At 36.6% G+C, this 60,118-nt stretch overlaps 2 protein-coding genes across 3 annotated transcripts; both read left to right on the forward strand.

Moving 5' to 3' along the window:
- The first annotated feature begins 5,241 nt into the window (after positions 1–5,241).
- Positions 5,242–36,220, forward strand: LOC117236814. 2 transcript variants are annotated; one of them, XM_033500110.1, is made up of 4 exons: positions 5,242–5,714; positions 33,167–33,453; positions 34,319–34,582; positions 35,325–36,220. In XM_033500110.1, exons 1-4 carry the CDS (start codon positions 5,705–5,707, stop codon positions 35,754–35,756), a joined length of 993 nt encoding a protein of 330 aa, XP_033356001.1. In that variant the 5' UTR covers positions 5,242–5,704; the 3' UTR covers positions 35,757–36,220. The 2 variants fall into 2 exon arrangements, with proteins under 2 accessions (XP_033356001.1, XP_033356010.1); XM_033500119.1 differs by lacking the exon at positions 5,242–5,714 and adding an exon at positions 10,625–11,256 and having other exon boundaries at positions 35,325–36,218.
- A 6,681-nt stretch (positions 36,221–42,901) lies between these two features.
- Positions 42,902–45,543, forward strand: LOC117236825. The gene is made up of 2 exons (XM_033500131.1): positions 42,902–43,249; positions 45,162–45,543. Exons 1-2 carry the CDS (start codon positions 42,902–42,904, stop codon positions 45,483–45,485), a joined length of 672 nt encoding a protein of 223 aa, XP_033356022.1. The 3' UTR covers positions 45,486–45,543.
- The last annotated feature ends 14,575 nt before the right edge of the window (positions 45,544–60,118 follow it).

A 60,118-nucleotide genomic window follows, 5' to 3' on the forward strand; every position in this document is an offset into this window, starting at 1 on the left:
TCTACCGGCCGGCTTGCCTGCTGCGAAACATCCAGACGCCAAAGAGCTAGCTTCCACCCTGAAATTATTACAAGTAACTCTCCCTCAGAAAGCTTTTTCTTCTTTTCCTTTATAAAAGAAAAACGAAGAACGTAAAAAATCATTCATCAAAATAAGAATAACTATTTTGTCAAATAAAATTATATTTTCCTATATTTCTGCATCGCTCTTGTCTATCATAATGGAAACGACAGAAGTTTCTTGGTAACTTATTGTAATAATAGTGTCTACATAGAATGAAATGTAATGATTAAATAAATTTTAAAAATTAAACAAAATGGTGCCGTCCGAGTTGTCAATCTACATTACTTGAATTCTATAGAAATTCACTTTGATAACATCAATAACCGCAAGATCGAGTGAATATTAATAACAGCTGTGTATATGAGCGGTGAAGTGTTGGCTCGTTTAAAGGTAGAAAATTCTTGTTGGCGAGCAGCCGATCGCGGACAATTAATAACAAGCAAAGACGCGACATTTCAATATGGGCATCAATAGCTGCAGTTAACATACAAGTGACTCGATGATTGAATCTTCTTATCCAAGGTTTAAATCTATGAGTAAGAACGACGACCGACGTGCATATCAGGGATACAGTTACGCTTCATACTGACTGCGCTCGACAGTCAAAACAGCTCGATCCTATCTAATTATGTAAGTTACTAGCTCCTACATATACGTGTATACGTGTATACATAAATATATATATATATATATATTATATATTATACGATATGTATATGTATAGGTGCGTGCATGTATTGTATAATATATGGCCAGAGTTTACAAATTAGCTGTGGTTACGAGATGCCTGTACACGAGCGTCGGCGAAACACTAATCACGGTGATTGCAGGGGAGTGCAAATCGTCGGTGGGATAATATTCCGCGTAATTGGTTCAGCCCCTGTCAACCTGTCTAGCTACCGGACGATGTCTTAACCTGACAGTCTATACGGCACGTAAACGTGCGGGATGTACGCATTTTCGCAAGGTATCACCTAGCATGTCTGTTCGTGGAATCTATTACGTACTCCGATCCAGTCTTGTGCTGTAAAACATACGATTCTATAAGCGGATATATTTCTGGATTTCCTATCGTTTGACGTGAAGGGAAAAATGAAAGATTATAATTACAAGCGAACCGGTACTTCTCTCTCGTGCGGGGAAGTTTGTTTTAAATAGAATCGTGTTTGCCCTACGATTTTATCGGAATAATGATTCGAAGGATGAGAAAATGAAGTTGCCGCCTTATTTTCGTGGAACATCAAAGAGTAACGGTTAAAAATAGCTGGACGGGTAAACTAATAGGGAAAACCACTTTACCCGACCACCGCTTGTTACTAATTGATTATTGCTTTAAGTAGATCCTACTAGTCATTGTTTAAATTAAAAAGAGAAACCCTTGATCTCCAAGTTATGAATTAATAGTTTGTTACTGTTCAACTCAAGCTTCTCGCGAATGTCTTTCACATGGTTATACTATTGTTCATAATATCCTATGTATCATCTACTAAATTAGGCATTCCTAAGTTTAGGTGCAAAGAAAACATTTCATTGTATTATGTCCTGTACACTTGCACCAAGTACCTTGTAATTTCTACATACGTACTCTCTTTTTTACGCGCTAAATTACAATATAATTTACGCGCTAGTTTTTATGCACGATCTGAATTTACGCGGCCAGACAGGTCAGTGCTGTACGAGATAAGGATAAAAGTACATCACGTTATGCTAGTCATCATATTGTACATGTTTTTTCTTTTGTACTAACGGACTTTATTTACGCGATTTTCATTCCTGTAAAACGAACCCACGTGAAACGGGTATTTCGCGTAAATTGAGGGACGGGTGTATATTTTCCGATTCATTTCAAACTTTATGAACATAATCATGATAGTCGGTTCTCCTAATAGTGCTAACGAAATTCCAAAATGTTTCCTATAACGCACATAATATATTCGTAAAAGATATCTACAAGCGTCCAAACATGGTCGCGAGTCAGCGAACAGTCTGTTACGATATAATAACTAAATATTTTAAATCGATTCGTCGAAAGAGAAAAATATGGCAAAGAAAATGTTGAAACTTCGGTTTCCTTCATTATCGAAATGATAGCCAGAAGTTTGCAACTAATGAAGAGCAGCGTGTACATCATCGGTCGTTAGGCATTCTTTATAAAGACGTTGAGGTTTCTCGCGGAATTCTTTCTTGACAGAGCGGTGCAGGATGTTTCCTGGAAGGTGGACCTGCACCTGTCGAGAATACTGCGTCCACAATGCCACCGGCACGTTCGCATCTCGTAGTTGCGTTCCATCGACTTCTCTCGACTGCTGATCGCCTTCCGTGGCCATTTCTGTTCCCACGGGAGTCCGCAGAAACGAGAGACTCTAACGCCCCTCGCAGTCGGATTTGCCTATGACGCCGAAGGGTAGAACTTTCTCCCACATATTAATAAGTTATAGCTGGTTGATCAGTGTTCCTTTTTAGAAGGTAGACCCGAACGGGGCAACAATGGCCGAATTCGCCACGGGAGATCTGGTCCCGGAGATACGTTCGGGATAGACTTTGACAACGCGATCGCTAGTATTCCGTAGTATATGTCTATACCTTTGGATCGCAGATCAGATAAGGGATGCGTTTGAGAAACCGACCGACGTCCTACCGACCGATTTTGCCGTGGTTCTAGGTTCGCACGTATTTTCTTGTTCTCTTTATCGGCGTCCAAGTTGCCGCTATGGACCACTGCGACACTATACTCGTCAAAACATCCCTCGTAAAATGACCAAGAAAGGAAGAGAAAAGTTAGACAAATGGAGAGAAAGAATGGGAAAAGGATTTCAGACAGAAATCCCAAGCGAAAAGAAAAGGATCGGGAGTAAAGTGATTGTTACGGAATCCACGTGAGCGTATCGGACTCGAAATCGTACCATTGTTTTGTCACATTCGCTTTCTCATGGTTACGCTTCCGAGAAATTTGCTGCTCGCACTGTTTAACACCTTTCTCTGAAAGATGCACTCGAGAATTTACGTGCACCGCGTTGCCGTGGTAAATTAGCGAAACTGAGAAAGTTATCGGAATGAGATGAACTCAAGCAAGATCGAAGGCCCTCGTGTATCTGAACGTTTGAATGATTGTTTAAGGAGATGCGTTTGAATCGTTGATATTTTAATAACATATAAACCGCAGCGGATATGTACCAGTTTTTGCGTTCATCGAATCCTCGCACGCGTGAAACTCGTTTAGATAATTTGACGTATTTAATTGACCACGAGAAACGCATGTACGAAAGAACCGATCGCGGGCCTCTTGGTAAATGATTTAATTAACTTTCCAACCGGTCTCGATTCGGCTGGATTACCAGCGGGAGACTTTGTGCCCGAAAGTCCTTGGCCAACGGGTGTCCAGAGAAGGTTGGCCCGCGACGACAGAAACCTCGATGTTACCAATAATTTGTGAGATGTCGGTTGTGCTGCATGCGACTCGCGAGCACGACGTTACAACGAGAGTAACGACGATTTCACATTCTCAAGATTTATTCTTCTCGCGGGAAACACGCAAAGTTCAGTGACGCTTGCGTCATCGGCTCCGCTTCGAAGTGCCGCTGTTAATGTCTCCTTGCTCCGATTTTTGAGCGTAAATAACTACTTGCTCAGCTAGAACCATTTCAAATGGCAGTAGTAAAATATTCCGGCGTAGGAATGTCTGTGATTTATCGCGGTAGGAGTAATAATTATTGTGTGCGTACGTGGATGTAATAACGATCGGCGATAGCGACGTTATTCATCGGGCATTAATTTACTGTTAACCCGCTATGGTCGCATATCTAATGCATAATGGACCGGTAGTTTCATCATTTTTATGTAATACTTGTCACAATAGAGTTGCAATTCGAGCCATTTGCTTCGAAAGTGTTTTAACATGTTATCGTAAAAAAAAAAAAGTTGCAACGTACGGTGTAACGCAAGTGTCGCGAATGAAATTGGTGATTCGCTTAAATAATGATGTAATTGATAAAAGTTATCGTGCCACGGGATTCACCAAAACCTCCAATTGTATGATTCATTGGGGATTAGACGAAAGTTTCTATCATCTCTGAATACACCTTCGTTGACGTTACTCGATTTCGACCAACCGATAGCGTAGAATCGATGTAGATTTGATGACAAAATACATTAGGAATTTATAGATCTTAATTCTACATCTAAACACATATAGACATATATTCCTACATAGTACATATTTACATTTCTTTTTTTTTTTTGTTCCTAAACTGGCAATAAATAAGGACTTGTCGAAATGAAATACTACTTTCAAACGAGTATGCAAAGTAGAAAAAATCAATTGCCATTTATAACAACTCGTTACTTTTATTATACCATTTATCACATCACATATTCGGAAATTATACAATTTTCCGCCTAATGTATTTTCAACAATTATCGTTTGATACACTATTGCAAAGTTGTCATTAATTTCTCCCATAAAATTAACATTCTTAGATTAAGTGTTTCACACGAGCTTAAAATAATTCGAACAGAAATATTAATGGAAATATTTCGGAGAAGTAGTTTCTTTTTAACCATTATTCGATAGCTTCTTCGAATAATTTATTCGATAAAATAATGATACTTTTTAAAATTTACTTTACAACATTATTACCTTAAACTGTTTTGACCTTTCCAGACCCAAGCAGCATTCGCCATTTAATCCCAATCAAATCATAATCATTAAGCTATTTTTAAAAGCTATGTAGAATTCGGCGATTCTTTTTACATTTTTATAAGATGTTTTTAGATAATATTTAATAATTGAATGTATCTTTATATTTTCGTATCTACCTATTACCTATTACCTATACATTATATACCTACCCATTACTTATCGACGTTGATATATCTCCATTAAATTGCCACATGATACAATAAAATATGTTTGATATCTTAAAACTGAAGAGGCAAGAGTAAAATAGAATTTTAACTCCAATTTAACATAAGCTCGTACACGGTTAATGGTAGCAGTAAAGGAAGAACATTAACGGAATTTTATTTGGTTTGTATGTTCTGAGTAATCATTTCCTATATACTTATGTTGCTTTCTACCCGATGACCCGATCACGTCATTATATATACTAGTTATAACTAGTTGGAAAATATTTTTAATTGGATGAATCACATCGGAAGTTAGTGCATCAAATAGAAGTTTTCAGCGCGTGAACTACCTACCGATAAACGCTAAAATGTCAGCGATATCTATTCGATGGCTCCAATCTACGTATTCCGTTTGCGATCAGCATCGTGCGGTAAATTTCCAAGAAAAAGCCGGCGTAATCGTATTAGACCGCGTGCAAGTCGCCGCAAGAGGATCTTATTGGCCGAGAGCAGAAGACGCCCACAACGTGCACGCTTATATAGTACTCTAGTGCTATGCGGTGTTCATTCATAGTTCCACTCCTGTCTAGTCATTCATTAATCCGATACGGCGAGAGTGTCCTTACAGAGCGTGCGCTGATCACGACTCTCAATCGTTCGAGTGACCCCCTTCGTGTTTGCGCTCGCGCTCATTCGCGCGCCCGTGTGTGTGTGTGGGTGTACAACGTCCTACGATACTCGTGAAATCGAGAAGTACCAGCTCGTCGACAAGGTGGATTAACATCGAACACGGAGAATGCGAATAGGTGAGAATGACTCACGATCAGACTCGGTTTCATACGAACCTTCTAGGAAGCGAACAGTTTACCGGCGAGCACGACGCGTGGCTCCGTTTAAAATAGCCGATGCCGCGAAAAAATCGATCCGCAAGTGCATCCCTTGACGATACACGCACCGAGAAACATCATCTTTCCTTTCCAAGTGCTTTCAACTGAATACCGCGTTTACAGTAATTTCTAATGTGTTAATTATCGGTGTTTAACAGAGTCTTATTAATACAGCGCGATTACGAAGCGGTTGGTTAAAGAAGATATTCCAGTTCAAGGTATGCAAGTTTCATCGATTTTAACATAACGGCATAGTCGGCTATTTTTACTTTCTCGTAGACATCAATTTTCCGATCTCGTCATACACGCGTAACACGTATGTGTTAATAATTATCGAGATGAGTACGCGAATGTGTCTTGTGAAGCGAGATCGACGAAGCTGCACGATCTTTTTTTCCTCGTCGATCGATCATTGCTGTGGGTGGGTTGATTCTCTCGATCGTCTCTCTGAACGTTAACGGAACTAATGGATTTCAAGCTTCTGCTCGGCATCGAGAAGGCGCAAAGTCGCCTGCAGCAAATCGCTCGTGCCACGGCTGTTCGAAGGGAGTTCAAAACGCCATTCACATTGCCCGGCAAAAGCCGCTACCTTTTATTGTTCTTTTATCTACCACTCGATTCTTGAAAGCGAATGAAAGAAGTGGCGCTTCCTCTACGGTTTTTCTACAACAAACGAGGAATGCGACGGTCAGGTAATCGCTCTGCCTTCAACTATTCGAGTGATTTTATAAGAGGAGACTCGCAGCTGGGTTTAATTCCCCTTGTGCGACCCAACTATCAGTTTTTGTACCTCTTCTCTCTCTCATCTGCACTACTTCCTCTTAGCTGTTTTTATCAGAATCTTAAGTTTTCCCTAATTACAATATACTACCTAACCCTTTCTCGTGTTACATATAAATCGTTAAACGATAAAAAGTATCTAAGTATTAAATTCATGTTGCTAAGGATAAATGCTTTAGCGAACAAGCAAACTTACGTGCTAGATAGTTATCAAACGTGAATCATCCTCAGCGGCGCGGTGGCGTCTATACATCACTGATTGCTACCTGTCGTGTGGTAACTTTATCTTTAAGCAAGTTAATGCGAACAATGACATGATACCAAAACTATTTGTGATTACAGAGAGATACATTTGGTTGAAAATTTTTGAAAGATAACAATACGAGATTAATTTGTTTTTTTTCATAAACACGTGTTTTCTAACAAATTAATACGTACGGATAATTTCAATATATAACATTTATTAGAAAGTTTGGAAACATTAGTGTGATAATTCTGTTTAAAATTTAATTTTATTGTATCTTACACAGATTACGTTCTAGTCTTAATATTCAATTCTTAGTTTATTCAATGGTCGAATCTTTTAATCTTTCGTGCCGAAAATTGATCAAAAAAACGAGAACGTTTTCTTTTAAATATTTTGCACGTAACAATGTTTTAACGAAACAAAAATGAGACAGTTCTACCAACCATAATAACACTTCCTCTGGTTGTTTTGCTTCCTCGCTGTGCTCGAAGTTGACGAAAGAATGGCCGAAGAAACGTGTCTGAGGCAAAACGAGAAATAAGTCGTGCAACGGTGCCACGTATTTCCGTTCTAATGACTAGCAAAAACTTGACACCTGCATCGACACTAGTGTCGGAAACAACGACCGTGCGCCGAGAAATCGACCGATTTCAGGAGTTAGCCTTGCGTAACGAGAATTTTCCATTTTTCCTGCCGAAGTACGCTAGCCAATTGTTCGAAAAGAGTATGCGTCTTTGCCGCGTTATATAACGAAGATGTGAAAAACAGAAATGATAAAACTTGGGGAAACCCCTAGTATATACTCTCCTTGACGATGTCGATTCTTATCGGTAAACCAATCTTGGACAATGTCAATGCAATTCGATGGAACGGAATATATATTCAAATAAAGCAATGTTTCATGAATATTCTTACGTATCACGGTTAATATGCAGAGACGCATATATTACACAAATTGGCACAATATTATTAATGGCGTGAGTAAGCATGACTTGCTGGAATAATGCAGAAAAATTGTACGAAGTACAGGATATTAAAAAATTTCTTAACTTCTGACAGTTATTATCAATTAACACATCACAATTATCACTTTTTTCTTTGCAAAAGGAAACTCTGCGTTCATTATGCGACAATTGCTATGTACGTTATCGTTCATAAGTATATGCATCATAAGTATACTTTTGCTATTATAGATTTACGATACCAGCAATTCAGAATCCAGCAACTATAAATCAAGTAATTAAAAATTTTATTGAAATTTTAATTTATTGACGAATTAATTGCTGCGAGATATACTTGTTATCTTCTTGACGAAGCTAGCAGATTATAAACGCAGATTTTGTTAAAAAAGCAACGATAATACATTTTTTTACAATTAAATTATAATTCAGAGTCTCATTTGCCGATCGTGTGCATCACTGTTTGAGGTAATGTCGATACTCCTGACATCGATTGAAGAAGTATCTCGTTTATTCGTTTTTTAGTTCAGAAAATTAATCCGTAATTGACATGGTTTCTTTGCATACATAGACAGAAATGTTCAGAGATTTATAAAATGTAGTATTATTGGTTAATAACCAATGATTATATACACATTGGTAGTCATTAAGTTAACCATTGGTTATCGGTACATCTTACGACGCGATGCGTACTTTCCAAATTATCAGAAAAATAACAATTCCTAGTGTATCCTCTAGGAATAAGTGAGTTAGAGACCCTACCAATTATAGGGTAAATACCATGGTGAAAAAAGAAACTCCTTTAAACAACAAACTAATTCTACGAGTTTCGACAATTGGGAATGTCAATTTTGTTGTTGTGTATTAAATTTTAAAAATCAATTTCATCACGCCATAATATTCTACTACACATATAACTGTAACAGGGACTATAATTAGTTTGATGTTGCGAAATGTGAAAATATGTTCTAAGTATTTAAATTACTGGTTATAATATTCAGTAGGTAAAACAATTATTTGCCTAGATCTCATTTCTTAAGTAATACTTTTCAAATAATGAATTTCCATAAATATCTATGATATAGCATTAAAGAACAAAATAATTGTACACTGCTTTTTTCGCAAATTTCTGATAACATATTCCGTTTAAGAAAAGATATACTTTTGAAGTGTAGCGTAACTCTAGAAGATAGGAACGATTTTGTCCTGTATTAACAAGACGATTCACATCGGCAAATGACTCGCTTTACGGAAGGATCTTCCTCGACACGCCGTTAGGCTCGACTACCGGTTAATTAACGATGTGACACCATAATTGGCGCGGTAATTCGATCCCCTTGTGGATGAATCCTCGCGAGTGGTTCGCATGTCCCGGGGCCTAAGGTTAAGACAGCGCGCGCACATCGTTAAATTAAAATCCCGAGGCGACCGGCACCATCGTCTGGAGTTGCAACGGGCCACCTCAGCGGTGCCTTCTAATTTGCAGCGCATAATATTCGAATAATTTGCACGCGCTAATAGGACTGAACGTCCTGTGGAACCTCGAAGAACGCGGTCCGATGCATATAGAAAACACCTTACGCGCCGTCTCCGAGCGATGCAAATGCCTCACCCTAAATTGTGGCAGATAATATTGCCCCCTTATCGAGCATATGCGATAAGTCATTTTCAACTACTTGATCAAAGCATGCGACGCGACACATCTAATCGCAGGCATAATGTTTTATCAGTGACGTATCCGACGGCGCGGCATTTCGTCCCGGTGGATATACTAAAAGTGTCGAATGCGTTCATCGTGTGGCGCTCGTTATCTCGCCAGTCATTATTGTTTGCAAACTTTTGCAGTACTACTTCGATAAATTTATTTTTCGACATTAATTTGATGGAAGGTGTCAGAATTACTTGTCGCACGTTTATCGATATTTTTGTTTTTAATGTTTAGACGCGAATGTTACGATATCTATTCTGTAAAGGGCGTTTAAATGATTTGGAAATTTATTACTGGATTATTCGGGAAGTTTGTAGTGAAATTTAGGAAAGTTTTGAAGGTATTCTATCTTTATATAATTAGTTATTAATTGTTATTAGATAATAATGTTGAAATAGAATTGTAAATAGAATAGATTGTTATATTGAAATAGAACGAATTTAATCAGTGTTTAATATTAAAGCAAAACGCGCAGAAAATTTTCGATACTTGAACTAGAATTTTATCGGAACGTTGCGTCGCGTCACAATCTTCGAGGGAGTCGACGTCATTCTACATCAAATCATATCACGATGTCTCTTACATATCGGAGCATGATGCCATCGAACATACAGATCATCAAAAGACATCTAATTCCTTTCACGTGACACAAATTCGCAATATTTTACACTGATTCATTCACTAATCTCAAGAGTGACCTTGTAAGAATTTCGAATTTCTCAAAACTTATTGGTTATTTAGTCTAGCCAATAAACATCTTCAATATAATCAAACTCGATATATGTTAGAATTACTTTTATACGTTCTGGATTTCAAGTAGTATACTCAGTACCTTTATCGAGATCGATGAATCGAGTGACAAGTGCGCCGAAGGGGTTAAGAGTACGCGTAATGAAACGATCGAGGTTCGGGCAAACCTGGTATCTATCCCCCACGCAAAGAGAGGGTGGCGTGCAGCCGCAGGTGGGAGGGCAGGGAGGACTGAAAGGTAGCCGGAGGAGCAGAAGGAGTACGGGAGGGAGGAGGTGGGGTGTCGTAGGAGGTGGTGGCAGGAGGGAAGGAGGTGGGACCGAGTGGCGGTGAGCGAACGTGCAAGAGCGAGAGGACGAGGTGAGTAGCGAGCCCGTGAGCCCGAGTGAGTAACTGGGAGTCGCAACCGAGGACCCACTCAGTCACCACGAGATCGGCAAGCCGAATGGTCTACCGCGCCGGTTCTCCCGCTCGGAACTCTGTACAGAGCAAAAGGGATCGGAACAAGGACACGTTGTTCTTTCGAATGTCAACTAGCGTGCTCCTTTGTGGACGCATCACTCGAATCGTGCCACTGTCGGTGGAGCACGCGGGGCTCGATTTTTCGAGATCGAACGAGGAACAACACGAGAACACGTTCGCACAATGTGGAGATTTCTGGTGCGCTGTTATGTCACACTGACATCGATCTGACGCGATCGTTTTTATCTTTTTCTTCCTTTCGCCGACAATCTCATCTCGTTACGTTTCACGAAAATAACATACATATATTAGGCCTTTGCCATCATCGGCCATCGCGTCTCGCGTCTCGCGTTTTCGCTTCTATCGATCTCGATTTCGAAGGATACTGACTTTCCCGGGGGAAACATCGAGTCGCGGTGGGACCGGAAGTGCGTGAGTGGATGCAAGCAAGAGGTATCGACGGGAGAAGCCGAAGACTCTCCTACAGAAGGACGAGGAAGAGATGATCTACGAGCTGCTGGTGGCTGGAGCGTTCGCCCTCGCCACACTAAGGCGGTGTGTGTACATTGCTAAATTCTATCCACTTTCTCTCTAGCTTTTATCTTTTCTCCATTTCTTTGAGAAAAAAATGCTCTCTGTTTTTTCTGTACGTTGCAAAACGCGGAACGAGCGATGACACGAGCAAAAATCGATCATGCTGAAAAATTCTCGATTAAATACGATCGACGAACGATTGGTTTTATCGCTTCTTTAAATTTTCAAGCACGACCGACTGCCCGTGTCCGCTTGTTTAGCCGTACTTACTGGAAAACTGCAATTTATTTCTACCATGAGCATTTCGTGGAATCACTTGCAGGAAAGAACTAACGACAAGGTGCATCTAGCTTCAAGTTTTGCCGTAATGTACATAATGATGCAGTGACACGTGAGGATTCCTCGCGATGCTTCAGCCACTTTTTTCTTTATTTGCGCGTAGCACGATTAAAAAATCTTTTAAGAGAAAACATTTAAACGACTGTACAGCGTTGGAAGTATAATTGTTTCTGATGTTGAGATATAAAAAAATTCCATGTGTCATTTGCCTTTTAACGACGAAGATTATATTTCGCCACGGTTTTCTGATAATTTATGATAATTTCGATAATGTTTGCTAGTGAATGACTTTTCGATAGATAAAAAATAATCTAAGATGTTAACACGTATTTGACGTATTCCATTGCCACGAGAAAGTATAACGATCAAACATTTTAAAGCTATTCCATGAATCAAAGAAAATAATAGAAACTTTAATAATTGAAACAAATATTGATGCAACTCTTACCATCTCGCCTTATTCTCTTTAACAAATTAAATAATATTATTCGATTCTTTTTAAAATGATACGACTTGTTTTACTTGTTTGATTTTACGAGCAAAACAGTCCTTGATTACAGTAAGTCGAAAAGCAACTGGAGTTCCTTTACATAATTATACGATAATCAATATTTATCAAACGCGACTCTTGAATAAGCTAATTGAATTTATTATCGTGCGATAGTATCTTATATGCTGTAATCATAGTGTGTTCACTTTTTCAATAGAAGGGGAAGTAATTGTCTTCCGATGAAATTGTCTGCCAACTTACAATTAAATATCTGTATTTGTTGCTCACCTGTCCAACAGGTATATATCGGTAAGACGTTCATAAGATGGAGAAATTATTAAAACAATTTTCATTTCCCCGTTAGATTCCTGCGAAGAAGTTTTCCCGCTTTAAATATATCTACTGCAATAATCTAGATAGAATAATTGAACTAAATTGTTTGTAGTATGATCCGATATTGAATTCATTATTATACGTTATCTATACAGACCGAGCATGATCGAATCATTTTCAGAAAAATTGCCCTTAGAATCTATTCGTGTGAAATTAGTAATTCATCCGATTAAACCAAGATTTTTTCGTAACTAGAGCAAAAGAGATGAAACTCGCCTCGACCGAAGAAAATTATAATCGATAGCAGCGTTATCGACGCAAAGGGAATGCGGCAAAGAACTTAGAACATTACGTCACATATAAACATTAAATGGAAAGTTATCTCGACAGGACAGACGGTATATATTATTTCTTTCTTCAATCGTAATCTCAAGTTTAGGACACAAATGAATATAAGCGTTATTTTTCACGATGATAACGATGCGCGTGCTTCTCATGCATTATACAATGCAGATAAGAGAAAGACGTATATATTGCTCCAACGTCACTTCGTGTGACATAGCTTCTATTCGAGCGAATACGATTAGAACATCATCAATCATTGATAGTATATAGCATTCTCTGTGGGAAAAATTAGTAAACGGATGGCGAAGCATTGAACCAAAACAACATATATTCTAGTCGGTATTTATTTGACTTCAGAAGTGACTTCCAGAAAGAAAGATAACGTTCGGTCTACTTAGATCTTTTTTTATTTCGTTCGATCCTTCTCTTGCATGCGCTCGGCTTTCTCTAGAGAAGTTTACGTTATGATTATGAATCAAGGAAAACGATACGAAAGGCTGGACAAATATTTCGATTCCGGATGAAAAAATTATCTAATTACATGGTTGTAAATTAACCATCGTGGCTGGATAGAGAACCAATCGTATAATTATTACAGAGTCGGAATTCAATCCGACATATAAATCGCCTTGAAAAACATAAATTAACTAGCGAGAGAAACGAGCCTCGAGAAACTGGTCCTTCGCATTTAAAATAAATCCAAATCAAAATTTTCGTAAAACGATACGGGATCTTGAATTTCGTGTGCAACTTATCTTTCTACCCTCCTTATATTTGCCAGCATCTCTACAACAGTTAAAAAATGATTCGTAACTATAAATGACGACGATCTTTGAGAAATATCAGGGCTAGTTTTATTTTAGAACAATACGAAAATTTCTTGAAATTCTTGACCCCATAATACAATATCGATTATCTTAACCGTTATATGTATACATCGTGTACCTTATTATACATAATTGGCTTATTATATAAATTCATACGATCTACTTTATGAACGCGTACAAAGAACACAATATATATTTATAAAATATTCCTAGATTTTTGTTTCGTTAGATAATTTTCTCGTTAAAAAATATATAGCTCGTAACTTGGGAATCGATTTTTCTATATACGGACATTATTAACTTTAGACATGGATATTTTCACGAATACTGTTTTTCGTTACTATATCTCGCTAGAAAGTAAAATACAAAATCCAAAAAATCTTATTTTTACGATTATTTTGTAAATTACATGCAACGATATAATCTAATTAGCTGCAATAACAAATGACAATAGTATAAAGAGGTATACTCTAATATAACATAGTTAAGAACTTAGTATATATATGTATAAATATACATATGTTAGCAATAGACGACAAATCCATGAAGTTTTATGAAAAACCTAACGATATATCTAGTATTCACAATGTAATAATCCATACTTTTGAAATTAATATTTTCCAAGAGTATTGAGGAATCAATATTTATGACGTAAATATCTTTCAAGAGAACCTCGCAATCAAATTCCACAAAAAGATAGTTTGTGAGATTATATACTTCGCAAGGTATCAAATTTAAAAATTCCTCTTTCTCTTATAGTCCACAATTTTAAATACCTGGTAACGTAGAAACTATTTCTCTGTTTAATTCTATTTACAACAAACCATCCACGGAAATACTTTTATCTGTCACACGTAGCTATCCCTTCAACGAACTGTTAATAATAACAAGTACAATCCTAATCATTCAAAACTCCCATTAAGTACACATGAAAATGTCTGTAAAGTAGGCTCTCTTATCTTGCGCGTTTCGTAATAATTTGATGCCTTACTTTGTCCTCTGCTATCCAAACAGCAAATCTCGGACTTTAGGCGTACCAGCTATTGAAGAGGGTAGGCCAGGCGGAGGGAGAGGGAGAGAGGCGCAAGTGAGACGCCTCGCTTTCCTCGATCACGGGCGAAGGTATCGTGAAAAGTATCGTCCGGTGTTGTCCGCCTCGTCCTCCGCATCCCAGTCGGTGAGCAGGCTACGGTCGCCGATAGAGGCGTGCGCCGTGTTGATCCGGGACACACACGGACTGTTTGCTCGGGGTACCATCGCGGACCCTTTTTTCATGTTAGCTCCAAGTCGAGTCACAACACTAGTAAAGTTACAAAAGCCAAAGGCAAACAGATCCGGGGACGGGCCTTAACCGGTTTATCAAACACTCGTGCGCCCCGGAGGTGGTCTCTCGTACGTTGCTGAAAGTGACGAAGACGAGGGAGATCTCGAGGACGAGGAACGACGTCGACGTCGACGGAGCTTCGTCATCTTCCTGGACGCACGCGTAATATATATATATACGTCTTGGCTGATTCGCGACGAGACGAGGAGAGAAGTTCACTGCTCTTAATGGCACACGAGACGAAACCGATCGTTCCACCGGAGGTGGAGTGAAACGAACGAAGGAGGAGTCAAACAAGTGCCAAGGCAAACCTTCTTTTCTTTTGTCAAGCACATTTCAGCCGCCGTGAAACCACCACTCTCGGCTCCACGATTTATGTTCATTTAGATTTCTTGCTACGTTGCTACTTTATCTTTTGTAATTGCGACGACACGCTTTATTCAGGCAAGCGATCGTACGATATCGAACGTGTTGATTCAATAAGCATATTCAACGAGTATATTCCAGATAAAACATTCGAATCTGTATTTGCGCAGTGATTTGTGACATTAAAGTTACAGCACAAATACAAATTCAAATGCCCTATCTCGAATATAGACGCTTCTCGAATTATTTGAGAACTTGCAGTTACTGCATAAATTCTGTTCATCTCTTCGTTTCTATTACGTAAACTATCGGTTTTATAATAGATGTAACATTGGTACGTCGGCTGATATAAACTGTGTTTCTTGGGTTTATAGAAAATAGAAGTAACATTTTTTCATTCGTTTGTTGATGATCATTCAGAAGGTGGTATCACGAACACGAATCTGGTATCAATAATATTACACAACAGTTTAGATGGAAAAGATTAAATCATTAACTCTTGATAACAAATTTAGAGATGCGTAAAAAAGAGGCAATATCTACGATAGATGGGCTTTATGAATCAAATTTGTAAAAAAATGCACTCACAATGTATGCAGCAATGTAATATTTATTATTTGAAGATAATAGTAACAATAATCTATTGCAGTTTATTCCTCTGGTAAATAAGGTGTCTCTCACGAGTTTCGAGTGTTTTTAATAACGCGCGTTTGAAACGAATGACTTCCGGGCACGTATTCGCGTTTCGATCGCGTTACCCGTACTTTTTGCCGCTCGTGAAAAAGCTGTAGCGAAAATTCACAAGTCAGGGGTGAAAGTAATAAAGCAATTTCACCAACTGAAATTATACGCTGCATTCCAATCACCGAAATAGGGTCGCAAGAGAAAACCATTCGAAATTGCACCAATCGCAATTTGTCCTTGCATCGACCCCTTCACTTCCACAGAAAATTACATGAAATAACCAAAAACTGCATCGTACCATTTGCTACGTACGATCGATCGCGGAATTAAAAGTACGGTTCTCGTGTAACACGCAGACACATATGAATATCGTTTAGACGTAGAAAATCACTTCGACAATAAGAATCTTTGACGAACCGCGAAATTTTTCTGTCTTCGCGTCTGATTTACCGCGAGAGAGATAAAAAGAAGAAAAAAGAAAAATGGCGGAGACCTAAGGATGACTCGAACAAGCACTGGGTTGCGGTTTCGGGTTCATCAGGGTTCACCGGACATATTATATAGGACAGGTGGGCATTCCAGCGTGAAATCAAAATATTATGCCAGTCCCTAGACTGTAGACTATAGAACGACACTCGGTGTATCGAAAGACTACGACCGGCAGATTTTTATTGTGAAACTACTTGTTACATATCAGTTTAAAATATTTTTATTCCACGTTGCAAAATGAAGATTTTTAACTGAATTCTAATGTCAGAAGATTTTTTCTAAAAAGAAAATAATGTTTTAATTTATTTACCATCGATGTTGCATATACGCAAACTAATATTCTGATAAAGTATTAAATAGGTAAATGATAAATATATTTGTCTTCGGCAAAATTGTTCTTTTTTTTGTACTACGTCTTCTTTTTAAACTACATGAAAAAATGCATTTCTATTATGTATAACTAGAATAACGAGAATAATAAATATAAAATAACAATGATATAGATTAACACATTTTAATTAGTATTTTAGCAAAAATTAAATTTTTTCAAGAAAGATATTGCAAGTAAGAAAAAAGATTCGCAAGTTATCTATATCATCATAGTATCTATATGTTTTTCGTAAGCAGTAATCGTTTGTTGAAGATAAATTGATTTTTCTGAGTCTTTACTTTAGTAAAATGTTTCGTAAATCGTAGATATATACTAAACGTAGTATAACATTAAGGCTAGGTATATCGTGTAACTGTATCAGAGATATGTATTCGCATAAACTTGTCGTATCGAATGCAGATTGTTCACAGCATAGCATACATTTACAAATATTTGAATGAAATTGGTTACGCTTGCTTAAGTTTCAGCAATTTAATTATTTAACATACCAGTTAGTTATTAAACACTAAATTCAACTGCACCTTGAAATATAACGAGATAAATATTTATATTATAATTTCTCTTACTTTTCATATTCATATTCGAAATTTTATGAAACGTATATTACTTCCAGTGATACTAATCGTGCGTTATCATAATGTATAGAACAGTCGAAATATATCATTACACTAATCTGCTTATTTATATAATTTTTAAAGATTTATAATACAGTAAACAGTTCCCCGAATCGAAATACCAAGTGATAACCTTAAATATTCGATCGCGATCAGAGTTCTTGCCGTGCAATACACGTAATTTCGTATGCAAGGAAAAACTCTGCTAGACGTACGTCATTCGGAAAGCCAGACGGACGTCGGGTTTACTCTGTCGCCTCTTTCTCTTTGTTCCTTTCTATCTCCGTCTGACTGCCTCTTCGTTGCTCGATAGCAACTTTTTCGTTGCTTCACATATAAAATTACTCAAGACGTGACAAACCGAACGTGGTAGGCGGTAGTAGACGTGCATTCAATTGACAAGATACGCAGGCGTAACGTACATATGTCGCCAGTATGTCATCGTGCGTCGATTTTCTCGAGTCTTCGGAGTTACTTTTTCTACCAATTTGTTAATCGTGCGCTCACTTACTAACAGCGCGACGACGTGAGCCTTGGTCGGTGAGAGAGAAAGAGAAAAAGATAAAAAGAATAAAAGAGCCTGCGAGCAAACCGGGTTCAAGATAAATTCAGTTTCATGCATTCTTGTCTGGTTTTCTGACGGGTTCGCCTGTCTGACTACCGACTATCGGCCACCGGTTCGATCTCCTTCTGCCTCAAGAGATACACGAACGATGTTGAAACAAGGGCGATCTCGAGTCATTGTTCCAAGATTTATGGGCAAATCGATAATATCAATCTGCCCGTCGGCTTATCACCAGCGGCTGCGTTACCACCATCTTGTATTTCGCAAAACACCGGAACTACGTATTTCTGTACGATATCTGTCACATTCTGACTCCTTTTCGGTATAAATCGCGCCAGGTTATGGCAAAACTACATAAAAGTCCGAAGACTTCTTACTTTAACTAATGGCAGCTGGCCGATGAAACTGTGCGCGAATTTCACTTTATTTGTATTCTCAGTGATTCATATTTTACGATTCTTAAGAAGGTTGTTTTTGTACACGTAAGTGTTAAAAATAATTCATACGAGAGAGAAAATTCTGAATTTTTAAACTGATACATCCACAAACATAGAAATATTTACTGACTAAGATTTAAGAAATTTGATACAAATTAATGTATTTAAAATTTATTGAATTTATTTGAAATTAGTCGTTTTATGTCATACATAGAAACAATTACTTATTATTGACATTTTTTCCGAAAAAATCAAATGATTATATGATTCGAAATGTGGATAAAATAATCATTTTATTTCAAATAAATACCTTCAAGTATAGTATAATAATAAATCATATATATACTGTTTATACGATTGTGCACTATGTACACTGATACACTTTCTAACAAATTTCATATTTTCATCGGTATAATTACAGTATCGCAAAAAGCTGGCATTTCTGTTCGCATGACAAGCAAATAAGAGATAAGCAGACAGTTAGCGATATAACTTATCAGACATAAAAGCCATCCCGAAATGTGAAATCCTCTTTAAAAGCATATCCGTATCTCACTTGAAAGTACAAAAGTTAATAAGAACAGCTGAATCGTCGCTATCAAACGAAGATTTAACAAACATTTAAAGTTGTCGCATTTGTCCGATAATTTTGTCATTCATATCTCCATTTAACTCTTTTACGGTATTTACTTGCGATTATCGGCGAATTTGGTCACTGTGCTTCGGCTATTGCAATTGGAAATTTACCGCGGTTTCGTTATCCCTAATGAACCGCTAATTGCAAGGATTTACGAATACGTTAAGCATCGGTAATTATTTCATATTGGTTTAAGGCGCGTACCGGGCCCCACTTTACATGAGAAATAACATTGTTATTTATATGAGAACATGATAAGCAACGTTTAATTTTTTATGGCTCATGCATTTTGTTTTATTGCCATAATTAACGTTTTTCGTCAGCCCTAATTAAATTTATAATTAAAGTACTTGTTCTTCGAACTTTTTAAAATTGCTTGTATGGTATAAAGAAAAAGGCAGATTTAACATAAGATAAACAATATAACATGCATTAAATATTGTAATGCTTAAAGAACTTGAATTTTATGTCATTAGAATTTCTTTTTAGTATTGTGCCTGTGGATTTTTGTGGATTTATGGGCAATTTTAAAGTGCAAGAATATATAAAATACCTGAAATATTGTAGTCGTTATAATGGTTGCAATCAGCAAATGAAACAAATCTTTTCTTAAGCTCAATTTGTTTTAATCGTATTCTTAAAAAATGCATATTCATGAAAAATATGAATTTGCATAAATATCCATGGTCTAATGATTTATGATTTTTAAAATGTATTCTAGTACGTGAAGCTAACCGATGTTTGTTTACATATTCGATACAGTATCAATAAGATATTTAATACCGAAATAATCAAGATATCAGAAAATTTCTATTTTTATGAAATATCTAATTCCACTTGAACAAAATTTCTCGATTCGTACGTAAAGATTTGAAAGTTCAGAGTACGGGTGGCATTGTACTGCGCAGAAGTGAGGCAATGTTTAAATTACACGCTACGTAGCAAATCGAGCTTTACGAGGCCTTGGTGAACACTCTTCCGTTCCACCACCTACGATGGCAATTACAGGGCTTCAAGCAAATCGTATGCCATGGAAATGCTTTTACTTCCGCAAACTGGCACGACGCTTGTAAAATAACGCATGTCCATATTTTAAATACCGACATTTTCCATACTCACAACTGCAAAGAATCTGCATTTATCATGTCTCAGGAGGCGTGCATCACGTACCACGTCGAACCTTATAATTTTTCGCAGTAGTTACGAATCTATCATTCATCAAACGAAAACAAAAAGATATAGAATATTTGTTGGATGTCTAATCAAGAAGAAATCATATCTGTCACGTACGAAAGTTGCTCTGTTTAGTGAAACTTCTTGGATTCGAAAATTGAAATTACGCTTTTGAAAAATCGCTATAAATCGTTGATAAAGATTTTCAGTATTTTTGTACCAAGTTTTAATATATCACGCAAGATATTGATATCTTGTTACGAATATTTTTACCAATGTTTTCAACGATTCTTTTATAGCAGAAGTTAAAGATTCTTAAAATGTGTGTAATGAAATATACTCACTGGCTCGATTTCAAGTAATATTAAATGTATTTTTTATAGGAACATCGAGTATTTGTAAAAATATTTCAACAATATTTAATAAAAATATAAAAAAGATATGCTTCTACGCTATAGGTGGTCCAGCGATAATATGAAAAACATACTTATACATACATGCTAATTTATTATGTTTAGAAAGGGATGAGTTAATTGTAGTTTTAGAATTAGGAAAATACAAGTTCTTTATGCTCGTAAAATTTGTTAATTAGCTGATAAATAGATTAATAGATAAATAGATTTATATTAACAATGATTTATATAAAGATTAGCGTGCACATAGCAAAGCATAACGTTCGAACGCAATGTTTGAACGAGGACTCCTAACGTTCCACGTTGGAGCTGGTGAAAAGGATCGACCGTGGCGAGCATATAATTGGTCGTAGCGGAGTTTGACGATACGAAGAGAGCACCGGCGATAGCCCGGGGTGTGTTGATTCTGAAGTCAGGCCAATTACGAAACGTGCAATAAGCAATGGTCGTACGACCGTCCGAAGACACGCGGCCATCTACGATCTTTCGCCACCTGACGCCATCCATCGTGCGGCTGATTGCTATTCTTTACCTTCGGGGCCCTGTGAGCGCAATGAGCGATGCGTTCATTCATGTCGAAGTACAGGGTTGCGATGTCTACGCCGCGAGTGCAGCATGCGCGGATCGCTTTCTGCTATAATATAGAGATGCTTGATACACAATGATACACGGCTATCGGTCTGTACGAGAAAGATCTATCCAAGAAGTACATGCACGCGGCATATGATCCGATCAAAACCGATAGCGATCCATGTGTGATTCGTATACGCGACCTGTTTACCATTTCTCACGAGAAGAAATATCCACGCTTCGGCGAGTCGGGCAATTAACCGAGCGTTACAAAAAAAATTCGATATAATCGCGTTTTTTAAACGAGAATCGACATGAAAAGCAATTTCTTTTTTGCGATAATCGCACGTGTCGTTTGAATTATTACCAATCATAACGACACTTATAGGTGTGCCTATTTAGCATGTACTTATACCAGTACATGTCGTTATGTAATACTCGTGAAACATTCGAAATATCCAAGGATATGACGTGTTCGCTTTAATTATCTACTGCACGTGCTGGAAATATTCAGATGAGGTCAGAAAAGTCTTCTCCCTCTGTTCCAGTTTGTCACCCGTTAAAATACGATTTTTCGCGGTCCGCTTGCAAAAACGTTGCAGCGAACAGGATATTTGCAAATTAAAGTAAATCGATCGATTTTATCTCGAGCAATAAAGCCGGTTTATCTCGTCCCGGTGAAAATTCAATCTGGTAACTAGCCCCTCGGCTCTGACGGATTCCATTAATTAATTCCCTCGGATAAACATCTCTGTTGTACAAAATGTTGTTTCGACGTTTGTCTAAACGATCGCACGTGCACGATGGCCAGATCGATCGATGGTCCTGATCGCTCTCGTGCGACCTTGACAAAAAAAACACAGACGTCGAACAATGGCTACGCATTGGAAGACTCTTTCAGACGCGCGAGTATCGTGGGTGGAGCGAGCGAGTTTGTTCCTGACCACCGACAACTCTTTGATTCAGTGCGATTGTTGCAAAGTCGGTTCAATGATCGCCGCGACACACCAACGGCCACCGCTGCTCGTTCCTTTTGCAACGAGCCGTGCACGCAAGAATCACACGAACGTTTTGCCGCGGACATGCCGCTCAGTCACGTTTACACACTCGCCACCACGTGCTCGTTACTCTATCGCGTTTCAATTTCTACGTACTTGCATATCGCTCATTTGTTACAGCAATAGCAATGCGAGAATCACGATTTTAAAGGAAGCAAGTCTTGAATCGTTGTAACTTTGTAAGAACATTGCAGGAAAATGCGAAATTCGTACGATGAAAAACGTCGATCTAATATGAAAACACTATGATATTCTCATTTAGTTCGATAAATTCACATTTATTCTTAACATTGATGGCAATTCCTATTTTGAGTTGTACTATAACACTCCTAATGTGAAATTTATTCTGCAATCATGATTTATATAATATTATGTCGTTATTGTTAAAACAGATTTCAACATAAGTCATAATATACTATTTCATCAATAGTCGTAAGTTGGAGTGACATATTATTAATGATAAGAAAAAGAAGAAGCTGTAATTACATTTACAGCAGTATCGTAATAGAACAAGATGACATTCTTTGAACTTTAATGAACTTCACATTGCTGTTGTAATGACATAACTAAGATATGTTATCGTTGATGCGAACATTCATAGGCCATAGTAATAGTTTTTTTCTGGTGTACATATGCGCTTATAGGTCAAGAGAATGGATTTTGCTTAATGTGTGTAGGTGTCGATAGGGTGTTGAAAGGGTTAATGTCAAACAAAGTTTCTTGCAAAGTAGCAAATGTTATGACGTGATTAGTTTAAGAGGTCAGCTTAAAATATTGACCTACATCTACTTCTATCCACAACTCTATCTACACGCAACGCTACGAGCGATATAATTTGTATAATGAGTGAATTGATTATATTTAATACGATATGATTGCGATATTTCAATATCCTAGCAAACCTAATTACATTTATGTAACAGAACTCCTGGCGATCATGGTGCGATAAAAAAATTAAAAAATATGCAGCGGTTTAAAAGAAATAGATAATTATTAGTGCCGTGTAATTAGTCAAGATCACATGTACCGAAACAAATTTTCCAATTTGATTTTATCGAGAACCAAAGAGCGCATAGATTCTATTCTATTCTCTATTATCGATTTATTTCTTCCATGAAGAATTATTCCTTTGCCGGTTGTATCATGATTTTTCAGACGCCCTCTATTTTCTTTAAATATACGTAGTCACCATCCGAGAACATAAACTCCATAAAAAAAAAAAAATTAACCAAGCTTTCCATAGATGTCTCGTATTTTAATCATTGGACGAATGACGTGCGATGAGCATTAAAAAGAATGACGCGATGACACATCGTGACAGAGTCGGCCGACTTTATGACCTCGAGGTCGAGGTCGTTATCGGCTCGGCGCGTTCGACAATGCGTGAAAATCGTAAAGATCCTAAAAGGACGTCGAGGCGTGGTACGCGTACCCAGTTCCATCTAAAAGTCCTGCTGACATCTCTGTATATGCTTTGCGCGCCAGATCCTCATAAAGGGTCGTATAAGCTGCGGCGCGAAAGTTTGATTTTATGTCCCTCCAAGACGAAGAAGACCGCCCGCCGTTAGTCACACAAAACTCTCTGCTTTCTTTAATGTGACACGAGCTGCGCAATTTTACGGTTTCGCGTTCGAGAATTTTGCTTAATCGGATAACACTGTTGCCTTGCGGTAAGATATCGGTGCGTTTATTACGGCCGTACGTCTTTATACTCGTAAAAAATCTGCGAGAAACTCTGAAGGATAAGCGCGATCGTGTTTAAGAAAATTCTTAAAATGCATATAAATATCCTACTGTCCATAAGCAATTCGACACGTTCATATTATGGCAAACTCAGAGGCTCGCAAAAGTAGTTGAACACATGTAGACATTTTTTTGGATATATATATATAGGGTGTGGTAGGAATTGTCGATACAATCGAGTAGGGAGTGGCTCCTTGTGGAAAAATAAATGGAAAATATAGAATAGGATCTTTATGTATAAGACTTCGTTTTTAAGAAAAATGATTTTGAAAATCAAACCAGCACACATGTATTAACTGTAAATTTCGACTCGACTTTTGTTTCTACTTGTGTTTTGTATTTCTAAACATACGCAATGTATATTAAGTTGGATAACTAAACTATATATCTAACTCCAAAATCGAAGACAGTTTTGACTTGAAATTGTTTGACGATATATCTCATTATCAATAACTTGCTGTGTATCTCACCTGTGAATTTGGTACGTAATTTCTTATAGTTTAATTTTAAATTAAAGATTTTCTTTAAACTATTCTTATTTGTCCGTATAATATATAAAAGTGAAGTCTAAACATACGTAGAGATTCGAGTACGACAGATGATTAAGAGCTTACGTAGCGTTCTTTGTATCGCGATTCATAAAGCTTTTTCCTTGTACGGAACGGAAATTGTAATTTTATGAAAAGTCGTGTATCGAAATATCATAAAAATAATCTTGTCAACCTCGTGTACTTAATTCGTTCGAGTTTCCTACACAAAGGCTATAAATTACTTCCGACACCGGTGAAATATAACGCCGATGAAAACATGCTCGGTCTTACCAAATACCTTCGTTCTGATTAGATTAAGCGATGACCGTCCACGAATGTTCCATTCGCAAGATATAATCCTCCGAGTTTGGTGTGAATGAAACTTTACGACGTTGGTCGTAAAGACTCGTCGCGAAATCGAACATACGACAAACAGCGAATTACTCTCGGTCATGACCAAACAAAACGACCAATTCCTTTCCATTGTACACCATTTTATCGTAGATCTAACAGCCAAACGGAAATTAAAAAATAACAGCGAATTCGCTTTCAAACATAACGTGAAATTCCTTCCATTATATTCTACCATCGGCGCTACCTCTACTGGCTGTAGCTCATAAATGTGCAAGGACTAACGTGTCTAAGCGTGAATGAACACGGGCGTGGAAAATATTTTTCCCTGCATCTTTCTCTCGGAATGTTCCAAGAAAGATCAGTCGTCCGCTGAGAACTAGACTGACAAGAATTCGCGCAATGAATAATGCATATTATTGCCCATTAATCACAATGTTTCTTTTATTCCGTTTTATCGCGCCGAACCGCAGGCAATTTCACAATCGTTTGCATAATCTATTTTTTCACTGTGTAACGCCACGACAACACATCCGATCGTAAATATCCATAACAGATCCTTTGCGCGATAGCAGCGAATATCGGCAATAAAAGGCGTTGATTCCCAGTGTAATTTCCTCTGTGATATCTCGTTCGATCGTTTTCAATTTTCGATAACTTTATATACATTACTACATACGTTTGCCGAACCTATCGCGGGCAGCATTACATGCATTATCTATCGAGTTAGTTTCCCGTTTCTCTGCTGCATCGGCAGAAGCTATAGGTTCATGAATAGACGATTTGGACGTTGGTGTACGGACGAGGATCTGGCGAAACGCCGAGCCACGCGCAATCTTTCAATGGAAAAAAGGGGAGACGGTGGGTCGCGCAATTGCATCGTTCGAAAAAGAAAGGAGGCAGGAGGACGCGAGAGAGTCGCGATACCATCGACCGCAATTCACGCACATAGAATCGGCCTCCGCGAGCGCTTTCTTACGCACGTGTGCGCACGCGTGTGCGGCCTATCGCCGGCCGAGGATTCGAGATAATGTAATCGACGATGACATTGAACGCCGTAGTAGCCGATCGCGTGCATTCCAGCGCTCTGAGCTTCTCCCCCTCTCGCCGCGATGCGGTCGTGAAACGTCGTTCCCGATCAACTCTTGCACCGATGCCAACGGTAGGCTGTCACCTCTGGATATAAACGATGGGTGACGTCAGTATGACATCAGTGATCCATATCGTCGTAATACCGTAAAGCACCTTCGCCGTGTGTACGTGAACGGTTGCACAGTGTTGCTGTTTTCGCAGGGATACCTTGGACGATGCGCGTAAGACAGCGATGAACGCGCTATACATACAGACAGTCGGTCTGAGTCCGTCAAAAACGAACGAGTATGAGAACATGATGACGACGACGACGACGACGACAACGACGACGATAACGACGACGACAACGACGACGACAACGACGACGACAACGACGACGACGAAGGAAAACACATGCGCAAAGAGAAGAAAAGAACGACAGCTAGCAAGTAGGGGAAGAGAAGAAAGGTGGAAGAAAAAGAGTGGACGGTGGCGGAATTGGTGAGAGGCGAAGGATGGAGTTTAACGCGCAACCCTGGCAACTTAAAATCCCTCAGCATCGCGCACAGTTTATGGGTGGGGTCGTCCTCCGACGGGGAATATCCAACGCGAGCTGGTTCCACCAGACAAAATGCAAATCTTCCTGCGGCCCGCTAATCTGTCTGGCGCATCCGTGACGTCAGGTTCCATTGGCGGAGACACCATTTGCGATACGGTTTGACCTGATTTTCCTTCCTCATTGTGAAAACACGCGTATCGCGTGTAGTTTCAATAGCGAGGGAAGAACCTTGAGTTTCATTTTCTTCGCAGAGGGATTGTTAAATAAAGCGCATCTTTCGTATTCACAATCCAGGAAGGATTATGAGCTGATGGTAGAAGTTAATGGATATACATGATATCGTATGGTTTCGAGATTGAACGCGAGGAGAAAGCTCGACGCCTCTGCAGACTATTCTCGACGACCCTCCGCGTGCGTATCGTATTAAATGTTGCGTGCCGTGCATAACCTGCCTCTTCCTATGGTGCCCACCGTGTATTCGCGCATAGTACGCGATATTGTTGTCGTAGGTGCGGATGAGGATGGTACACCTTCGGTGTACAAACACGATATCTGCATACATGCGTGTACGCGCGTGCAAGGAGTATGTATGAAGAGATTGAGAGAGGAGGTGTAGAAGGAGAGATGCAGAAACGCGTCCCACTTACCATTTTGAATGACACCGCACTAACGAAATGTATTGACATGCTTCGGCATATACGCGCTTGCCAATAATTCGATTGTCCATTCGATCTGACGTTACACGTATCGTATCTCTGAAACTGAAGATGGAGGAAATCAATACGTTAGATATATCGATCAGAATAATCTATCAAAGCGTAAAATATTTATGGATATGGTGTTAATAGTAGCAATATTTTATTAAATAATTTATCGATAATAATATTCGACTTTGCGATGATTAGAAAATTGGTTGAAACATTTACGCTTGTTTAGAAGAAAATTATCTGATAAAACATTATCCTTCTAAAAATGTTACAAACATGTTTGCATCGAACCTGACCTTAACCTTGGTTAGTATCGAACATACTTATTATTTTCTAAACATATACTTTTCTACAATGATGTTGCTTCTTTTTACTCAGATACAATGAAAAAATTGTACAAATACGATACTTCCGCTGTTTTCCTTACAAATAATCTACAGATGTTTTACCAAGCGAAGTAGAAATCGTGTCCAACAACGAAACCACAGTTCACGCTACAATTCCGTCTCTTTCGTTTGCGAAGGTGCAACTCACATTTATTAATGTCTGCTGCGACGCGTTCGCCTCGCACACGCGATTCCCGGTGACGCGTACGTGTGACGGAGCACATACTTATCTTCCAGGTCCCGTCGCGTTACTTTACAGACTCGTACGCGAAATACTCTCGAACGCTTTGTATCGAGCAACTCGCTCCCACATTCGTGCCTGGCAATGATATTGCGTTCCTTCTTTCAACACGATCTGCCTCTCTTTCCGGCTGGACAGTACGTGGACTCTCTGTTTGCTTGTCTTTCTCTTTTACTCCTTTCTCCCTCGTTCGAGTCGGTCCAAAGAGAGGCGAAGGTGGAGGCTAATCACCACGCAATCACCGCTCCCGGTGCGGCCAACTCCGACCCGTTCTCAGAAAGCAGCAACCGCCTTTTGCCGCCGTGGGGCATTCACCACTGCGGTACCGGTATAGCAAAACCAACAATCTTCATCCTCAGCTCCGCGGGAAAAAAAGGCCTCTCCACCCTCCACCCTCTTCTCCGCCTCTTTTCTCCAAATCACCGGAGGGCCGACCGATCGGCCGACTACTGGCATCCAGGGAATCCATCGCGAGAATGGCGGCGATTCCACTTTGAGAACCGATCGACAGACCTCGAACGTACGTATTAAACAGCGGAGTAAGCAATCTTCCGAACACGACATTGCCCGGAATGCGGATCATTGGAACGGGATGATGTCCAGATAGCACCGTTATTATAACCTGTGAAGATTGCGATCTGAAATTCTGTTCCGATTTTCAAGTACACGATTGACCCGAGAAACAGGCGTATCGTCTCATCGACTCGATCATCCTCAGCCACTAAAACGATCGTTAGGCCTTTCATCTTTACGACAATTATCATCTTTCCGATGTTGATTAATAATTGTTTTATTAACCATTCGTTATTCCAAGATATATTTTCGTATGTTATATAGAAGATGGCAGTTAAGTATCGGATCTTTGAAATCCTGATTTGCATGTATGCAGGTACGTTGCGTGTAATATTGAATTCGCTTTGAATTGCTTGATTAGAGCTACAAGGTGATCTTGAAATTAGCTCTGTCACTATGCGCGTACGTTGTACAAGCACGCTGCAGACTATAAATCGTTAAAACTTATAATTATATAAAACGACACAGATAACGATATGTTTCCTGTTTTAAAATCTACCATACGAGAAATAAATACGTACGAAGTATCGAGAACAAAAGTGGACTAACCGTAATACTCAATAAACCGAATAATTTAGTATCTGAAATAAACGTGAGCACAAAATATTGACAACCGGTTTCGTTATCTACGCACGATTTGGAAAACGTGAATTTCTCCACTTTCGTACAATTAATACAGCTTACTGGAATAAATCAAACCCGTAAACTCGCATTAGTTCATTTTTTGCTCTCGATATCTTATATTAACCAGGAACTAAATAACTATAACGCACACTGCGCATAAGACAGCCCGTTTTACAGATCTGCAGCGGTTTCTCATTTTAATCAACATCGAGAAGGTTAAAGGTATCCTAATACGTTTCCACCGTCCGTGTTATAACGTTCGATGATACTCGCGTAAAGTGAATAAATTTTATGAAAAAAAAAACTGGGGATGAAATTGAGAAGGGGACACACGAGCGGGTAGCGATGCAAATTGATACAGTTGGGAGCAATGGTCGTTAGAAGTGTACACAATATGGGGTGCACCTTTAACGGCGGCTGCGTACACCCACGCAGTGTGTATATCCGACGATACGACTCGGCTGGAACCAGCGGCTGAGAGCAATTCCGGGAGAAGAAGAGGAGGCGTGAGTTTACGATAAGATACACACGTGCGACTGGCTCCCTCCGGTTTCGCCGCAACGGGCTAATCGAATCGTGACTTATTGTCAAGCTAAGTCTATATTCAAATACGCGCAGAGGTCACGTTCGTTAGAACTTTACGGTTAACGTTTGAATGTCGGTTCGATTTTACTCGGAAGATCGACCATAGAATAATGTTCAATGCTTTCGACGATTGATATATTATCAACAAAGATCTCGATGTGCATTGCAAGCGTAAGGTATATCGCTTGTTGTTACGATCAAATTGACGCTATTGAAAATTGAGTGGATCGTATAGTTGATTTCTGATTCGCGACGCGTGCGTCGACACCAGGCAGTTGTAAGTGAAATATCGGCTTTAACGCGATATCATCTGGCATTCGTTCCGGGATTGATTTTTCTCTCTAACAAGCAACGCCTTGCCACCCTTAACGACGTATATTTAACTGATAACGAGAAATACGCCGTGAATCTGTGGAACCAGTTACGCTAAAGCTCTTGATTTATGATGGAAAAGCAAAGCAAGAGGCGGTTTCAATTAATCACTTATTCTGATCGAGGAGTACGAAAGCGGGTCTCGGGGTGCGAGATGCGCATCATCGAACGGTACACGTGTGCTCTCGCTGACCAATGCGCTAAGACGTGTGTTCGTTCACGCGTGACTGACGTGCGAATTGCACGAACGATCGTATCGAATCGCCGTGACAGCTCGCGTCTGAACACACGCGTCGGTGCTGCGCTTCGATGTACACGCACGCACGGGCAATTAACGCGCGTTAATTATCCCCGTGGTGGTCCTCCGGCTCTTTGTCGGCGCGTTCAATAACGCGTCGATTCTAAATTCGTTTGTCGTATATAAGCTGTACAGCGAAAAATCCGAGACAGGGTCTCATTTCGAAAATGCGATCCATCATGTGGCTGAATTTGATACATCGGACTTGTTTAACCTTTCATCGAATAATACGGCGTGAAACAAATCGATTGAGATGGATGCTACGGATAATCTTCGGGTTACACGTGTTCTGTGAACATGGAAACAATCTTCATAGAACGTACAAATCGCAAAGTTGCGTCAGCGTATAACGTGTTATCTATAAAAGATAATTTAGAAAAAATTTGACGATGGGAACTTTTGTGCAATATGAAATTTTAAATGAAATTATCGGAAGAATCTTCGAGATATAATTTTGTTATATTTACGATCTATTGTCTAAGCATAATATTTACGTTTATTTAAAATCGATTATAACGTTACATCCTACGAGCGCCGAACATATACCGAAGATAATAAGATATTTTATCGCGTTTCAGAATAAGTTACGATTGCTTTCTGTTTGTGCAACCGCTTGATAAGTTTGATCACACGATAATCTTTTATAAAATGAATGAAATATTCAGGTTTATAAATTTTGCCTCTAAAACTTTGTCGCGTAAAATCTTGAAATCCGACCTTCGATATTTTTCTCAGCATTCACGTCCTTACATTTTTCAATTTTTACGCGCATGCAAAGTTCGTTAAAGCACATCTCATCGATTATCCAAATTTCGGGTCGAATGGTGTTTGCGTTCCGCGATATAACAGATAAATCAGTTTTAATCGACACTCCCCTTTACGTTTACACGAAATCCAACGATAATGAAGCTCGCGCGAAATTTATTAACCGGCGGGGGTCTGGCCTCGTAAAAAGTTCGAAAGATCCGCACGCCTTCGGGGTGAGTTCGCAAGGTATGGAATCGCGAAGGAAGTCGTAAGCTGGGACGTTTAATTGCGCAATAAATCCTGATTCTCCGATTTGCAACCCATTTCCTACTGCGGGGGCGACGATTGGTCGCTGTTAAATTGGCGCGTAGGTGCAATGGTAGGTACCTACGTATCCATGTAGGTACGCCGACTGTGAAAGTCGGAAGAGCCTCGATTCTCCCTTTTCCTCTCTTTCTCTCTTTGCAATCTCTCTATCACACCCTCGGGCGTGAAACGGCATACGACCTTTCTTCAATCGCGATCTCTACTCTCTTTGTTGACTCCACAGCCTCGCGGTGACAGACTCCTTCAAACATCGACGTACTTTTTCATACTTACGATCGGCTGGAAGAAAATGCGCGTAATCATTTTCACCAGAGATGGCTCCGGCTTCGATCTTTAAATCCGAGAAACTGGAATTCGGAATCTTACGAGGTCTTGAAATTCGGCACCGCCGAAATCCGGAATTATTCGCTTTCTTCATTTTTTCCCGAAGAGTATCCATCATTGTCAGCAACTAAGTTCTTGGCAAATTTCCTTCAGAAAATCGAGAAGTTAAATTTCTATGTTTCGTTTCTTTGCGGTATAAACGATCGTAAAGAATCGGTGAAAACTCGTATCATTTAAGCTGAATTTACAGTCTAAGTGAAAACTCGGTTGGATTATTATCGATTGGGGAGAATAAATTCGTTTTATGGAAATTATTATTTCCCTAATAAGTTTCCGATTACAAAAGTAATCTGTCGTAGATTCGAGTTTCGAGTCATTTTTATTTAAAGACGAAATAAACGGCGAAGCGTGTACGCACGACATTGATGCAATGCCATCTTCATTACACGTACCGACGTGACGTATTTCAAAATCGAAACAATACGCGATTTTATTAATGCATCGTGTTGTTGCTGGTGAATGACAGCGACGCGTTACTTGAATTCTGATTGAAATTAAGTCATCCAGTTTACATATCAATTATCTCATTGCATCCTCAACTCATTTTCTCATTCTTCGTTTGTTTCTTCATATCAAGTGAACACAACGGCAAAATAATCAGCACAATTAGACCTAAGTACAATTAAACTTTAAACTGTAAATTGCTGCGGTATATTCTGGTTATCTCGGCATGAAGGAAACTACGCGTTCAATTAAAATACAGTTAACTCGTGTTATAACGATTAATATGTTCCATGTGTTCCACAGTGTTGAAACGTTTAATTAAACCTTTATAAATAAAGTTCCCTTTGCTTACGAAAATAAACGCTTTCGATTGATTAGAATTTTTCTAATAACTGATAGCTGCTATAGAAAACGTTTGGCGCTGGTAAAATAGTAGACAGCAATGATAGATGTATACATTAAAAATGGAAAAAAGAAAACATAGGTACAAGAGTACATACATACTCATACATAAATTTTTCTAACAACTGATAGCTGCTATAGAAAATGTTTGGCGCTGGTAAAATAGTAGACAGCAATGATAGATGTATACATTAAAAATGAAAAAAGAAAACATAGGTACAAGAATACATACATACTCATACATACATTTTTCTAACAACTGATAGCTGCTATAGAAAATGTTTGGGGCTGGCAAAATAGTAAACAGTAACGATAGTGACTGCATACAGTAAAAATAAAAAAAAAGAAAACACAGGTACAGGAGTACATACATAACTTTCAAAGCATCACGGTTAAAATGTATAATATAGAAAGATAGAACAATAGGAATTATCGAGATATCGTTACAGAATTTGATATACAACAATGTCAACGAAATCACTATGCAATATGATATAATTTCCTGACATTAGCAATTTGGCTTCTGTTACAGATCCGGTGTCACAGACGATTACCTTGACGACCCTTGCATTCTTCCTGAGTTCGGGCCTGAATACGGTTTCAGGTGCACCCATTTACGACCCCCGCACCGCCGTATCCAACACGAATAATATGGACCGGTGGTTACAACCTTGCGGTAATCCAGTGGCGATGCAATTCAAAAAAATGCCACAGAGGCACAGCGTTCATAGAACGTTGAAGAGGGTGCGGACGCAGCTTCGAGTTGCCCATGATCATTACAAAACGCGTCGGAAGGATGTGCATAAGGTGTACTCGAAGGTAAAGCATGACGTTCGACCTGACCGCGATTCGTAATTAATCGCTGAACCGCGTCGCGTCGGGGTAAAGGAGAGTGGGCGGCTCTTTCAGAGAGACTCGCACGTGCGCACGAGTTGTGCTAGTGCTAAAGTCCTACTTTCTGTTCTGCTTGTAATTTACATTTGTTACGATGTGCCACGCACGAGCGTAATTGCATTTTTCAAGGAACAATATCGCCCGAAGCGAGCCTCCTGTCGCGATTAATAGCGTTATAGTCTATTTGTCAAATCGTTCCATTTAGGAATTAACACACAAATAGCATTAAACTTATATCAACTGGAGAAAGTACTTGAACTTGATGGAAAATCTTTATGTTCATACCTTGAGCACGTGGTATTTAAAATACTTTGAAAACTTAGAGTCAGAGTCAGTAGAGACTATTTCCATGATTAGAGATATACCAATTTCTCTAAATAAAGATGACTTCCGTTTAGAGAAGAAGAGAGAGCATGAAATAACAAGCACAGAGTTTCTTTTCTACATCTTGATAGTACTTGTAATATATTTAATTATTATATTCATTTTTATACGTTGTATTGGTTATCTATGGACGAAAAAAATATGACGTACTTATAAAAAGTTCGAAACTAAATAGAATTGTTTTCGCAACAGAAAGATCGTACACTAAACTGGCAAAATTATTCGTACGGTACGATATAAAAGTTCAGCAAACTGCTTGGGAAGAATTCTGCACTCTCTTAGTTCCACGAAGAATGACGCGGTGTGCACTTGTGTAGTTTCAAAGAAATCGAGCGCACAAATTGTAGCGTCGAATATGTACATGAAAAATATTTAGACAAAACAATATCTCAACTTTCATTCGCAGGTGTACAAAGAGCTGAAGGAGCAGTACAACATGCCATGGCTGCCGGAGAAGGAATACGAGTGGTATAGCAAGACGGTTTTGTGTCTCGAAAAGGGAAAGAAAGCTGAGCGTGCGCTTCCACACCTTTACGATTCGCTACAAAGGTTCGCCATCACGTTCGATCATCTCAGAGCTTTCCACCTGAAATCTAATATTAACGATGGATCCAAAATGATGGACACCAGAAACGAGATCATTAATCAAATGTACAATGAGATCCTCAGGGTACGGAAACTTTATATCATACTACGATGTAAATACTATAAAATACGATGAACGATTCATTTGTTTTTGTAGATAATATTTAAATTCTTAAAATTAAAAATTTAAATTCTGCTAACGTAATGTTTAAAAATAGGATATTTCGAAGATTGATGTTTAAGATAAAGCATTATTCATCTTGCTTCTTGCTATAAAATTCTTACTACAGACCGAATAGATCGTTCGATAAGTTCGAAACGTGTTCGGTTATTATTTTATTTTTGATGGAAGTAAACAAGGTATAATCACAAAATGGAAATTTCCGGAAAAGAAACATCCGGTATCGATTAATTACAAAGACTTCGTTTTTTCAACAAGATAACGTCGGACCGGTATCGGCAAAAAAAAAAAAAACAGATAAAGTATGTTGTATCTTAATAGAAATGTTCGATTCCGGATATTTTGGATATTTTGTCTTTACGTTTCTGAAACTGATTCGATTACTAGAAATTAAATATTCTAAGCACTTGAAGAAACTTATTAGGCAAAATAACGGAATGTTTCTCAGAAAAGATGTCATGTAGCTATCGAACGAAATTAAATCTTTTCAATAACACAATGCACTCTTCTTAATTTTTGCTATGAACTTTCCAAACGATTCGATATTATTATGACTAAATTTGCTGTATACTGCGATCCTTCGTTTCATTATCTTTAATATATATCACCATCAATAAACACGTCAATCTTGCATTTTTTATTCCAGGTATCATGCGAAGTGGAGACTGCGATCTTAAACTTAGGGTTGCAAGTTCCCGAAGCGCATACGGCGAAGATTGTGACGGAAAGTTCGTATTGGGCGGAGGAAGGCGACTCAACATCGATGTTAATACAAGATTGGGGCGTGATCAGATTATATCAGACGTTTCTAGATGCCTGGACGGCGGCCTTCCGTAACGCAACCGAACGTGGTCCAGGCACTTGCGATCCTAATAGGCCGAATCCAGGAGCTAAGAACATAAAAAAAGGATCTAGGCCAAAGGGTAAAGGGATATCGAAAATTAAGAAGCAAAAAAGGCCAGTTAGGAAGCATCCAAAGGGCGCTGGCCAAAATAGTTCCTTGCCTCAGGGACCAAAAAAGGGTATTCCGAGGAACAAACTGATGAGAAACAAACAAAAGAAGCTCGCGGGAATGTGATGAAATTCATCTCACAAGGTTTCTCTTCGTTTTTACGAGATCTACTCTATCGATTATTTTAAAAGGACGTTTAACAGGTAACTTCTTTCACCTTGTGGCAAAGAACTCTCTCTATTATTGTGACTGGAACACATATTCATCGCGTTACATTTTTTCTTTGTTTTTTTTTTTATATTTTCACACAAGTATTAATTTAAATGGCATTTAAGATAATTGTGTATAGAAAACGCGTAAATATTCCTTAGTTCCTTTAGTTCTCTTTTTTATTATTTTTTTTATTTGGCGCTAACCTTGCCAGGTCCGATCAAATGACCGGTTTCAAAATTTAATTAAAAATTGTACATTCATTGTTATTTCTTTTGTTCATCTAACTTTATGCAAATTCCTATATTATCCGATTAATCAAATTCTCAATTTTTGTTAATACAAGAATTTACATAAGATTAGACGAATAAAAGAAATAACGATGAGTGCACAATTTTTAATTAAATTTTGAAACCGGTCATTTGATCGGACCTGGTAAGATCAGTGTTTTAAGCACTTAGTATTTATGATCGCGTAAAAATTGATTTGCCTGTCAATCTTCCACGAAGATGTATGGGGTGTATCGTAATTGGTGGTACGATTGACAACGAGACGATTCTACGTAAACATATAAGTAGATATAAGGTACGTACATACGGGAACAATTTTCCATACGAGATTTTGATTTTCAGAATATTGATCTCTGATATTTGTCTGTGTTTACATTAATTTTATCGGGTAGGATAAAAAACAATGGATAATTTTATTACTTCGGGAATTGTTGAACATAATCTTCAGTTCCTTGAGTATACAGTTTTACTTTCCGTGCTAAATTTTTATTAAATAAAATACGAAGTAAATGCTACTTTACGAAAGAATAAAAAGAACTCGTACGAAACAATTGTATTCTACGTTCTCGGCTTATCTTCTCATATAAAATTACTTTGATACTTGCGAATAGTACCCTCAGTTACGGGACGCCCAGTATTTTCACCTTCTTCGAATTTTCATTCATATATTCTATATCTTATTTATTTTATCGTTACGATCATTCAATAGATGCTTACTATTTTACGATCTTGCCAGTTTGTTCCGATGGTGTAGCGTTAAGAGATTCGCGATAGAATTAGACGAGAATAACAATCATATTACAAAAAGAAAAAAAAAAGAAAATCGCCATTTTGTTTTCGATAACTGGTGCATTTGACAGTACTATGAAATTGTTATTGAAAATCAAGCTGTATACTAGAGACCAGTATTACGAAGTGTACTTCAGAACAGTATTATGATAAATAACATACTTAAATAACTAGTATAGCGAATAACATTGATAAAAGAAAAAGTTCGATTTCTAAGAGATGGTCGAATTAAAAAAGGATCGTCGCTGCGAATGAACGCGCCTGAAATTTCTAACTATATTGCGTGTACGGAAAGACAAAATAGTAGAAAATTAGCATTATCAAAATGTAATAGATGCGTGGAAAATGCGACGAGAGTTGATTAAAAATTAGAAAAATCCAAATTATCGTTTCAATAGTTAGCTTGTTCGCTATGAAAAATATTTGCAGAACTTGTTGTAACTCTTCGCATTGCACGCAATGCGCGCATATTCTAACATGATAATTTGATACTTGACCAATCGTGGCTGATTACGAATATAGTAGAACTTCGTTTATTTGAATTTTACTTTTTATTCGATTTTACCAAGCTGTATCCAAACCTTGTTATTTATTCGAACGAAATTTTAATTAGTACGCTGTATTAACACGTTCATCGTCGATCTGATTGTCATTACGTATAATGATACGGAATTAACAAATAATTTTTACACAATATTCGTTTATATATCGTATTACTTTACGCATGAAAATTGCAAGAGAGAAAAACGTAATAAGTAATTTTCCATGTTTTGCGAACGAACAATACGAAAGTCAACGTGTGACCCGACAATTTTATATTACTTACCGATTTCTTTATTTTTAATTTGGTTCTAATGTTAAAGATGCGCGTGTATATCATTGCCATTGAATTGTTTGTCCTTCAATGAGTCCAGATAAACGAAGTTCTACAGCACGTGTTTAACATCGAGACGAGACTCGATAGTATCGAGATTTCGAAACGCGTGTGTGAAATTAACAGGTCGTGACAGTAATCGATTTAATATCGAACAGAACAGTTCGTGTAAAACTTATTTATTGTAGCTTTAACGTAAGCAGACGAAAGCTTAATGTCGTTTAGCTGTGATATCTTGAGCGTACGCGGACGTACAGAGTTCCTACGTTTTATACATAGGCGCATTATACTATATTTTTAAGTAACGTGCGTTTACGCGTACAATACGTATTTAGATGTAATACCATTACTTCTTTTTATTTTTATTTTATTTTTTTCTCTCCAGCCCGTAGAATCTCGTCTTGTCGCGAACATGACAAACTTTATCTTACCCGATACTTTGCTTCTTACTTGCTTTCGAATGGAAGAATTTAGCGATACTTATAGAGCGGAATACTTTTAACGATGCAATTTTCGTTCCCTTAATTTCCATTCTATTTTGGGCCAGACGAAATAATTCATTGTGTCCTTAAAAATGACACGAATAACAAGGGACCAATATTATAATTTGGATTTATAAGAATTATTCGTATAGAGACGTTGAAGATGTGCGCGCGAATGGCGCGAGAACAATGGGTTTATCTGCGTTAAAACGAAAATATATTTACATTATAGACAATCAATGTTTTGTATCGAACCGGTACTTAGGTATTATATATGTATTTTAACGTTAGATATTTTTGTACTTAATATTAAAATTTCTCATACGACGTGATACTTGAACATTTTATACACGCACATTTAAACATTAAGGATTTCACTTACATTTTATCAAGTATACGTAGTAGGTGTATTTATTCTGACGTACACGTAGGCGTACATAACGTTACAATTTATTTATTATATCACGTTACCATCGCATATATTATTTATTGTCATTTCTATACTTATGTAATCGTCTCGAATAAATCCGATGTTTTTGTATTGAACAGTCATTCGACTTTTATTCTCCCGACTCCGTCCAATGGTATCCTTAAACAACATTTCAGCTTAATTGCAAATTTCCTATTTATATGCAACACCAGACTTTAATAAATTGTATCAGGGTTTTATGAACCGTTCGCGCATTCGCCTTTAATCAGCTGACGATCGTTATCGATACTGTCCAGGCAGCTTGGTATTGGTGTGTTGCGAGATAATAACGAATTGGTGAAGCTGTGCAGGTTACCCACACAGAAGTATGTAATTAAACGGAAATAAAATAAAAATTTCATGGAAAAACAATAAAGCAATAAATTTCTTAATGAGAACAAATTTCCTTGGTCAGCACGACACTTAAAAAGATAAAATTTAACTTTGTATAATAAGTTGCTGTGGAAAAATTAATTAATCCTTTATTCATAGATTTCAAATGTACTTTCGTTCCTATTATTCGATTCATGAAACGGTTGAGTAATGTATCGATTAAATATAAGCTGTTAAATAATTTTCTCGATATTTTGTGATTCCCTGTGATTTACCATGTAACTGTTGTTACGAAGAATGTTTAATTAATATACAAAAAATTTATATAACATAGCTACACACATTACAATTTTTTCCTATTTTCAATTTCCTATAATAAATATTTAATTAATTAATTTTATTTGGAGCAAGTTATAATTTCGTATTTATAATTATCATAATTATCGTAATTAATATTATATTATTAGCAATAATACAAATGATTCACGAGAATTAATTAAATTAGTGTAATACATTATTTTTAATATTCCCTTTGTCTTTTATACGTATTTAATTTTTGGCGATATAAAATATTATAGTAGATTCTTATATTTGGTACCTGTCAGGTTTTCTACTGAAATCTTTTGCTATCATTTTTCTTTAAGCCCTTCAGAGTCCTTTATCGACTAGAAAAGTACCCTGAATAACAGGTTCAGTATCAGGAGTGCACGAAGGATTGAAAAGTTTTTACCGATATTCATTACTATTTCCATACACACATAAACGTTCCCATGTAATGATTTATTTTTAGAACAATTTTTCCAATGTAACAATTGTCAGTATCAAAGTATCGATACTTTCTATATGAAATTAAATAAACATATTCAGCCTAATGATATATCAAACGCTTATGTGATCACTTTTTTTTAAATAAATCAATTATTTTGTAATAAAAATTGATCATATTGCATGGGATAAGACGTACAAGCACGAGAAAATGTCAAAAAAAAAAAAAAAAAATAACAGAATTCATAATTCCTATCTATAATAATGATAAAATTATTATAAAAAAGGAAAATCATCGCACAGGTTAAAAGAATTTCCAAATTAACTTACAGTCTTATTAATCATTGATGACATACAAAACGAACAATCTACATTCCGAGATTACATTTGATTCAATAAGTGCTTGATAAGCTGAAAGTACAAAGTCATTTGTGTCGCTAGCTGTACAGTAATTATCGTATTAATTTGAATCGTAAAAAAACGAGTTTGGAAATATGTAATCTCTCCTAATTTATATAACTTGTTCGGAATTTCTGATAATGGACGACGACTTGAAATGTTCGTACGCAAATGTTCCTACTGTACGCAGTATTGTTTGTTTGCCCTGGATACTGATGTACGCAATCATACCCGGAATACCGTATGGCGTTAGTCTAATCTGATGTGAGAAGATCCAATTTTAGTCAGACAAATCCGACCGACCCGCTAATAATAGTATCGCCATATATGGCATATGTTTGATGAATTACGTAGGATTAGCGTCGACGTATAGTATGCGTACGTTAAGTTGAGACTTCATTCACTAGTTTTTATGCATATCATCTCAGACTAGCCTTTCGGGTTCCGTTGCGAAATTATTGACCGCTTTGACGTCAATTTTCTGCACCGTCTGCTTTCGTACATACGTATTATTCTGCCGCGAATCTTGGTAATATATGGTACAAGCTCCGCTTGAAAAAATCACTGCAGCCGATGCTTCGAATTTATATTTAATTTTCATTCACACGAGAAATCTTGTTTCTTTACGTCTTTGTTCCATTGAAATTAGGAAGCTTCTTCGTAAAATTTAGCAGATCGTTCGTATCGTATGTATTTTAAGAAAAACATGAATCGACTATTCGACAGTTGTATTAAGATTTTATTTAGGACGTATCAACGAGAGAATCATTTTTACAGACACGGATAATAATAATGTGAAGAACAGAAAATATTTTGCCAATGATTTGCCAATAGCACTGATAACGAGACTAATAACGAAGTTGCTGACAGCGCAAGAAAATTAGTTATAATAATAAAATTAAATTTTACATATAAATTGCGCTCCAGATTGTATCTAGAGAAACGATAAACACTATCCCAAGGGAATTCATATAACGATATAAATAGCATAGCAGATTTATCAATGATTTACGAATAGGATTAATAATAAAACGAACGTCATGATATTGGTGTGATACTGATATTAAGAGTTCGATTATTAAATGTACCAACACAAGAGAATAATTATAATGAATAGTAATATAATGAAAATTTTATTAATCAGTGAAAAATAGGATTACACCGACTTTAATACGAAAATTCTATTCAAGAAATGTATCGACACAAGAATGTTAATATATAAATTATTCATATACGTATATGTACGTAATATCAGTTTTATCAATAAAAATAGGTTAATTCGCGGTAAGATTTATGATCTAACATTAGCACCCGGTTTTTTTACTAGCCTCGCTATTTGAATCACAATACAAACACCGGCATTTACGTCTGCGTAACGTGCACTGAGATTTCCGGAAGACCGCTGACGGAACCGCATCTACCTTCTTCCTTCCGATGCACTCGCGAACACTTCTACACGATCGATGACTGGTGTCGTTGATTTTTCGGAGAAAATTGAAATGTCTACAGGCGTAGGAATCCGCAAATCCGCAATATGAACACGTCATGTAGATAAGTTTGACGAAAGATTAGCCGAGATTAGGAAGCCCTCGATTTATGTGACACATTAGCTTTTGAAACAAACTGTAGAATAATAAAAGAGATTCTATTCTCACGGTTATTAACTCTCATAATCGGACGATAGATTTCGATACTTGTAGTTTAATTTAACTTAGTTTCCTTTTACAACAACTTATCGTAACTCCTGAGCACGTAGGTGTCGTTAGCGACCAGATTATTTACACTGACATTAGGCTCTACATGTACGTACGAGTTTTTTCACAGTTCAAAGTAATTAAAACTGGACTTTCTGAAATTTTTGAAATTTGAAAATACCAAAGCATCCGATTGATGCGTATGGTGTACAATCTCACCAATTGTCCCCGCTTCTTGTTTCGCTGAGTTAACGTAGCGGCTCGTATATTCGATTAAAATACTTTTCCATACTTTTGATTTTACGAAAGAAAAAAAACAACAACGATAAAAGAATAATTTTATTCATGAAGCGAGGTAGCTCGTCATAGAGGAGGAACGTAAAAATCGTAATTTGTAGGTCGGAATGCGATGACGAGAAAGCGATTACGTCGATTTTAACATTTGGTGATATGACACATCTAATCAGCTGCTACGTCGCGTCGCGCCGTATCTTATTACGGAATTATAAATATCAGAGAGTTTATTGCAATTCACGCCATTTACCTTTATTATTATCGAACGTTACCGTAACGATTAGTTCGTGACTACAGATAGTTTCGCGACGAGAGTTACGTGAATCAGCCAGGGCGTAGGTCGTATTTTCGAAAAAAAATCGCTTCGAAGAAGAGTTTCAGCAGAGCGGCGAAAAACTTGGACAAAACATAAGCCGCCACCCCGTCATCGAACGTGCGTGCGTATATACGTCCGATTGTTTACACAATGTCGTATATAAGCTGGAAGCACGAGAGTTTGACAATCTCAGTTCACGATCTCACGCCAATCGCTAACATCGCTTTAGCCAAATCGTACGCTTCGATTGATAAAAGCTACAGCGAACGAACGCGCTACGATAGTTCTACACACCACGCAATCAAAATCTTCGAAACATATTTAACTTATTTAATTTATTATTTATAATCGCGAAAATGTTCGTCTTACGTGGTTACCTGTTGATCTCGATACTCGCTGCTGTGTCTGCAGCGCCAAGAAGACACACCAGATCGAATTTACCGATGTGGCATTTACCGTGTGGCGAAGAACTAGAAATCGACGATTATTTGGACACGAACATCGAACAAGAAACCAGCAACAGTATACAAAATCTCAGGCTACAACACGAATTGACTATCAATGATTATTTAAGCCGAGACTACGAGTACCTGTACGAGAATGTTCGAATCGGTGTTGAAGAGTATCAGTACATCCCGAACTGGGTTCCGGGCGAGAAGGACACGCATATGATTAAGAATCTGGCTAACACTAATTCGCAAACGGTGAGTTTAATTTCTGACATTCTTTGTCTTTTGTTCTTCGTGTTTTCCTTTTGCTTGTCAAATTGACTATATAACGATCGAGGTTCGATATTATAGTAGTTCAGCCGCGATTTGTCTTTCCATCAAATCAAAGATCTTTGACAGTTTTACCTTTCAGATAAATATTCTTGTTTGAGAATCGTTGAATTAGAATCGGTATAATGTTCGAAATGTTTCGTCGAAATAATAGAATGGCACAGTCTATTTGTTTATATGAAAACGAGAATATTTGACTGAGAATCGTTTGCTCCTTCGTCTTCTCCAGTACGTTATCAAATATTCCTTATTCCTGTATTTTTTTCAAATAGGATCAATAATTTTCAAAACTAGAAGAGAACCATATAACCAGCAAGTATAACGCGCAAAGAGTTTCTTCAAAATAGTTCGATCACGGTTTGTCGTCTTATCAAAGCAAAGATCTCCGACTAAGATTTTTATCTTCCACGTAAACTGCTTTCGTTTATAAATTTCTTAAGTGAGATCAGCCACCCTTCGCTCAAAAGCAACACAATATATAGAGTGTACGAAAATCAAACGACAAGTTATTTAAAAAGTTTCTTCGATATTTCTCCGGTAACACGAAAAAGAGATTACTCGTCTTCGAAGAACGACGATTTCGCGCCAGCAGAAGAATCATCGTGTCCAACATTCCGAAAGGTGTACCTAATTATCGTTCGTATCGCTGGTTAATTAAGATTCTCTTTTACGCGGTTAATTTAGCTCCCCCTTGCATAAATATTCATCGAGCGTGGAAAGCTTCGGGGCGCGCGGATAAACGGGGCGAAAGAAGGTGCGGCGCGGCGGACTCGCGAGAGGACAGGTGAGAGCTGCTGGTCGCGCGTATTTTCACCGGCCAGGCCAATTGACCAAGCATCCCGATGTTGCAATTAATTAACGTAACGTTAAATAACAAATTTTAATGAGACGGTAATTATTATAAAGTAGCAGGGAAACAGAAGCGTGCGCGGCTGTTCGAGGTTTGCGCGCGCAATGCAACTTGGCGTATTCGATGTACACGATTGCTCATGTTAGCCGGGTCGCGCGACTGCGTAATCGCGCTTGTCTTCCAGAACGATGCGTGCACGTTGATAACGCATCCGTGATAACGTTCAGGGTACTGCCTGATGTATACCGCCGCTCTTTTTTTTTTTTCTTCACACCGGCACGTTTCAACGACAGACGATATCGATTCTTTTTACACGTCGCGTGCTTCGCTTTTTTCTATCTTCCGTTGGAAAAGATTTCTTAGACTAATTGAAGTGTGAAACAGGTGACACAATCGTGATCGATCTATTGATACGTAATCCATTGATGGATTGTTTGAGTGACTGAATTTTTAAAATGCTATCTTTTTGTTACTGACTCGGCGATAAAGCCATCATCGCAGAGTTGTAAAAGAGTTCGAAATTACGTTATAATATTGTAATTTTATGTACATTGCAATTTTATGAATTCGATAACAGATTATCATTAATGGTAATGGTATCATTTAAATATAATATCGTTGGAAATGTTGTAATATCGTATAACATAGTATAGGGGAAATTAAATTGTAGACGCATGTATATGTTTGAACAAAATAGATTAATATAGCAGGTGTGAGTTACATAAAAGAATACATTGCGTTAAAATTTAGTTAATTCGTATTGGGACCTGAAGCGATAAAAAAATAGATATTTTTTATAGCGACCTATATTTGTTTAATTTAAAGTAATTCTACAAGATTTGAGAATTACAAACAAAAATTCTATTAAAGCATACTATCTTTCAAGAATCAATTTCAACGTAGCTGTAACCTATAGGTTCTCTTATATTCCTTTTCTTTACGAGTCATCGACAGAGATATGACAAACGATTTTAATTCCTCTTACAGATCGTCAATCATTTTCCAAAGTTGCACACGGATCTTCAAAAATTTGCTGTAGCGTTCGAGGAATTGTTAGAGGACGAGATGAGTTTGAAAAAATACAAAGCTCTAAAGACGACGCAGTCTTACCTGATGATGATGCTGTGCGAAGTAGAAAGCAATATCGTGGCCATGCCGTCTCTTCGGATTCCATCGCGTGTAGAAAGGAGCATCATGAACAAGGTAGAACGAAACCCTGAGGACGATACTAGAAGACTTATTCGTGACTGGGGCGTGCTTCTCAAGTACAGAGATTATCTTCACGCTTGGAGGCACGTTTTCAATTATTAAGTAGCGCCGGAAGAAACGTCTGACAATAACGTTCGAATTCGATAGTAGAAATGTCGAACGTTTTATTTGCGACAATCGATAACAGGTTGGACGAAAATGATATGACGAACGCAATTGAAGGATTTGCGGTAATGAGGAGGCGGTTCTAATATTTTAATAATTATCAATTTAAAAAGTATTTATTGCGATGGAAAAAGGAAGGTCTCGTGTTGGAAACGTTTGAAAAATGGGTTTAATTTTGGCTGATTTTCGATTGCTGTTTCATGGTTTACTCAGATTACTGTGAAGTGGAGTTGCCTCCTTTTGTAACAGCAATTGAAGATCACATGGGAACAATGTGATAAGTCATGGTCTGTTGTCATAATTTTCATATTAATTCTTAGCTAAAGGAAAGTATCTCAGTAAGAACAAGTCGAAGGAGGAAACAAATTGCTAGTTTCGAAACCATAATTCTTTTAAAAGTAAATTCTTATATTTTGTAAAAAATCAGAAGCTTGACTAATGTTATAACAATCGATATTTTTGAAGTATTTATGGGGAAATTTTAATCCCAAAACGAAATAGAAGTAGAGCTCTGTTCGAATGGAATTAATTGATGGCGTGTTTTAAATTTGAAAATTGCTCTCTAGTGAAGGCCCAAAAATATGACTTATCACGATTTTTCCTTAAGATATTTGATCAAGAGCGAAATTGATCGAGAATTTACGACATAGAATTCCGATCGTCGAGGGAAGCAAAGTCGTGTCACAATATGCATGACTAATAAACGACAACAGCTAAAGTCAGCTGTGATAAAATCGTTCGAGATAACCTGACAATTGCGAAACGCAGTTGAAATGGCATCATGTTACTTAATTTATTTATTCATGAACACTATTTATTACGATCATCGAGCATTAGAATTAGTATTTATTATCTATTCATTATTTATTTAGAACAATAGTTATTTATTAAAATGAACCTCTTTGAAGTGCCTTTTCGAAGAATTCTTGGGTGCAATTTGTGATAATCAGTTATCTAGGAAAATTATCTTCCTAATAATTGATCGTATTAGCGAATAGGAATCAATGAAAGACAATAATTGTAATAGGTTATATATCGTTCAGTATTATCGATTAGGTATTTATACCGTAGATCTATTTATAAGTGACGTATTTATTATTTATATTAACTATTTATAAAAACGACATATTTATATTTATATCAAGTATTTATGAAAACAACATATTTATGTATGTACTATATTTAATATTTAATAATTTATTATCACGTTTTACATCATATTTCGTAATAAAAGATGAAATTTATTTAAAAACAATTATGTTTATTTTGTTACCCACTCAAAATTAACAATGGTACTAAACTGAAACTACAAAAGATACTTTAGCTATTGAGTACAAATATTCAACGAGATGTTGAATATCTTACTAATAGATGGCACTTTAGTGAGTATATCGATTGAGTATGATTCAAAGGTAGATAAATATATTCCCTGCAAGAATAACCATTGATTAAAGACAGAACAGGCGTGACGTTAATGAGACTTCGTATCTCAGATGCTGAAATACCGACCTGCGGGAAAGTTAGTGTTTCTTACGCCCTCTGCGATTTGTTACGGCGAACATAGGAATTATCATAGAGACCTGTCTGTGATACTCTGTCTGTAGTGCTGGTATTATAAATATTTCTTATGTAGGGATAAAAGGAAGCAAACTTATCGACTAATGATCATACTTTTAATAATGATTAAAATCTCAAATACCTTAAAACTTACAGAGCAATGAATAATTTCCTTGTACCAAGAAAAAATTTATTAAAATAGACATATTTGTATTATTAATTGTTCAAATTAGTAACATGATCGATTGTTATAAAGATATGTATTTATTAATTTATTAGATTTTATATTTAAATGTAACACATGACGTTTCTAAATATATCTTAAATCATACATGAAATTATTAATTTAATTTAAATTCTGTACTAATCTTTAAAAAATATGTAATAAAAATAATAGCACAGAACTGCTTGCAGTATTGTAGTGAAAATTTTAATTTCAAAATCTAATATACAATTTTAGAATACTTACGTAAAAATAGAATATTATTTTCTCTTAAATGCTACACATATTTAACATAACTTTAAATCATATAGATATGTTATACAATCAACGTAATCTACTTATAATTTGTTTCAGTTTCAAACTAATTATTATCGCAACTCACTTACTAGTATCATTAGTTATTATTTTTTTTTTATTAGAACTTCGGTATGATCCATTTATATTTTGTATAGCAAATCAGTTTACTTAAGTGTCTTAGGCAACACTATTCTAGATATCCAAGTTTAATGGAAAGTATCGATCTTGCTTCATTGGAATATTACATACAGTTTGTGGATGGAAACACGGAAGTATTCCCTTAATGAAGTTAAATTCTCCAACACTTTTTACCTATACCACTTTCATTTCTGGAGACTTATTTAGTAACTATGCACTTATTTCTATAATTTTAATGTCAGTTGATAGTACTGTATAATGAATGTTTGTTTCTTATAAGAAATAATCAGGAAATGTAACCGTTTCTATATTAAACATGCCACATTAATTTCTCTAAAACTGGTGAACTTTTAATTAAAGGAAATGAAAAATTGAACTACATATATCATAATTACGTTTAAATGGAATGCATGGAGATGTATATTAGAGAGTAGGTGTTCAATGCAGTGATCTTTGTGGAAAGAATATTAGGCTGTAAACTTGCATTACCCACTTACAGTTCAAGCATTCTCGCGTCAGAAATATTATTACTTTCCTTAACTATAAATATTCTTCACGCTTTAATAAAAAGTATCTTTAATCAAATAGTTTGGGAATTATGTATTTCAACAAGCTTAACGTTTACATTGAATATTTACCACGAAAATAAAATGTCAGTTCTGGAAGTCAGAGTAATAATTTCATTATCGAAAGACTACCTCTAAGGAAAAGAAAACATTTTGTTACAATAAAACGATTATGTTATTACAACACAGATTTGTTCAATTACATTTACATAGTAATTTATCGCGTGCAAACCGAATTTAACTACTTTTAACGATCAATATCTCATAATTAAACATCCAGTAAATTTATGATCTCCCTAACATCATTAAAAGTTAATTCAATTATTATTCAGTAAATATTAATACATATTCTTCCGTAGCAAACGAGTTTTACTAAATAAAATAATGTTATAAATGATATCGTTTTCGTTTAATGTAAATGTTTTCTTTATTATAATTTCTGTATGTAACGTTCTATTGAAATCTATCTTGCAAACATTAATTACGTTTAATAAATCACTGACACGACCGTTAATTGTTAACTTGAATCAATTATCTTCACGTTTAATCTACATAGGAGTGAAGCCTATTTTTACTATCATCCAATCATTCTATACACGATTACTCTTTTGCATGCTTGCATAAAAGAAATATACTTAAACTTCATAGATATCATTAATTCAAAATCTTCAGTTTGTTAAACGATGAGTATCTATTACTAGTAGGTACCACTTCGTAATATCCCTATTATTGTATGCATAATAGTCATTATCTATACGTCGTACATACATAGCAGCATAGTTCGACGAGTTTCCCTTCTGTAAAATACGAAAACGCAGTGTCGTAATACCGACTCGATAGATGCAAGCGTAGCGTTAATGCTACGTCGCGAGAAACGCGCGCACGGACATTAGACTAGAATAAAATACAATTATTCTGACTCATCGCTAAACTCGAACTACGAGAAAGTAAAGCCATCAAATAGAAAACGTCGCATAGATACTTTTTTTATTATAAATGATTCGACGATATCCCTGCTCTTAGATACAGCAACCTCTATATTCGTTTGTTCAACGATATCTGTTTATTTCTAATTTGATTGATAACGTAACAATACACAATAATCACTTTCCACGTACCGTGTATGTAGAAATTAAAGAATCGATTTACGCCATGAAGAGTTTAATTAGTTTGTCTATGTTCAATAAACACTTCAAATGCCTTTTAATACATACGCCGCGCAGTCTTTTCAACTTTCATAATAGAGAATACATGAAACAATTATACGATGTGGTAAACGAAACGGAATGTCTAGCGCTTCATTAACGAAATGCACGAACTCGAAGATCGAGATCCGGGCGTTACCGGCGAAGAAGCAATAAAGAGGCAGAGGCATGGACGTCGCAATTTCGCAGGATCACGAAGTCTGTTGCCCGATCATGCCAATCGCTGGCATTCAAATGCCAGCTTCTTTGTTTGCCCGTTTCCACGTCGAGGATTATACTTTGCAGATGGTCGTCTTGCAAGTACAACAGTGATATCGTCGTGTAGATTAGTCGACGATTGTATACCATGCGCATGGCTACCTTTCATGTTGATACGCGTACAGTTTGTAATAATTAGGTAGCGCATGTGGTTTGCCGTGAATCGCTTTTTACTACCACCGGCTATTCTTAAAGGCGTATTTAAGAGTTAGTAAAAACGAAACGAATGAGAAGATAAAGCGGGAGCAAGAGCATTCTCTGGTTGCTCGTTTAGTTCGCGTATGTAATATTTCCATTATGATTATGATTATAATTGATATTTTAAATAAGTGCATCAAATATGTACCTATGTATAATTGTTTTCTTTTTATTTTCCATTATCCTTGAAAATCACGTTACTCGAGCTCAACAGGCTTGAATTCAGGTAACTTGACTAATACGTACGAGATTTTACTCGAATTCCTTAGCAGTCAACGGTGATTATCTAACACGGTGATTTATAGGAAGGCAGCGTGAGAAAAAGGAGCAACTGGAGGAAAAAGCCGAACGACGCGACGTGCCGGAACCTCGTCCTTCTGATTCATCGATAGATGAGAGCGCGATTCATTTACAAGTTGATGTATGAACGAGGATGAACAATGCGCGAAGGTCGTCTCCTCGATTATCTCGGTAATTAAGAAATAGTAATCGACAATAGTAGTAGATAGCTTATGTAAATGAACTAACGCTACCGACGATTGTAATGGGCGACGATAACGTGAGACAGCCATGACCGTATTTGATAGATCTAAAGTTTCCGAATGGAACGTCTCATGCTTGCGATAATGTGGATATTACTCGACGATCACAGGCGAAAATCATGACGATTCAGCTTTCCTATTTTTCTACTCCAGCTAATCCTACACTTGTCAATTAAAAATTCAACGAAAGCGACCCTACTACGTTTTCCTCGCGCGTTTTTAATTAAACGTGGAATTTCGTGTATATTCGTTTATAGATACGATTAGAACAAAGAGACATAAAACATTCGTAAAAACTTATTTATTCACCACGATAATTTCCCTCGGCTATATAAAACTCCTTCCAAATACGGTATATACTTTTTATTCCATTTCTTTTAAGCAACACCATACGTCACTTTCGAAACACCATCGGACGATCATAATCGTAATGCGTTTTCATTCCACGATCTAACTTTAAAAAACCGAATGGTTGCGTTCGATCCGGACGTCAGGTACAATTAACAGGAATTCAGGACGAATGAAAAACGTTCTTTACGCGCGCACGGAAACCCTTGTTAGAGAGGTCGCTTATACCTCGTTCAAAGATTCGTCTGGCTGTACATTCCTCGAGCATTGCGTCCGCGTGAAACTTCTTCTTTTTTCACGTGGTCAGCGCACTGTGTTGTTATACGCGTCTCAGAGAGACACGGAAATATTTCAAGATGTCGATGTAATCTCGGTGAGATCCCTTCCTGGTCGCAAACATGCAAGAAAGCCGGTTGCCTATAGTCCTTAAGAGCTCTCACTGCCTTCGAAAGAGGATGACAGTCAATCAAGTGTGGCGCGATTCGTCATACCTATGTGGCTGTCGTTTTGTCCAATCCACTGGCACGAATCTGATGAACGGCTACGTAAACATACGAACTTGATCGTTGGTTAGAGAGCGCTCGCGCTTTCGTTTAATGTACAACTCATCAGCCAGATGATCGTAATTAAATTACGGAGGTAATCAATTACAGACACCGTGTAGCGGTTTCGCGTATTCACAGCCTGTTTGCTTGGAACGATACGAGTAGGTGTAAATAAGTATCATAATTTATCGAGAGAGACAGGATCATTCGCAGGATAATACAGTGACGAACAGTGTGAATGTTGAAATTTCAAGATGCACGATAAATCACTATTTTCTATGTTGTGTTCCTGATTAGTATACCGGCAATAACACACAGATTGCAATTACGACTACCTTTAATTGAAGTGTCTCATTAAAAGACTTAACGGGTAATTGCTTAAGCCGTGCAATAAGTCAAGCGTGATTGCTTTTGCGAACGCGAAATTTGCCTGCAGAGTGGATTGAAAGCATGGATTTGTGAATTGTTTAGCGAAATTAATGTAAAAAGTGGCATCACTGTATGTTTAAGCTTTTTGAGATTTGGAAAAGTAATTTAAGAAGTCTATGTTTCAGAATGACATATTTTAATACACCATGAAACATTAAATCGCTAAGATATCGTATTAACCCCATAAATCAAGATACATAGAGACGCGACAATTATAAAACACTATTATTTGGGATTATTCATGCCACCTCTTTATCATAAATAAATTTATGAAAATGAGATATTTTTCTGGTATGTTGAATATTAATTACGTATTCCGATAATATAACATTGATAACTGCATAAAAAATGGAGTTGATCAGCTTAGCTTCTAAGAGGTTCATCTCTTAACACCGAGAACAATTACATTTTTAAATCAACGTTTGACTTGAACACATTTTATAGCAGAAATTTTTAAGTCGGATATTGGAGGTTCGAATGTACCACAAATAGAATAAAAGTGAAATTATTCCCGTAGGAATTCCACTATTCCAAGTAAGTCGAACAAAAAGCCAATTAATCGTACGATTTCAGCTTTCCATTGTATCTAAACGATATCACTGGCTGTAATCTCAGTCGTCAGAGACAAGTAAAGCTCGTTACAGCTCGTGGATAAAGAACATTCGAAGATAAATGTGAATCCTTGTCACCTGGAGATGAAAGGGCTGGTGAAATCGGAAGCCTAAACATCGGATAATACTTATGTCACTGTTCTATTTCGCAACGTGTTGCTTTCGTGTCGCAAGTAAGAAAAATGTGCTCCGTGGCTGTTGCTCCGGCGACGGCTTTGGAATCCAGAAATCGTGAAAACGGAGCCAATACTTGCGGTGACTCGAGTTCCGACGCGGTAGATCGCCACTATAACCTGTGAGGTCAGGTATCTCGATAAAACTTCTAACGAGAGTTTCTCTTAATTACAGTTATCATCGATTAATTGCATCACTCGATACGTCACTAGTACACTCGAACGAAGGAAACACTTTGTGTTTAGTCACTATGGCTCTATCAGCCAAATCCTATGGCAGTGGTCGATTTACGTGCGTTAGAAAGTCTGTCGAAATTGGAGAATTTATTTGTCTGGAATTATCGAAAACACATGGAAGCGTTTGAATATTTGGAATTCGAGATACATTAGAGATATACATAATTCAGGTGTTGTATTTATGGAAATATTTGTACAACTTTAGGCAAAGAATTTTGCTCGATGCTTTGTAAACATCTCGAGTAGTAAGAAATTCAATTTCTTCTTTTTTCCATTTTTAATATTTTCTCAAGGTTTAGCTTGAATTTGTACAATTGTACCTAGATAGGTTGTTATGTAAAAAGTGATAGTGAAAAGTTATGTAAATGAAGAGCATAATTTTATTTTTAAGCCTGATTCTTATATTGAGATTTATCACTTTTTATTATCTATCTTATCGTGAAGGATAAAACGTGTTAATAACACGTAGAGTGAGTGTCAAAAGTTTTTAATCAACTTGTAACTCGATTTCTATTTAAATTAGACGTTAACGAAATTCTTCTTACAAAATATTTTATAACGTTATATCTTTTAAAACACAGTACATTCCCCATTGCAACAGCAAATCTTCGCTTTCAAGACACCTTATTTGAATACTATAATGAAATTACACCTTGGCCGAAAACTTTTAGCAGCTGCTGTACTTTTTATTCGTAAGTGACGCCGTTTAGACCAGTCATTTTAAAACGTTTCTTGCTGTGACAATTAGCGATTAATTATACTAAAACGATAAATTATATATTTATTGGAGATTAAAGAATTGATGATTAAATAAAGATATGTTCAAAGATCGAGACCTTCGATATTACTATATTAATTTCTCTTGTGTCGCGAGGGAACGAACGTTTCTTGAGTGATTAAACGATTAATCCTTCATGGCGTGAACTTTGTTTTGCATTTTAATTAATTTCGTATCTATCAGAAGTTATAAATAAATCTACAGCATATATAATGAATTTCATAATATAACTACGTATTTATATTTTAACACTAGAACTACTGGCATTTGAGTCGTAGCTATCTCTACTAAAGTCAGTCAAAGTGACTCGTTTTTAAAAAATATATAGTAGTAGAATATTTTTATATTTATTGATCTATTATTATCTTAAAAAAGAAACTCCATATCCTGAGAGCATAAAAACTATATAATAACAACTTTAATAATAACAATAAGTACAATAATGAAGAATATTCAGTACCGAAATCTTTGGTAACAAGAATATTAAAATAAATTTCCATTGGTAAATACAAGATGTATAATATAATAATATAATAATAAGCGTAATAAGCGTAATAGAATAAATCCACATTTCTTACTAACGTAAACTTTCTTTTGTCGAAGATCGAAATATAATTCGTTTCATTTGAAATTATTATGGATTAAGATCTAATTGAATTTATTCCTTGTTGTTAGACAGATCGATATTTTAATGGTAAGATTCACAAATTGTAAGAACAAGGCTTTCACAGATTTTCTTAATAGTGCAATTTCTAAAGGTTTCGCGGTTAAACCACAAACCGAATAATCTGGCAGATCGTAATTTGCTTGCCGGATGATCGAAAGTCTAGCTCGACAACAAAAGTCAGCGCAAGATTTGGTTTTTCGCCGTTTCGCAACGGAACGTAGTACAGAATGGTAGCCAGGGTACCAAAGCATGAAACGAGCGATTTCTGTTCTATCCGTTAGTCGAGGGAGCGCCGGGTGAAAAGGTTTTCTCCTAAATGCCGGCACAATCATGCGATCGATGTTCGATATTGTGCCAGATTTACACAACGGTGCTATCTTCTCTCTGTTCCTCACATTGTCAGAATATTGTTATTTCCAATATTTATTCTTCATATAAAATGTTTGTATCTTTTCTTAACGTGTATTTTTTGCACTTTTGTTAAATGTTAAATCATATGTTACATTTTTCTATTTTAAAAATGTATTGAAATATGTTATAATAGATATAAACATTCCTATTATTTTATTGTTTATACTAATCATAAGACATATTATGGCATTTCTCATTGTACGTATTATTTACTTATTTTAATATTAGAACAATTGTAACATAATAAGAAAATTGTAAAAGTTTGTACTATATGATACATTAGATAATATATTAATGACACATTATTAAATATGATAATATATTAATTTAAAAGTAGGGATTCTATCTGCCTTTTTAAATTCCTGTGAATTCCCAGGGGGATTTAATGAATGTCTCATCGAATTGACAGCACCCTGTTCTAATTTTAATTAGTACACACGTAATTTAATGGATACTATTACGAACTGTAGGACTTGTTAAATCTTTGATTCTGATTTGTACACTCGTCATGTACTTTCTACTTGTCATTTTCAGGAATTGTAGAATTTTTTTGCACAGCTCACGGATTTATTATACCGTCGACATAAGAAGTGCTTCGATCTTATACGATTGTCTTGTCGTTGATATGTCATTCACGTACGATCATTACGCACGATTCCTCATTATGAGCCATTGGCTGACGAGTCGTTGGCTTATTATCTCGTTAATCGACTAGCCATTGACGACGCTGGTTATATTGTGTTGTCTGCTAATGTTCATTACACCAAATGTCATGAATAGATCTGTTGATAATGTCTGTTTTAGATACAGTCATAAATCATTTATCGTTGGACCGAATAATACGTCGTTCTTAGAACAGAATAATCTTAATTGCCACTCGTTATTGTTTGATTTTCAAATTATATTATTAATGAATAAACAAGGAATAAGTAATTTTTCTTACATTAGAATTCCACGAACCAAAGTATCTTGGCGTAATTTACTTTAGAACACTATGTCAACTCGTTCCCTTTCACGTTAGTCAACGGTGACTCACGTTTTTAAATTTTTGCAGTGATTAAAATAAGATAAATTTCATGTACTAGACAATTTTTAACAATGTGAATAATCTATTTAGATGATACTGTCAGAAAAAAACGCGCAAATACAATATATTTCGCAAAAATCAAATGTTATGGTGTAGTGCTCCCAGGCTTCAAAATATATAAAATTTGCAAGGCAGTTAACGAAACGATAAGTAAATGATATTGATAATATTGATAATGAGAATAGTGTTGCAATTCAAATATATCGTAAAATATATTACTCTTTCACATTATCCAATAGTCATGCTCAAATACTAATCGATAAAATCATAATTTAAATTTTTCGAGGTTCAGTAAACAGGGGTATTATTCTAGTTAAATGGAACAATAGTTGATTTCTGCAGCGATGCACAAAGCAGCGCTAAGGTTAAAGGAATGGCATTCTGCACGTGACTATAATCACATAGTTTAACCTGGCACGAGGCAATATACAAAGGTCACTGGAAGCGTCTGTTAATCCGGTGGCGATCAGGATCCCATTCTGCCAAGCGCGAACTTCTCGTATTGAGGTTTAAGGTTCATCTCTATGAAGGTGAAAGAAAAGAAGAAGGAGCGTCCTGGCATTTGGGACGGCGATTGTCAAGAATGCAAGGACACTGGTAGGTTGGTATCAACCTTCTCATATTCTCCTCACCTCGGTTGCATTATAATAAAACTATTGTATAAACGACGAGCTCGTGTTCCACGATAAACTAGTACTGCTTCGTTCGATCGAAGGAGAAACTAGGAAGCAGTGCTATGTGTTTGCACAACATACAACGAGTCAACGTTATTGGTGCTCTTCGTGATTTATTCGCAATAATTTTGTCAATTATGCGAGTGCGATCGGAGCAGGGAAACGAAACTACGTATCACTTTGCATACTGTGCAATGACAATATACATATGTGATGCAACACCGCACCAACTTCATCTGGAAATGAGAAAAGTTTTGCCGATTTTTCATTTGTACGTTTAACATCGAGCTCAGATACTCGATCTTTATATTATTGAGAGTAAAATTAAGGCGATAATTTCTATTCGAGTAATTAATATAAATATCTAATTAAATAGGCGGTTATACGAAATCGAATGTTAGGACAAAGCGTATAATTTGAAGAGCGCGTATGAAAATGGCGAGACGGGTGAGGTTCTAACGAATCTAATCGTTCAGACTATTTACCACTTTCGATAATTCGAAGGTACGTCGTCTGATGGTAAAATTTATTCTACCGGATAACAGTTACGAACGATTGATGATTTTATGCAATTAGGTCGTTGCAACAATAGTCTATGGTCTCTTCAGCAGAATCTCTTGGAAAGTGTGCATAGGACGAATGTCTTTTAACCGTCACACGACTTATGTATGTAAGAAAGTGTATATGTGTATAAGTATCTTCGTAAAGTGACACTATGCGCTATTAATGCAGTTATAAGCACACTTATACATGTGAAAGCAAAAGATAAAGTGCAATGTGATGGAAGGTGTATATTGACCTATTCAGCATTAGATCCGCAGTCATGATTTACTGCGCCTTCGATGCCAGGCTCCTGAATCTTCATAGAAGCTCGTCCAGGATAGAACCAGCTAACAGTCACGTGAATATCAACGGATAAATTCTTCAGCTTATACCCTGGATTGCGGAAGATTGCAGGTTAGAATGTGGTCTATCGATATGCTACAATGTCAGTAGCCATGTATAATATTCTCCGCATTTCTAGCAACAGGGTCATAAGTTGTCCTTCAGTATTTTTTTCAAAGACTGAGGTCATTTCAACTTATTAATATGATGCAGTCATTGAGGTATACGTCGTTCATTATGTTAAGTTACATGTTCGTTTTTAATACGAGCATTTGTATGTTTATAGATAAGAGCTTATTTCATCATGAATATTTCATATGTTATAGCGTAGTAATATAACGATAAAAATAGATGTAATCGTTCTTAGTACAATTTTAGAGTGATCAATACATATATTTTCTATTATCTTTGCAGTTAAATTCGAATTTGTTTTTTATGTATAATATAGATTTATAAGTACTGGAATGTAAAGTATTACAGATACACGAAGAAATGTGCGAATTGAACGGAGCATTAAATAAAATTTATGAAAAATTATATAACGAGAAAGTCGAACTTTCGTGTTATGTTAGCGTTATTTAACGATAGCTTCATGTCTTAACGAAACTGAAATCTCTAAGAAAATTACATATAATATGACAAGTTTTTCCATATTATATTTATGTATGCGTTTGAAATATAATTATTAGACTATGCGATGCACAGGCATTCGATTCGTACTCCACTTTCTGTAATTTATTTTTAATTCGAAATTCTTATTTCAATTTATACATATACTTTCGTATTCGTGCTATCGTGATTCACTTTGTAATTTATAAATGCATCATCTCTGATTGTTGCGTTTTAATTTTACGTTTTTACATTCATATATCTTCATTATGTCGACAGTGTAATCTAAAGCCTATATTTTAGACCTGGTGTCAGAAATGAAAGCTTTTCATACATTCCGTATCGATGATACGATGTGAGTGACGACGATTTGGGAGAAATTCAAACGTGTCAAACTTGTGGATCGTTGCGCAATCGGCATCCGAATTAAGGGGCATTATAAACACGAAACGAGTATGTATCACGTGTCCGCCAAACTTATAGATTTCATCTGTCATCGTCGACTAGTTACTTCTGATTTCACGGAAATAGCTTCGTAATGACTCTTTCATGATAAACATTTTTTTCTTACTTTCGTGCAGGCATCTACAGAGGGTAAACACATACATCTTCTTGTCTAGTATCACTTCACTTTTTGTAATACATTACGTGTGCGGTAAAGCATCTTTTTATGGTTATTATAGTACCATAACATGAAAGTACACTTACTTGTGTTTTCTGTCCTTACAAACGAGCGACGTAATTGCGTAACTGTAACAACTATACGTTAAATTTTTGTTATATAATGTATATATATGCAAAATAATGGCTCGAAAGTAAATGTTCGCACATCTATTGTATATGGAATATAATACGGCAAAGAAGTGTTATATCACGATAATGTTAGAATTATAATACAATCTTCTTTCGTTATTATTAGGCAAGTATAAATTATTTCCACATTAAGTGTAGCTCTTTTCTTTCTCATTTAATTGAGGCAATTTGAAACTCTATGAGGATTATTTTATAGTACTTTCTCATTCTGGTTGCAAGGTAAAATACGAACTAGAAGTACATTGTTTTCTTAAATTTTTAGAAACAGTTTGGAAAAATTAATTTGACTGGTAGCGAATATATCCAATAACCAACAGTTATAATGTTACTAATATAATTTTTTATTTACAACTCATTTTTTAGGACGATTTCTAGATACATTTCTAGATTTCTATATTGAGAAAATGCATTCATTAGTAGGATGTAACTGCTGAATATCCGCTATAAGATGAAAGTTATGTTTCATCTCGTTGAGTGTACGACATGGATGACCTGAGCGTATTGGATGATTGCTTTCGACGACGACCAGTGAAAGCAATACGTCCGCGTATTTTACACCATATTACGGTCACATGAAAACTGGTCGAGAAAGTACACTATTCCACACTGAACTAATTTTGGTTTAAAACACTAATTTCATTTCAAACTGGAAAAGGTTGACAAAAACATACGTTTATTTTTGTCGTTTTAGTAATTTCTCTAAACAATAAAATCATAAATTTGCCCCAGATTTCCCTAATTGCACAGCTATAAAATAATAATTAGATCAATTTTCTTATCGATGGAAATATCTGTCTACTGATAACATTACTGTTTGTTTTTTTTTGTTTTAATACGATCTAAACGAAGAAAGGTATTTATGAAATGTATTCAGATCGCTTGGAATTATTGGCAATGAAAGAATTTATTCTCCATTAACGTTTGAATCTATTGCTTTGAACGCTTATCAGCAATGAAATATCGCCATCGTTGACTGTATGAAACAGATAACAAGAAATGCAAAAAGCATAACTATGTACGTATTATTTCACGCGCAACTTTAATACCACTGAATGTTTAATGGAGAGTGGAACGGTATTCATTTTTATGTTTTGTATCTTCCAGTGAATTTTATTGAAAAAAAAACACGCGATAAAATAATATTTTTTCGTAAAATTGTTGAAAATTATTAATAAGTTAGTCATATATACACTACTGCCCGAGAACGTGTTATAATATTATAGAACCACTGAATAAAATAAATTCATTAGTATTTTTTATATAAATCGTAAAGATAGTAATAAGTAAATTAAGGATCTATATCTCAATATATATAGAAT

This window comes from Bombus vosnesenskii, unplaced genomic scaffold (assembly GCF_011952255.1).
Source record: "Bombus vosnesenskii isolate JDL3184/JDL3185 unplaced genomic scaffold, Bvos_JDL3184-5_v1.1 scf7180000013264, whole genome shotgun sequence".
NCBI classification, from domain to species: Eukaryota; Metazoa; Arthropoda; class Insecta; order Hymenoptera; family Apidae; genus Bombus; species Bombus vosnesenskii.

Excerpts from the sequence above, each read along its gene's own strand:
- LOC117236814 (XM_033500110.1), top strand. Across the intron at positions 33,454-34,318 it reads TGCATAAGGTGTACTCGAAG|GTGTACAAAGAGCTGAAGGA; the intron begins GTAAAGCATGAC and ends TTTCATTCGCAG. Across the intron at positions 34,583-35,324 it reads TGTACAATGAGATCCTCAGG|GTATCATGCGAAGTGGAGAC; the intron begins GTACGGAAACTT and ends TTTTTATTCCAG.
- LOC117236825 (XM_033500131.1), top strand. The coding sequence starts at position 42,902 with ATGTTCGTCTTACGTGGTTACCTGTTGATCTCGATACTCGCTGCTGTG. Across the intron at positions 43,250-45,161 it reads CTAACACTAATTCGCAAACG|ATCGTCAATCATTTTCCAAA; the intron begins GTGAGTTTAATT and ends TTCCTCTTACAG.